General features: G+C 38.1%; 1 protein-coding gene across 1 annotated transcript; it reads left to right on the top strand.

Annotated features, from left to right (window-relative positions):
- Nucleotides 1–644: 644 nt before the first annotated feature.
- On the top strand, nucleotides 645–58,604 carry TRPA1 (transient receptor potential cation channel subfamily A member 1). The gene is made up of 28 exons (XM_028109079.2): nucleotides 645–675; nucleotides 5,672–5,834; nucleotides 12,092–12,251; nucleotides 15,108–15,283; nucleotides 20,287–20,394; nucleotides 23,517–23,625; nucleotides 23,794–23,939; nucleotides 24,357–24,493; nucleotides 27,016–27,064; nucleotides 29,057–29,156; nucleotides 29,800–29,900; nucleotides 30,899–31,068; nucleotides 31,152–31,316; nucleotides 33,156–33,270; nucleotides 34,158–34,324; nucleotides 35,704–35,797; nucleotides 39,609–39,668; nucleotides 40,403–40,501; nucleotides 43,355–43,425; nucleotides 44,181–44,343; nucleotides 45,124–45,213; nucleotides 46,825–46,994; nucleotides 48,449–48,578; nucleotides 48,982–49,164; nucleotides 52,086–52,154; nucleotides 55,903–56,013; nucleotides 57,618–57,715; nucleotides 58,394–58,604. The coding sequence occupies exons 1-28, from the start codon at nucleotides 671–673 to the stop codon at nucleotides 58,602–58,604; spliced, it is 3,420 nt and encodes a 1,139-aa protein (XP_027964880.2). The 5' UTR covers nucleotides 645–670.
- Nucleotides 58,605–72,089: the final 13,485 nt, after the last annotated feature.

Below are 72,089 nucleotides of genomic sequence, written 5' to 3' on the forward strand. Positions count from 1 at the left end.
TTGATGGCAAAAGGGAATAATAAAGTTAAAATTTCTGAGGGAAAATGACTTTGAAAGAGTTTTGTATCTATTAAACTGCTATCTAATAGGAAGCCAAAATAAGATTTTTTGGACATGCAAGGACCTAGGCATGTTACCACCAAATAATACTTTTCTGGCAGAATTACTTACATACAGAATCTAGAAAAATTAATATGAATCCAAGAAAAAGAATTATAAAGATTGTGAGAAACAATACAATTTATAATTGTCTAAGTATTTTATAAAGTTTAATTTCTTAAAAATCAGAAACTAAAATACTGGATGTATTAATACGGATAGAAGAGACACTCAGGGAGGAGAGAAATGAAAGCATGCTAAGCTTATTATAGTGTAAATGGGGAAGATACAATCAACTTTTGAGGTTAACAAAAATCTTAAGTCATTTAAACAAGTAACAACAATATGATATTTTGATGACTTCTCATCAGAAACAATGGAGGACAGAATAACATTTGAAGTCCTTAAAAAAAAAAAAAAACTGTTAAACAGATGTTCTCCATCCAGCAAAAGTATACCTTAACATATTTTTCAAGCAGAACTGCCTTACAAAAAATTCCAAAAAAGTCCTCCAGATTGAAAAGAGGACACTATACAGTAACTCAAATCTACAGGAAGAAATGAGTAGGGGATGTGGTAAATACAACACTGTATTTTGGAGTGCAGAACATAAGAAAATAACATTTTAAAAACCTACCAATAAATGAGAATGGTTTTCTAAAAGACACAAAAGAAGGCAGTAAAGAAAGAACAGATGGTAGAAAAAGGAGACATAGAAAACAAATATCAAAATATAAGTATCATAGCAACAATTACACTAAATGTCAATGACTAAACATTAATTAAAAGGCAGAGACTATCAAGCTGGATAAAAGAGCAATATCTAACTCTACTATATACAGGAAACACACTTTAAAGACACAAATAGGTTGATGGAAAAAGATTTACTATGGAAACAAATATATGATATCTGCAATAGCTATCTCAGACAAAACCGACTTCAACAGGAAATATTACTAAAGACAAAAAAAATCTTGTAATGATAAAGGAAAAATACAACCAGAAACCAATAATTACAAATATGCATACATCTAAGAACAGAAAATCCCCAAAATGAAGTAAATACTGAACAGAATGAAGAGACTAGACAACTTAATTATAATTGAAATGTTAATACTCCTCTCTCAGTATCTGATAGAATAGACAGAAAATCACTAAGAATATAGAAGCCTTGAACAGCACTATTAACTAACTGGACCTAATAACCTATTGAGAAACTTAACCAAACCACAGAAGAATACACTTTCTTTTCAAGTAATAACCTCCTGGATAGACCACATGCCAGCCATAAAACATGTTTCAACAAGTCTACATTTGAATTTAGACAGACTAAAATCATACAAAGTATGTTTCCTGACCACAACCAGATTGGATTAGAATTCAACAACTGAAAGAAATTTGGGGAAACCCCACAGATTTGGAAATTAAACATTACGCTTCCAAAAAATAACTTGTGCGTAAAAGAAACAGCTACAAATGAAAACAACAACAAATTAGAGTTTATGGGATGCCACTAACACAATGTTTAGAAAGTATCTTGTAGCTTTAAATGCTTACAGTAGAAGGATGAAAGATCTAAAAATCAATAACCTAAGGTTACATACCAAGGAAGTAGAGAAAGAGCATATCAACCCCAAAGTAATGAGAAAGAAAAATCAGAGAGAAAAAAAACAATGAAAACAATGAAACCTAAAGTAGAAAGACAATAGAGAAAAACCAATAAAATTAAAAACTGGTTCTTTATAAATATCAAGAAATTTGATAAACCATTAGCCAGAAAAGAGAGATGACACGAATTATCAAAATCAGGAATGAAAGAGGGGACATTACTGCAGGTCCTACAAGAATTAAAAGGATTATAAAGGAATTTTATGAATAAACTTATGCCAAAAATAGACAAATTAGATGAATAGATAAATTTCTTGAAAGGCACAAATAACCCAAATTTACTCAAGAAAAGTATAAATTCAGAAAAGACCTATAAAAAGATAAGAAAAGCGAATTGGTAATTAAATATATTCCCCGAAAGAAAACAAAAAGCCCAGACAACCCAATTCATCAGGCTGTGCTGGTGACTTGTAACAGAAATCTTAGAAAGAAATAGTAACAATATTATGTGTACTACTTCAGGAAATAGAAGGGAACATTTCTCAACTCCATCAGTGAGGCCACTATTACACTGATACCAAAGCCATACAGAGACATTACACAAAAGAAAAGCTACAGACCAATATTTTTCATGAATGTAAACACCAAAATCCTTAACAAAATATTAGCAAACTGAATTCAGCAACATATAAAATGTTGACTTAATATTAGAAAATCAATTAATGTAAAATAATAGAATGAGGAAAAGCACACAATCACCTCAATAGCTGTAGAGAAAGCATCATATAAAATTTAACACCCCCTCATGATTAAAAACTCTTAAAGTCATCATGGAAGATATGTTCTTCAACCTAATAATAGGTAATTATGAAAATTCTAATATTAACATCATACTCAATGGTGAAAAACAATGCATTTCCCCTAAGACCGGGAAAGAGGCAAGATGTCCACTCTCTGGACATCTATTCAACAATGTCCTGGAGCTTCTAACCAGTGCACTGTGGTGGAAAAAAAGAAGTTAAAGGCATATAGTTGGGAAAGAAAGAAGCAAACTGTCCTATTATAGCAAAAGACATGATCTTATAAGTTTCTAAGAAATCCAGAAAAAAAAGTATTAAAGTTAATGAGCAAGATTAACAAGGTTGTAGGTTATAAGAGCAATATAAAAATTCAAATTTTATTTTTATAATTTATTTTTTAAAGATTTATTTGACAGAGAGAAAGACACAGTGAGAGAGGGAACACAAGCAGGGGCAGTGGGAGAGGGAGAAGCAGGCTTCCCGCTGAGCAGGGAGCCCGATTCGGGGCTCGATCCCAGGATCCCGGGATCATGACCTGTGCCAAAGGCAGACGCTTAACTGACTGAGCCACCCAGGCACCCCTATTTTTATACTTTAACAACAGATAATCTGAAAGTGAAATTAAGAAAACAATTCTGTTCAAAATACCTCAAAACTAATAAAATTCTTAGGAATACATTTAACAATAACAAAGTATATGACCTGTCCATGGAAAACTGTAAAACCCTGCTGAGAGAAATCAAGAAATATCTACATAATAGAGAAAAATGCCATGTTTCTGGATTAGGAGACTTGGTATTGTTAAGATGGCACTTCTGCCAAACTGATATATAGGCTAAATGCAATTCCTCTCAAAATCCTTGCAAGCTTTTCCATGGAAATTGACAAGCTGATCCTAAAATTTATAGTGCAAAGAACTTAGAATAGCCAAACCAATGTGGAAAAAGAACAAATTTGGAGGATTTACACTATCTGATTTCAAAATTTACCATGAAGCTACAAAATCAAGACTGTGTGGTATTGACTTACTTATGCACAGACTTATCAATCAATGGAATCGAATATAAAGTCTAGAAACAAACCCATATATTTATGGTCATTTGATTTTTGACCATGGTCCCAAGGCCAGTCTATGAAGAAAACATAGTTTTATTTAACAAATGGTAAATGAATATCCATATGCAATAAATATGAACTTATACCTCTACCTCACACCCTATACAAAAATTAAAATGAATGTAAGAGAATAAAATCATAAGCCTTTTTATTGTGAACATAAGCAAAAATTGCTGTATATGATACCCAAAGCACAATCCATAAAAACTAATTAGACGCTTATCAAAATTAAGTTTCACTTCTCAAAAGACACCATTAAGAAAATAAAGAGAAGCCACAGACTCTGCAAAAATTTGTGAATCATTCATCTGACACAAGACTTGCATCCAGAATAAAGAACTCTTACAACCTAATATTAAGAAGACAACTCAATTTAAATAAGCAAAATAATTTAGTAAGCATTTTGTGAAGATGTATGAATGGCTAATAAGAAACAAGAAACAAAAAACAGTATCATTAGCCATTAGGGAAATGCCAATTAAAACCATAATGATATACCACTATATACACACTAGAATGATTATAATCAAAAAGATTGCTGACACCAAGTTTTTGTGAGGATACAGAGAAACCGGAATCCTCATACAGTGCTGGTGGGCATGTAAAATGGCCCTGCCACTTTCGAAAATGGTTTGGCAGTTTCATACAAAGCCAGACGCATACTTATCATATGACCCAGCAATTCACTACTAGGTATTTAACCAAGAGAAATGAAAATACGTGTCCACAGAAAGATTTGTATGAAAAACTTCATAGCAGCATTACTTATGATAAACTAAAATTAGAAATAATCCAAACACCCATCAACTGGTAAATGGTGATAACCTTCAATATTATCCTTCTAAGGAATTCCATTCCATGGGTGGAATTGATGGCAATCTGCAAAATCTATTGATAGATTGGGGGGGGAGGGGAGCTTCCATCCTCCCAAAATATAATCATGCCACATTATCTGCCCTTATGTTCAGCCCAGTAGCCCCTAGGTCAAGTGGTCCACAAACCTTTATTCAGCACAGATCTATGCCAGGTCCTGGAGCCATGAGGGTCTTAAAACAGGTGCTGCAGATTGCCAGGTGATTATGACCATCCACCGCCTTAAAGCAGCACACAAATTGTCCCAACAACAGACGGCCGAAGCTAAGTTTTGGCCTGGGCAAAGTGTAATCAGTTTTTGAAAGAAGTTTTTTTTCTTTCTAACCTTGTAGCCTAAACATAGTTGCTACAGTTTCAAAGCCTCCACTGAATGAAAAGAAAGAAGCAGCCTCTTCAGCTGAGAGGAGACACCTTCCACTCCACAATTTTCACCCAAGCTGTTGATTAATAGATGCAGGGCTGGCCCATGAATATAAGCCTTTCTCAAACAAAGCCGAGGGTAAACAAGCCGGCCGCAGTCAATATGATTTAACCTTTAACCGAACATTTTTTTTTAGCCATTCTGAAACACCAAATCGTGAGATTAGCATTGCCATCCACAGGAAATGGGACCTGAGGTTCAAAGGGACCTGATCTAGTTGCTCAAATCAGTGCTAGGATTTAACCTCTCTCCCTATTCTTCTGGAAAGATAAGTTTTCATAAAAATCTTATTTCCAACTCAAAGAGTCTAAAATGAAAAGGGAAATCCAACCTCAGAAGCTTTTGGGAGGAAAAAAAATCCTAAAAAAGAAAAATCTTCCCAACGGACTCAGTTATTGCCTCATTCTCAATCCCCCCCCCTTCTCTCCCCTCCACCGCCCGCCGGGGTCCTGCGGGTGGGCGGTTCTTACTGTTTTTATTATAAAAGATTCCAGATTCCTTGGATCCACCCAGACCTGACACCTTGACTCAGGGGGTGCGCAGGCCGGCCAGGCAAGTCGCGCGTGCTCTGGGCCCGAAGCGGCGAACGGGGGACAGTCTCGGCGCGGGCAAGAGGTCTGCGTCCCTGCCTCCTCCCCGCTCGCCTCTTGCTTCCTACGCTGCCAGCAGCCCGGGACGCGGAACCCCTTCCAGAAGTTCGCTCGGCCTGAGGGAGAGCGAGTTGCCGGCAGCTCTCCGCGCTCCCTCGCCTCAGGTGCCCGCGCACGTGGGGAGCAGCTGGTGCAGGTGGCGCCCGGGTGCGGTCGATGAGGCGCAGCCTGAGGAAGATGCTGAGCCCTGGGAAGCAGGAGGAGCCCCAGGGCGCAGTCTACCAGGGCGTGGAGAACGACATGGACGACTCCAAGGACTCGCTTAAGGTACCCCGGGGCCATGGGCGGTCGGGACGGGTCCGGAGCCCGGGCTGGGGCGGCAGTGCTTAACTCTGCCCTGCGGCGTTCGGGCTTTGCCCTCCCGCAGTCCCGGGACGCGAGGGCACCGGGCACTGGGGACCTTCTCAGAATTAGGGGTGGGCGCGAGGGGCCGCGTTAGGGAGGCGCCCCAGCAGCGCCTGCTGTGTCCTTTGTTTGCCTGCGGGTTTGCTCAACCTGCCCTTACCCCTGCGCGGGCACCTGCAGTCTGGGGAGACTTACCCCGAAGTAAGGGAATGGCGGGACTTGGCGAGTTCCTCCCGGGAGTGGGGGCGTCAGGAAGGACCGTGGAAGAGGAGGCCCTCGGACGTTGGCTAGGTGGTCTTCGCGAGGGGCCGAGGGCTGGATGGGCTTGCGTCGTTTGCGCGGTTCCCGGGACACCTTGGCGTCCGGAGGGGCACACTAGCTCCAGGGGGCACGGTCAGGGGACAGAGGCTGTTGAGGGCCCAGCAAACCCGCCCCTGGCTTTCCTCACATTGTCAGCAGGAGGAAGGGTCTCTTTTTAAACGTTAAAATATCATGTCTTTCCAACCTACCCCCCTCCCCCACCTCAAATCCATTTCCTGAAGTGGAGTCGAGTTAACAGTGCCTCATGTATTTTCCAGAGCGCGGGGGAGGGGGAGTTTGCACAAATACACACACGTGACTTACAAAATTGAATTTTAGAATACTTTAAAATTCACCTGGAGATGTACCTCACTCTTTTTTGCAGCTTTATAGTATTCCCTTGTGTGAACGTATCATGATTTACTTAACTAGTTCAGCATGAGTGGACACTTAGGTTGTGTTTTTGTTTTATTTTGCTATCACACATGTGATTATGTTTGTGAGTGTGAGTACAGCTGATTGTTAGTATATTAGTGAAATGTATGCATGTCAAAGTCTTAGCAGGACCAAGAGGTATGTACAGCTTTTATTTTGATAGAAATCACCAAATTGACACTGTTGCCAATAGTGTGAGTCAGGTATGTGTAGTAAATCACACAAACTGACAAACCAGACTTCTCCTGTTTGCATCCAGATTAAACACTGACTTTTTTCCCCTCCCCCTTAATATTAGCATATTAACTAGGGTCTTTTGGCTTAATCCAAAGAACTGAGATCATGAGTTGACTTCAAGCGCCAGGATAGTGTCTTTGGTATTAGTATTATGGACTGTAAGAAAATTTTACATTTCAAAAATCTCATCAGAAATACTTCACTTACCAATGTGGTTTTGTTTTCAAGAGATATTTGCTGAAGGATTTCTGTAACACAGAGTCTCACACTTCGTGTTTTTAATTGTCTTCATTTAGTTTTATGGCCTAAGCCAAGTAGAGCTATTTATGTTATTTAAGGCTTTTAGAAGCTACAATAGAGCTTGTAGTTTGAAGGGTTTATGTATTTTATTACCTACAGTAATTCCAGATCATTCTGTAGGAACGTCAGTGGTGAGACTAATTACGAATCAGTACCATAATGCTGTGGAGAGTTCTGACTCTAAGGATTTCCTGATTAAAAACATATGGTGTATAGTATTTTCTCCAGCATAGACGTTCCATGTCAGGAATACTAACAAAATCAAAGAATGGAAGAAACCTTAGAAGATGAGAAATGTGGAAAAAGAACCATCTGACTGAGGCCTTTACCTTTTTCCATGACTTTCTTTCAAGAGAGTTAATACCTTAGCATTTGACTCTTCATTTGTTACAGTCTTTCACCTAGCTTCCCTCTATTTTTACCCCATTACTGCTTATATGTATTTCATTAAAGCAACCTAGAACAAATGTATTTGATATCTGTTTTAAAGTGCTTAGAATTAGCTTCTTTAAAAATGATCTAGTCTGTTATGTTCTGTATCTAGTCATATAGTTTGGAATCGAAACGAATCTGAAGTAACCCTGTGACAATAAAAAAACTATATTGAATGAATATATAATAATTTTGTCTAAATGACATCCTTGGATTACTTTCAGAACTTTAAGAAGTCTCTTCAAGGGGCGCCTGGGTGGCTCAGTTGTTAAGCGTCTGCCTTCGGCTCAGATCATGATCTCAGGGTCCTGGGACCAAGCCCCGCATTGGGTTCCCTGTTTGGCAGGAAGCCTGCTTCTCCCTCTCCTGTTCCCCCTGCTTGTGTTCCTGCTTTTGCTGTCTCTCTCTCAAATAAGTAAAAATCTTAAAAAAAAAAAAGTCTCTTCAAAACCTGACTTAACGTGTCATGTACTGAATTCAGACTGTTTAGCACATCTGATGAGCTTATATAAAGTACTTAAAGGCTCTTTCGTCGTTGTGAATTCAGCAGTAACTTATGAGCATCTGAACCTAGAACTTGTTCTCAAGAGTGTGTAGTGGGGTTTGTCTTGACAGCACATCACTGAACAGACCTGTAAGTTCTTTCTGGCACTGTGTGCCCTTTCTTATCACTGGGAGAACATCAAATTCAAGTGCTAAAATACTTCCGAATGTAATTAGACATCTTTGATAGAGTGAGACATTGAGAAACAGCTTATTTCTGTAAGAACCTCATTTTTAATTTATTACTGAATCTGTTTGGAAATGGTTGCATGCTCATTGTTCTATCCTTCATTCACTAAAATTAAGTGTATTTACATAGAATTTTGTAGTTGAAAAGTGATACATGTATTTAAAGGACTGTCATAGAAAAATGATTTCTTCGGCACTATTCTGTGATAACAGAGCAAAAACCAAAGTTCAGACTTTTAAGGGATTTTGTTTTATTTATTTCAACCTGGCATTTATTGAATGCTTTTTGTTGTTGAGTAAATCCTAATATGCTCCATGTTTATTAACTATATTAAAATACACTAAGTACTTTAAAACTTAATTTTATTTCATATGTGTCAAACATGACCAGTCACAGCCAAAGGGAGAATTAAAGCAAGTACCTGCATCATCTTTTGGAGGAGGTTTCTGTATTTTCAGGAAGTAGTTATTTTACGGTGGTTTCTATGAAAAGCTACTGTCTTATAAAATGTCTTATTTTTGTTTCATGTGATGAAATATTTGATAAGAAATACCTTCAGAAAAAAATCAGATGTATTACTTGGTCACATACTTGCAAACTGGGGGCGGCATTGAGAAATAATTTTAGTCTATATATTAGCATCGCACTGGAATGATGTTCCATTATTTTTTCCACTGATTTTTAAAAAGGTAGTCCGGGGAAATTCTAGGGTGTATATGGGTCCATATGGCCCCAACTGTTGCTCTGTAAGAACTCTGGATTTTCCTTATTTCTCTCTTTCACTCTCTCTTTCTGGAAAACCTATTTACATATATAAAGTATCATGCAAAACAAGTATCCAAATATGTAGCACACATTCAGCACAGACAGTGTGAGGGATGAACTAGAGAGTGTTTCTCAAACTTCTTGTGTCTTAGAATCCCTTTACACTTAAAATTGGTGATTCCAAAGAATTCTTGTTTATGGGGTTAAAGTTCCCAGTATTTACCATATTAGAAATTAAAGTGGATAAAACATTTAAAACATGGGAATCCATGGCACACATCCCAGTAACTGTCAGGGCTGTAATGTCACCATACATTCTATGGCCTGTCTCTCATGTGCAGTCATGAGAGACAGAAAGCCTAGGCTAGGCTAGAGAATGGCATCTTGTAGCTCTCGTGAAAGCCTCAAGGAGGAGGGTGAATTTAGGAGGGCATCAGGAAGGTTGGATTGGAAAGGAAAGAGAACGGGCCACACTTCATTCAGGTAGACAGCCTGGTATAGCTCAAGCTAAGCACTACATGAACACGGCACAGCATGGTGCTAGAAGAGGCTGGCTTCTGGAATACAACACTTGTGTGCAATTCAGGGACATGTCAGAGTTTGGCTACAGCCTCAGTTTTGGCCCAAATTCTGCAGTTTGGCTTTGGCTTTGCCTTTGGCAATCAAATATCAAAATACCTAATTCAATGCCATTTCTGGTGTCTTTGGACTGGTGTGTTATCAGTGATACCATCATATCTAAACAATATAAAAATGTTAGCAATAGGATAAGGTGTGTTGTTCATATGTATTGATAATACCTAAATACTTTCAATTATAAGGAATTCTAGAAGCAACTTTGAATAACACTCTTGTCAGTCAGTTGAAGTGTAATTAATAAATATAATTATTTTGAAGATTTTTTTTTCTTTTTAAAGATTTTATTTATTTGAGAGAGTGAGAGAGAGCACGAGAGTGGGGTGAGGGGCAGAGGGAGAAGCAGACTCGCCCCTGAGCAGGGAGTCCAGTGAGGGGCTCGATCCCTGGACTCTGGGATCATGACCTGAGCCGAAGGCAGACGCTTAACCGACTGAGCCACCCAGGTGCCCCCAATTTTGAAAATTCTTAATTTTTTGTATAAAACAGATACTAAGAATTTTCAAGTAGGGAACTAGAATAGATTGTCACTTAATATAGATATTAAAAGAGAATACTTAATTTTTGGAAAAACAGAATACACTTTTGATCTAAAATGTTTATGAAAATTTAAATAATGCAAGGCAGGATAATAGAAGCAAGTTCATCACATGAAGATTTTTATAAAATTTTGTTAGCTATAGTGACATTAATAACATCAAATAAAATTATTTTTAAAGATTTATTCAATTTTTAGTAAGTTTATTCTGTTTAGGCCATGAGATTTTCTAGAAGAAGTTCTGTTTGGGAATTTTTCATATCTTGTGAGAATGAATCAAAAGCAGAATGTCAACATTGTCACCACAAAATTTTACAAGGAAGAGACACAATGTCATTTATGATAAATCATCCTCAGTCCAGTCATAACAAAGAATATAAAAAGCATGAGGAAGAAAAGAGTATTAGAGAAAAGTAAGGTACTCAAAAAAAGCTCTCATTGCTTCCCTGACGGCAGTGGAAATGAGCATGTGTTTGGAGTTACACTTTCACAGGCCAGTGACAACAGCCAACTGTGCCAAAAACTTACTGAACTTGCTTTCCAAAGGCTATTCTTATGGTTTAAAATATTTTAGTCTGTCACACAGCTCATTCTATGATGATGGTTTTTACCTCAGCTTCAGTTTCTCTCGTATGTTGGTTTTTCCATCATTGACCAGTCAGCCAAAATGCATATTCCATGCATCTCCTGTTCAAGTTCTGACTTTGCCATTTACTGGGTGCCTTTGGGCAAACTGTGTAACCTCTCCATGTCCTTGTGTCTAGTCCTAAGTAACTGCACAATAATGCTAGCATTTCCAGGGTGCAGAGAACAATGAGGAGGTTGAGCTGACTTGGTCTGGTGCAGGATCCCACTGGTCAAAAGAGGAGGAATAACTTAATCCTGGGAGGTGAGTAGACAGCCGTCTAGACTACTGGCCAAGTAAGTTACATGGCACTGCTTCAGTATGATTCTAGCTCTGCTATGTAAGGAAACATTGGATGGGAATTGACTGTCAGCAGGAAGGTCAAAGAGAGGGCAGTAATTTAGATTCCTGGACTTAATCCTTGCATTCATGAAAATCTTTTTATCTAACCAAAATCCCTCATGCTGTGATTTAAGTACATTTTCACCTGATAAAGAAAATTCCTCTATATTTTTGGGCGCCTGGTGGCTCAGTTGGTTAAACGTCTGCCTTTGGCTCAGGTCATGATCTCAGGGTCCTGCGATAGAGTCCCGCATGGGCTCAGCGGAGAGTCTGCTTCTCTCTCTCTCTCCCTCCCTCTGCCCCTCCCCCTCCCTGCTCGTTCTCTCTCTCTCTCTCAAAATCTTAAAAAATTTTCTCTATATTTTCACTATACTTACTATTTCTTAGATCACATCCCTTATAATTCAACAAAACTTTTCTCAAGGCCTTTTTCCTACAGCATATACAAGTTTATGATCAGAAAAGCAGATAATTTATTTAATGCACTTATTAATGTTCAGGCATGTAATTGTACCTTCTATATGTCTGTACTCATTTTGTGTTCTTCAAAAAATATTTACCTTATCATAAGCATGATAAATAGTTTTGAATGATAGTAACCTTTTAACAATTAACTTGTATTGAGGTGCCTGGGCAACTGAGTTGGTTAAGCGTGTGACGCTTGATTTTGGTTCAAGTCATGATCTCACGGTTGTGATATTGAGTCCCACATTGGGCTCCACCCTCACCAGATTCTCTCTCTCTCCTCCCTCTGCCCCTCCCAACTTAAAGATTAACTTGTATTATTAAGTTTTACATATGCTTGTTGGACGTAACAATTTTTTATATACTTCCAGGTGGTTTTTGAAGGAAGTACATGTAGATTTAAAAACCTTATGAAGAAACAAAAGAAATTAAGCAAATATGATGATATGAATGCATCCCCTTTGCACCATGCTGCAGAAGAAGGTCAAGCGGAGCTGATGGAGATGATCATCAATGACTCCTCTTTCGAAGGTCACAGGATGTTACAATGAGTGCTGTATAAGTCCATCATCCCATTAGATTCATTGGGAAGAGTGGTATGAAGTAATTTTGAAGGGCAGATTAGTTCCAGATTATAAAGGGCCTGAATATCTCACTCAGGAGTGTGACTTTTCCCTTCAGGCCAGTTTCCACTGAAATACTGCAAAGGATGGTTCAGGGATCTGGGACATTGCACAACATGCAGAGATTTTGTTTATATACATTTTATGTATCCTTTACTATTTCCACTGAGGTCATTCTGACCTTAAATTGCATCACTGAACAAATTCAAGGCTCTAAGAAGATGGAACATCCTCTCCTACCCAGCTTCGTGCACACACAGCCTTGTTTGAGAAACTCAGCTGTAGTCACATAAGGAAGGGCGATGCCACAGATTTAAGCAATGAGATATTGTGATAAGACCTTTATTATTTAAGATGATTCCATCAATATTGTGGGAGATGGATTGGAAGTGGAAGCCCAATTGAAAAGCTACGTTAGTAGCAAAGATCCATGAGGGTTTTGAGATTGCAATAGGGAGAAAGGGAGAGAATCAAGAGCTATTTTGCATGTAGAATGGACAGTGCTTGATAAGAGATTGAGTGTGAGGAGTAAGCAGCAAACAGTTGAACTGACTTTGAGATTTCTAATTTAGGAGATTAGGCTAATAGTATAGCTATCCAGAAAAGAAGGCATATAAGAAGAACAGGAGAAAAGTGAGAGTGAGGTGTGAAGAATAATGGATTTGATTTGGTCATACTAAATCTGAAAGATCCAGAGGACATCTACTTGGAAATACCCAGTAGACTAGTAGACTAGTAGCTAGTGTTCTAGTGGACTAGAACTCTAGAAGGAAGAGACCTGCCCCCACAGGGCCATTGTTCCTAGAAAGTATCTGAGGCTATGGAAGTACATGGAAATCCTTTAGGGGACCGTGAAATTGACAGCAAAGTTAGCTTAAGGGTAGGACACTGACATTAAGGATCAGATGGCAGAGGAAAAGCTGGCAAGAGAGTGGTGAAGAAGGCGGTGGATAAGAGATTAATGGTATAGAAGCCCGGGGAAGAGTTATCAGATAGATGCATAATAAGGGTAACTGCACCCAAGAGCTCAAATAGGAAGATCACAATAACCCTTGTGTTAAAGGGCCTCACTGACCTTTGTAAAAATGATTTCTGAAAACTGATAGAGATAAAAGTCAAATTCAAGTTATTGGTGAATAGGAATTTATTATTGTAGGCCCCTGCTTAAGTTTGGTGCTGAATGAAATGCTTGAATGGAGTGACTTGATCAGACAGAATGGTCAAAGAATGTGTATGAGTATGAGAGAGTGGGAGTGTGTGCATGTGTGTGGGTGTGTTGCTGAGGATGAGGTACTTGGATGAATGAAAGGAGAATGGAAAGATAAATTTTAAAAGGAGGAAAATGGGCAGGTGGCACCTGGTGGCTCAGTCATTAAGCGTCTGCCTTCGGTTCAGGTCATGATCCCAGGGTCCTGGGATCAAGCCCCACATCGGGCTCCCTGCTCCACGGGAAGCCTGCTTCTCCCTCTCCCACTCCTCCTGCTTGTGTTCCCTCTCTCACTGTGTCTCTCTCTGTCAAATAAACAAAATCTTAAAAAAGAAAAAAGGAAAATGGGCAGTATGGCTGCAGCATGGTTGCACATGGTCCCCAAATCATATTCATGACTAAATACTTCCCCCTCCTCAGACATAATAATATCCTGCCACTAATTAAACAGGCTGATAAAGCAGTCATGTCTATTTTATTTTATTTTTTTTAAAGATTTTATTTATTTGAGAGAGAGAATGAGGGAGAGAGAGAGTACATGAGAGGGGGTAAGGTCAGAGGGAGAAGCAGACTCCCTGCTGAGCAGGGAGCCCAATGCGGGACTCGATCCCGGGACTCCAGGATCATGACCTGAGCTGAAGGCAGTCGCTTAACCAACTGAGCCACCCAGGCGCCCATGCAGTCATGTCTATTTTAGAATAGATATAAGACACTGCTGTATAAAAGGTTATATTCTTATGCTGAACTCACAGGGTAAATAGTACAATATGTTGCTTTGTAGAAATAAGTGGAAATCGTGTGTGGAATTAGGGGCACAAACTCTAATTCCAGTCATAATGGTTTATTAGTGGTGTGTCTTTTTTCTCATTAACATTTTTTTGAACCATTGGCTATGGGCCACTATACTAAGATATTTGAAGACATGATTTGATATCCCCCCCACCCCAAAGTGTTGTGAAGTATATAGGTATTTTAAAACTTCCCCTCCCTCCCTTCCTCTCTCCCCCACCCCTTCCTACCAAATTTGAATATAATAACACTGAGGTTCAAAGAGTAAGGCAGTTTACAGAACTCCATACTGGTTGTGTAACACTGGCAAATTTTTGAACCTCTAGGCCTCATTTTTCTTTATTTTTCTGAAAAAAAATGGTCATGGTTCCTTGTGGGCTGTTGAAGGGTTGAGTGCAATAATGGTTGAATGGAACTTAGTGTTTCTGGCATATAGTTACTGCTTTTATATAAGCTCAATATTTTATAACTATCCTCAAAGTCATAGTGCAGATAAAAACATATAGCAACAGGAGAATCTGTTTCTTATGGATGCTATAGACAGACATCTAACTCATTTGACAAAGTCCATGCCGTACTTCAGCATATCCCCTGTAGGTGTCCATTAGATGTTTCCTGAGAACTGAAGCTATATTTTAATGTTTTTATAAAGAAGGTGAATCCTATGTCAGCGGCACTTGGCACTGAGCTTTGAAGTGAACAGGCATGCAGTAGGTGTTGAATATAGTCCAAGCAAAATCTAACTCTTATTTCGGTGTATTTTTCTAGTGCTGAATGTGATGGATGATTATGGAAATACCCCTCTGCACTGGGCTGCAGAAAAAAACCAGGTTGAAAGTGTTAAGTTTCTTCTTAGTAAAGGAGCTAATCCAAACCTCCGAAACAGCAACATGATGGCACCCCTTCACATAGCTGTGCAGAGCTTGCACAATGAGGTGATGAAGGTAAGGCTGCTCCCTACTCCCCATCATAGCATGGGCCAGGACTCAGGTCCACTAGTCTCTGCCTGAGCCACTGAGCCAGAGTGGCCAACCTAGGCTACCAGGATGAACGAAATACAGTGATTATAACATTGGTTTTGCTTTTGATCAACCAATGATGATTGATGATGATAGTCTTATCTTTAAGACTAGAGATAAGAAGATTTCTTATATATCAGCATTTTAAAAAAGTTTTATGTTTCAATTTTTTAATCCTCATTAAAAGAAACAACTATGTACTAAGACTATTATTATCACTATTTCACAGCTGACGGAACTGAGGCACAGAGAGAGTGAAATAATTTGCCTAATGTCATATAACTGGTTGAAAGCAAAAATTTTGTTCTCATCTTTATGTTTGTGAGTTAATGCTTTACTTTTTTTACCTGACATAACGTGATAAAAAGGAAGATAGTGATGAATGAATGCCTCAGTGAATACAGAAAACATAATTGTGACTTACTATTTTTGTTAGATAACATGCCTTAGTGGATGGCATGTCTTGGCAGAAGACATAATGATACTTTTGGGGGAATTTCTTATTTTTTCCAAGGCTTCAGAGTGTTGTCAAATAAAGGAAATGCTGGTGAATGCCAAAAGGGTAAGGCTTAGTCCAAGGCTTTTAAACTGCGTTGCAGAGTCTCTCAGACACACAGGAAGACACACATGGTTACTTACTTAAAGAGCACTGAGATTTACAAATGGATCACGTTCCACATACTTATTTCTGAGAGGGGCAATTTGGAACTTATAAGTTTTCCTGAGGTAATTATATTGCAAATAATGATTTGGATATTATGCTAAGCCACATATCTTAATTAGTTCAAGTTGCTATAACAAAATACCATAGATTGTGGGCCTTAAGCAAAAACATTTATTTTTCACAGTTCTGGGGGCTGGGAAGTTCAAAATCAAGGCACTAGCCGATTTGGTGTCTGGTGGGAGCCTGCTTCCTGTTTCACAGATCGCTGTCATTTCACTGTGTCCTTATAAAGCAGAAGGGTGAGAGAGATTTGGGGGTTTCTTTTATATTCTTTGTCACCTTCTGAAGGCCCCACCCCCCAATACCATCACATTGGGGATTAAGATTTCAACATGAATTTTGGAGGGACAAAATTAGCTGGGCCATCACACCATACCCACACCTACTTTGTCTGTAAATGACCCAAAAAAATCCCAGGGGTGTTCTTGAGCTCCATGCTCCTTTAGCCCAGACACCTTCCTCTCAACCCCCTGGGTCCTTAGTTCCTTGAAGCCAGGCATAGAGGGTGTGAGAGGGGCCTGCTTTCTGCCCTCCCACTGTAACTTGTATAGATAGAGTATAGCTCTGTCATTAATACCCACCCAGCACATGGTATTGTAACCAAAATTCATGTGCTCCGGGAAACAAACTGAGGGTTAGAGAAGGGAGGGGGTTGGGGGATGGGGTAGCTGGGTGATGGGCATTAAGGAGGGCACGTGTTGTGATGAGCACTGGGTGTTATACGCAACTAATGAATCATTGAACACTACATTGAAAACTGATGATGTACGGTATAGTGGCTAACTGAACATAATTGAAAAAATATTAAAAAAGATTTATTAAAAAAAGTTCATGTGGTTTTCTCTAGCTCTGGCTGGTTATCTTTGAAGGAGGGACTGTGTGCAACTAATCTAAATATCTCCATTCCTCACCACTATGGCTTCTGAATAAATGAATGAGTAAATGGGCATTTTGCCTGAAAGAGAAGGGATGAGCTTAAGTGTCCGCCCCTAAGAAGATGGTTCAGGACAGCCCTTTGAGGAGATTATTGAAAAGGCCTTTGGCAGCAGGCTAGTTGTTTTTTAAATGTCTGCACTGTTTGTGACCCAGATGCTTATTCTATACCAATTGCATTGGACCACTAGTGACCCTGGGGACCCCTCTCCAACCAAAGAGGCCTCTTATTTCCTTAAGGAATTCCTGTGCTTCCTCTGAAGGCTCTTTTCAGAAGCAAACGCCCATTGACTTAATTAACCTTGACTCTGAAAGTGTGATTTGGGAATTCAAAGGCAGGTAATGGTTGAAAGGCTATCTTTAATTAGGAATCAGAAATTTTAAGACTAACAAGTACAGAAAGATACCACATAGAAATAGAAAAGAAAGTTTAGAAATAAGCCCATAACTGATTTATAAAGTAGATGGGGGGTATAACAAAGAATTTCCTGGTGACACCAGAACAAGAAAAAAAAAAAAAAACAGGGTTATAAGAGAATTGAAATTAGTTGCCTCTCCTTTGGTTGATCTTAACCAGCCATAACTTCATCTAAAAATATTTCTAAACCCCTCTACTTCACCGGAGATGAAGTGAATGGAAGGAGGAGGAATTTTGGGGTGTTTCTCTGTGTACTTGCAAGCCCCTCTAGGGCTGCCTCTCCCAGTTACGCCCATGGGCCCGGCCTGTGCCCCACCAGACTTTGCTGAATGTAGAATGCTTCTCCATTGTCTGCTTGGCCAGCCTTTCCCCAGACCTTCTACCACTGCCTGTATGCTTGTAAAGTAAAAAACTGTTGCATGTTCCCTCAAGTTCTTGTACAGATACCACCAGTGTTTCCTGGGACACGTTGGCCTAGGGGTTAGTGGGTGGCCTTGTTTCTCTATAGCCTGTAAGCCTTAGTCCTTAGGGCTTACCCCATAGGTATCCAGTGGTTTGACCCTCCTGTGAGGCTTCCTGGATTTTTACCAAAGGGACTTCTGGAGGCAACACCTGCAAACTTCCAGACTTGCCTGGTCATGAGTGAATCTGAAGTAGGCACAGTTAAGTTGCTTTCTCTGGGATCTCTGCGACATAAAAACTTTACACAGCTTTATGAAAAATTGTGCTTATGGTAGCAAGCAGTAACACCCTAATAAGTACAGTAAATCTATGATCTCTGATTCTAACAGGGCAAAGAGAAAAATCTCTTACAGACTCGGTAAGTTACTTTACATGGGAATCTAGAGTTTGTTGAGAACAGAATGTGAAAGTGCCTGACGTTCAGAATGAACTTGTGTTCTCGTTTTCTTTCATCCATCAATAATCTACGTGTTCTTACATACTAAAATCTCAAATTAAGTTTGTTTTATGAGCAGAGCTAATTAATAAGCCTAATTCATTTGCTGACCTATCAGGGCATATTCTGTTAAAAAGGAGCTCTGTGCATTTTTTTTTTTTAAGTCAAGGTTTTTAGGAAGCAACTTGTTTAATAAATTCTTCTTAAGAAATTTAATTGTAAGTACATATTATAGTTTTATCATAGTCTTGTTACAAGAGAAAAGGCCTCTAGTAGGCCAATTCAAAGATTCTGTCTTGGGGGAGACATTTATATGAGATAATTACTGTTAGATTTAACATAAAATAAAGACTGGTTAAAGATCTATAGATTCTTGGCCTATAATCAGCTGGAAGCCACCAGGTGAGGGGGTGTCCTGGGCATGCTATGAAGGCTCACACGCACGAGTTGTATCTTTCCACAATGTCAGCTTTATTCAATCATAAAGCAAAGTTAATCACAATTCCAAAGCAGGTTCAGGATTCCAAACTCAGTGACGTTTCACCATGTGATTAAACTTGGCTTCTTACACAGCCCCCGGAGCAGGACAGAAGACAAATCACACCACAGACAAGATAACAGAAGGGCGCAGGAAGTTGACAAATCAAACTCGAAGTCAGTCTGGTGGGCGCACAGTTGAGATAAGCAGTGAGTGCCGAAAGCTGACCCGGACCAGACTTCAGATCAATCGGGCAGAGCCTTCTGAGCAGTCTGAAGAGTCTGCCAGTTTGCTGCCCAAATCCTCCCCTTTCTAAAGGGATTGAATCCATCTTGGATCTCTGCAGACCTCCTCTGGTTCTGCTCCTTATTAGTTCTGGGGTGTCAGGTGCTGATCCCAGCGATATCTCCTAACTGCAGTACCTTAGCTGCTTGCATCATTGCTTGACATGAGAGACTCGATTGAGATCTCTACAGAGGTAACAGGTCTCCACTTAAATTCCATCAGAAAAACTGCTTAACCATTTTATCAGGAATGCTAAGTTATTACATCATAGAAAAAGTTTCTATTCTGGACTAAGTTTGAATTAATTGAGTTAAGCCATACCAGTATTACATGAACTCTCTTTTCTCTGCTGAAGAAAATAAAGTTTTTAATTGACATTTCCCAGAATACTTAGAATAGAGGTACAAGAAAAATGGCTGGAGGGGAGAAAGCAGTCCTTCCTTTCCCACTCCCCCCTCCCTCCCTCCCTCCCTATCTCCTTTCTCTCTCTGTCTCGCCCTTCTCTTCCTTTCTTCCTCTACACTCACATATTCTGAACAGCTCCACAGAAGCTGCTAGTTAACATAGTTCATTTAATACAAGTGAGAAGTATTAAGTGAACTGTTTATTAGTATCCACATTTCTTCTAGTTTCACAACTCCATATTGCCTTATGTGATATGGAAATCTATCTATCTTTCTTTCTTTCTTTCTTTCTTTCTTTCTTTCTTTCTTTCTTTCTTTCTTTTTCTTTCTTTCTTTCTTTTTCTTTTTCTTTCTTTCTTTCTTTTTTTCTTTTCTTTTCTTTTCTTTTTTTTCTTTCAAGAGCACATGCATGGGCACATGGAGGGTAGGGAGGGGTAGAGGGAAAGGGGGAGAGAGAATCTTCAGTAGGCTCCATGCCCACCACGGAGCCTGACACAGGGCTTGATCTCGTGACCCTGAGATCGTGACCTGAGCCAAAATCAAGAGTCAATCGCTTCACCAACTGAGCCACCCAGGTGTCCCCAAATCACCATTATTTCATCTTTTTTGAGAAATGTATGTAGTACCTACTAAATACGATGTTTGTGCCAGAATCTGTGGGAGAGGGATGAAAAAAGATGAATAAGGACATGGCCCCTAGCATCCAGGAGCTTATAATCTAATGGAAGACAAATATTCTTTTTGGAAACTTGAAAGCTAACTGACCGTTATTCCCCTCTTTTGTGTAGGTCTTGACTGAACACAGCAGCACAGATATTAATTTGGAAGGAGAAAATGGAAACACAGCTGTGATAATCGCATGTTCCAAAGACAACAGTGAAGCACTGCAAATCTTGGTTTGTATTTTCACCATTTATCCCCATTTTCTTTCCTTTCATTAGGGTAACATGAATCATTGTTATTTATAGCAGCTCTTGATTTCTCAGCAAAATATAAAATGTAGAAAATGTCAGAAAAAAATGGTTTTGTGTGTTTCTGTATTTGTACACACTTCTTAAATCTTAAATTGATCTGAGATTGCTTACAGAAGACTCACAGGAAAACATTAAAGAATATGTGAAGAGAACCAAGTGAAAAGGAAGTACAGACAGCAAAAATGAAGATGTAGCTGCTGGTTAGGCTGGACTACAAAATGTAAAGTAGAGTAGCTTGGATGTTAGTAAAAGCGGACCATAGTTTTTACTCTGAGCTTCTGAATAGTCTGAGGAGAGATAAACATAGTCAACTACAAACTTACCGTTGGGCTCATGAAATAAAAGCCAAGAGACACAGCTATTCATGTTCCCAGGACTAGAAGCTGCCGCCATGGATTCTCAGAAAGGGAGACCTATGTGACATAATGACCAAGGTCTTTGGCCACAGCCCTAAAAGTAGGGCCAGCCCTCTCTCTGGTGGTATTTCCTGGGGTGGTCCACTGACTCTGGAGATGCTCATCTAAAATGACTTGACTCCTACCCTACATAGTGTCCCTTCTGAGTGTGGTGTTAGAATTCCAGAAAATAGCTTTCTTTCAACTATTCCTTAATCACTTGTATGTTATTCAGGCCAGGGTATATATTTTTGCCACTTGATTTTTTTTTTTCCTCCACTATCCCAGAGAGTAGGAAAATAAAAATAATTTTAGAAATCTTCCTGAATATTTAAGTTTACAAATAGGTTCTAACATGTTAATTAGATGTTTTGGAGAAAAAAATACATATTCCTATAAACTGTCATGATTGGACAAAAAAGAGGATAAAAATAAATGAATTAGCACTCAAGCTAAGAATCTAGAAAAAGAGCCTCAAATAAAACAAAAGAAAATTGTAATAAAGGAATAGTAAAGTTGTAAACAAAAATTAATGATTTTTGGATTATTTGATAAGTTGAGTTGTTTCTTTGAAAAAGAAGATAAAATAGAGCTGGTATGGGGTAAGTCTAAAAGAGAAAAATATAAAGTGCAAACCACAGAGGACTTTATCTGGATATGATAGGAAATTTTAAGATGACAAAAGATCAGTATGAATAATCCTATTCTTAAAAAATTGGAAAATCCTTTTTAAATGGATAGTTAAAAGTAATTGAAATTTAGAAATTAACCAAAAGTTAATTCTAATTTATGTAGAGAACCATAAAAAATATTAACGCATTATTATGCTCTGGAATCAGCTAATTTTACCAGCTTTTATAGATTTTACAAGTTCTTTCAAACTTTCATGGAAAAAGTTTTCATTTCAGGTAACTGTTTTGTAGCATAAGAAAAGAGTGAAAATATCCAGATTAATTTTAAGAAGCAAATGTAATAATTCCAAAATTTGACAGTTTTCCTCAAAAAAATTTGGACCAATTTTACATATAAATAAACATATAGATGCAAAATCTTAAAAATACTAGCAAAATTGATTGAAATCATTAAGAGTAACACACGGTACCACATTGGCCTTATCCAGGGAATGTAGAGATAGTTTAGTATCAGATTATAGCACATCAGTTGACCTGAGCAAACCAAGCATATGATTATATCCATTTCTTTATATTTAAATGGATAAAAATTTATCTTTAAGGTATTCTTACAAATCTGTGAGGAAAAGACTACAGAAAATTGGCAAGGGACACATGAAGTTTAATTAATTTCTTTAATCAAAGAGAAACCTTGAAATAATGAGATTCAATTTTTTTTTTTTTTTGTCTCTTAAATTGAAAGGATGAAGGGCACCTGGGTGGCTCAGTCATTACGCATCTGCCTTCAGCTCAGGTCATGATCCCAGGGTCCTGGGATCAAGCCCTGCATCAGGCTCCCTGCCCAGCGGGAAGCCTGCTTCTCCCTCTCCCACTCCCCCTGCTTGGGTTTCCTCTCTCGCTGTGTCTCTCTCTGTCAAATAAATAAAATCTTAAAAAAATTAAATTGGAAGGGTGAAACAAACTTGTTGATTTGAATCAGGGTTAGAGAAATTTTGATGAATCAAAGAATTTCATTCACTGTGGGTGTGAATACTTTTTGATTCACCAATTCCAATTCTCGGAATACATTCCAAGGAGATAATTAAAGCTATTACTAATATTAATGCTAGTGGTACATATATCAGACAGAGAAAACTGGGGAAAAAAAGTATAAGTTCAGTAATAAGGATTTATTGAATAAAGTTTTGTGTATCCAAAAATGGAATATGTACTTAATAAAATCATATTTTTAAAGAATGTAAAAGCTTTTTGAATAAAATGATCACAGTATGCACATAATTACTTTTGAAAAGAAATAAGACAAAAAAGATTGTCTCTTAAAATGTAAACCAACACTGTCCCTCAAAAGTGAGATTATAGGTAATATTTGCTTCTTCACAGCTTCCTGCTTTTTCAGATTCTTTCCTTTTGTGAAAATAAAAGGCACTTAAAACTGAAGTTCAATGATGTATAAAAAAATGATAGTTGAAAATGATGGACTCAGAGATCAAGGTAACATTCTTTTAGTAGAGAATTTCTACTATGAAAATACCTGATTTTCATTCTTTTAGTAGAGAATTTCCATTAATGAAAATACCTGATTTTCATACTTTAACAAGAGTGCTGGTCTTACCATTTATTAATTTTACATAAATGAGAGGATAGGAATCTGGGAAATAGCACTTTATATAAGGTATTGAGCATAGAAATAGGAGAAGTCATGATAATGTTTCAAAACACTTCATTAATTCCATTGAAAAATGTGTTGGCTTTAGTTGGAGTATTAAGATTGATATTTTTATGTCTACTTGTCACTTCATCTTTGGAAAATATAAAGTGTCTCTAGTTCATAATCCTAGCCTCCTTCCAAAATTATCTTCTTGCTTAGATTTCATGTCCTACGAAGCTCTTCTATACAGTGTTCCCTAGGCACAGAATAATGAAATGGTCTAGGAAAGACATTTAATTCTTGTTTATCCTTGTGATTTGGGGTTTAACTTGTGTCAGTTGACTTTGTTTGTTTGTTCTTTTCCTCCAGTTAAATAAGGGAGCTAAGCCATGTAAATCAAATAAATGGGGATGTTTCCCTATTCACCAGGCTGCGTTCTCAGGTGCCAAAAAATGCATGGAAATAATATTAAAGTTTGGTGAGTAGAGGTTTTCATACATTATATACTATAAAGAAGCCTATTCTGCTGGATGCTATTAATTTGAAAAATATTTAATAGAGTTTATACACAGGCTTTTATGTAAGTCTGAATATCCTTTTTTAAAAAAAATTATAATGTTCTCTTGAATTCTGTTTTCCTTTGAAGGTGAAGAACATGGATATAGCAGACAGTCTCACATTAACTTTGTGAATAATGGAAAATCTAGTCCCCTGCACATGGCTGTTCAAAGTGGTGACTTGGAGATGATTAAAATGTGCTTGGACAACGGTGCCCATTTGGAACTGATGGAAGTAATTGTTCATGTTCTACATGCTGCTTTTATTTAGGGTTGTCATAAATTAGTTTCCAAAATGCTTTATAACTCTTTTACAGTTAATTCAGATTGCAGCAGGCATTATTTTTTGCTGCTCACGTAGAAGCAGAACAAGAGAATATCCCAGATTTCAACCTAGCCAAAGAATTTTGAGAGCTACCCAAAACACTTGCAAACACAAATACAGGACAGGTGATGATATGGATAATGATAGTAGAGGTACTGTCAGAGCTGTCAAAAGCTCTCAGACTGCAAGTAAGCAAAATTGCTAGCTGTGATTCTTATATTAATGCTTGATTTTGTTGACCTGGGAAGAAAAACCTCACAGCTGAATTTAAGTCATATCCTTAAATTTGGACTTAAATATTGATTCTGATATTAAAACTCTTTACAGAATGGGAAGTGCACACCCCTCCATTTTGCTGCCACCCAGGGAGCCACTGAGATTGTTAAATTGATGATATCCTCCTATTCTGGTAGCAGCGATATTGTCAACGCAGTGGATGGAAATCATGAGACACTCCTTCACAGGCAGGTTTCCTACCTATCATTGTGTGTACACATTTGTAGTCTGCATGTGCTAAATTATACCCTGCAAAAAAAAGTTAACACTTAGAGTAGCAGAGATTCTATAGTTCAAAAGAAAAGAACAGAGATAAAGATCCTGTGTTTCAACTGGAATCTCTATGATCCTCTGGAATTAGAGTGTTAAACAGAATTTCTTAGAAGAAAATCTCCAGTGGCATGTTCTGGATCATTTCTTAGGCCAGTGGTATAGGCTCAAGATTAATTCTGTATGCTCAGGAGATCGACATACATGCTTTTCTAAGCCTTTTCTTATTTGTTTCAATTCCTTATGTGTGTCTTCTCATTTTTGGTAGGGATCATGGAGCAGTTACATCTGGATGTTCCACTTTTCCCACCCCTTTCCACTTACCCTCATAATTTTAAGTATTTTCAAACAGTTTTTAGGAAATGGTGGCCAAGCTCCAAACAAGATAAAAGTTTAACAGGAATATACATCAGAGAAAAAAAAGCTTCTGAAACTGTAGGCTTACTAGATGCTAGGGCAGGAAACAGGCAGTATGGACTGAGAAGGGAAAATAAGGAGTAAATGCTTCCTGTGTGAGTGAAAGAAGGAGCTGAGATGAGCCTTCCCTCTCTCTGTCCTTGCCTTTCTGTCCCTCTCACAAGTTGGTATTTGTGAGTAAAAGATTGGTGATATGAAAGTGGCTATTAAATCAGAACAAAAACAATAGAATAACCTCCAGACTGGAGATTCTCAAATACCTGCATATTAGAATCATGGGGGTAGTTTATAAAATCCCAATGCCAGTTCATAACCCAGATTACATCAGATTCTTTGGGATGGTCTCGGGAACTTTTTAAAACTCTATAAACTATTTCCATGTTTTAGCCAATTTAGAAACCCAATGATCTGTATATAGTTAAAATGTGTCCATTTGGATCACAGCTTTAATGTACAAGTATGCATAAGAAGGAATTATTTTAGAAAAATAGATCATTCACCTGACCCATACGTGTCCTCAGCCTGGTGACTACTCTAGTTGGACATACTCAACTTGGACTGGCTGTAGATTTCTTGGACCAGTTCAGTCCAATTCTAATCAATCTAATACTGATCTACAATCCTGGAATGTCCTTCTAATAGCCAATGACATTTGGAGTTTATCTTGAGCTTCAAAGGGAAGTTTGCTCTTTGGGCTAGAATTCTTTTTGTTACCATTCTTTTTGTTACCATAGTGCAAAGACCCCAGTACATTGTTCTGACTGAAACGGTAAGCTTTGTAGTAAGGGGAATAGGGTGCCAGCCCTACCTGGCTATGTAACATTTGGCAAGTCATTAACATGTCCCAGCCTCAATGTTAAGATCTGAGAATTTGCATTTTTAATGAACTCCCAGCTGGTGCCAGTGCTGGTCTACGGCCCACACTTCGAGTAGCAAAGCTCTAAACTGGGGCGATAGAAGAACAAATGGGGCCTTAATGTTTTATTCATTTCCTACAATTGCTAAACCTATTTCATGTAATTTAAATGTAATACAACCTCTTGTAAATTTGGGGTGAAAACTGATAAGCTGATTCTGAAATTTATATACAAAAGGCGAAGAATAGCTGAGATAATCTTAAATAGGAACAAAGAAAAAAGATCTGCAATAGGAAAAAAGTGTTTTTTTAAGCATTTGTTTACCTTTTTTTTTTTTTAAGATTTTATTTATTTATTTGACAGACACAGTGAGAGAGGGAACACAAGCAGGGGGAGTGGGAGAGGGAGAAGCAGGCTTCCTGCGGAGCAGGGAGCCCGATGCAGGGCTCGATCCCAGGACCCTGGGACCATGACCTGAGCCAAAGGCAGATGCCTAACAACTGAGCCACCCAGGCACCTGAAACAAAGTTTTCAATCATTAGTATTAACATTTGTTACAGAGGTGCTTTAATATAGATTGAAAGATTTTACTTGTTTTATTAATATTATCCTTATGACCGGCTGTGAAATAACACAAAAGTGAATTCAGTTCTCCCCAAAATTTGTCTTTGGCTTCATGAAACCTTAGGAAAGCTAATGCTGCCTTGTTAACTTTTGGCAAAGAAAGGGCATTTTGAACACTGCAGATGAATTTTAGGTGCATCTTGCATGCAACTGTTTTTATTCCCCATGATCGTAGTGGTGACAAACCTGTTCTTTTGTCTTTTGTTTTAAGCTCTTAGGACAAATGTTACTACTCACTTCACATGATGATTTTACAAGGAGAAAATCATTTAACTAAAAGATGAGGAGGAAAACCTTGTGATGTATTTGAACTATTACTATTACTCTGAAAATATGGTCCTCATCACAACCAATTACAATTTTTTTATAAAATTTTATATTTCAAATTATACAAAATTATAAATTCTGAAAGGTTATTGATTGCCTAGCATTTTATTATGTTATTAAATGGTCATTTAAATTGACTTTTTGAGTGCAATATAGTAGCTTTATATATTTATATCAGCAGTACCTTAACATGGCGTGTCACTCTCTTTTTGCAGAGCCTCACTATTTGATCACCATGAACTAGCAGACTACTTAATTTCAGTGGTAACTATTCCATGGACAGTTTTTTATTTTATTACTATTTCTAGTTGAAAAATCATATAATTACATAATATAAATTTTCAAAATAAGCCAAGTTTTTTTTTTTTTAAGATTTTATTCATTTGAGACACAGAGACACAGAGATACAGAGAGAGAGCATGAGCAGGGGGAGAGGCAGAGGGAGAGGGAGAAACAGACTCCCCGCTGAGCCAGGAGCCTGATGTGGGGCTCGATCCCAAGACCCTGGGATCATGATCCGAGCTGAAGGCAGATGCTTAACCATCTGAGCCACTCAGGCGCCCCAAAATAAGCCAAGTTTTAATTTGTTGCTTCTCAACAAAAAAGTTTACAAAAAGATGATTGAAACATTTACAAATAGGATATAATGTGAACGAATACATCCAGGCCAGATGTCATCGCCATGAAGTTGGTCAGAAGTACCGAAGTGTGCTTTTGATACCTGGATCCATGTTTTTAGTGTTGGGAGTTGGTGGGTACATGGCAGCGACAGTTTTGTGAACCAGTCCTAGAAGAGGGTTAGGCTTTGCAACTTTGCTGACTCTTCCATGCATGAGAAGCTTCGAGGTGGAAGCAGGACAAGTAGCACATGTTGCCTCCACCATTCACTGTAAGCTTCTACCCCAGCTGCCTCAGTGCCATCCTTCAAACAGTGAAAAACTGAGAAATTAAAAATATTGTCCCAAGCTTGTTACAAGTGAAAGCACACAGTCTTTTTCATTCGAAGAAGTGTATTCAGTTGGCTTTTGAGTTAAATTTTAACAAGTCATTTATACAGATGAATATATGATGTATTTATTTAAGCCCCACCATATCAACAATGAATGTAATTCCATTTGTAGTGTTTATTGTGGGTTTGTTGTCAATAGCAGCTATTGAAATTGTGATGTTTACATAGAGGAATCCTGGAAAGATTCATTATATGCTGTAGTTTTGTCATGCGTGGTTTCTTGCAAATGCAGCCATGTCTTCACCTGGCAAGAGAACTGTGGCAGAATCTCAGTAACCAACATGAGATTTTCAAAGGGGATGCTGGTGCTTCGTCCTCTGTATTTGCTTCGTCCGCCCCAAAACAGGGAAATATCCACAGTCGGAGTTTAAGCTATTTTTATTACCTGTCCAAAAGATAGAATTCAAGGGGCACCTGAGTGGCCCAGTCATAAAGCGTCTGCCTTCGGCTCAGGTCATGGTCCCAGGGTCCTGGGATCGAGCCCCGCCTTGGCCTCCTTCCTTACTCAGCAGGGAGTCTGCTTCTCCCTCTCCCACTCCCCCTGCTTGTGTTCCCTCTCTTGCTGTGTCTCTGTCAAATAAATAAATAAAATCTTTAAAAAAAATAACAAAATACAAAAAAAAAAAAAAGAATTCTTTCCATGAACTTTTTTAAGCCTTTGTTTCTGGTCATGTAAAATATAACCATAACACGTCATGATAAATACTGACTTTATCATTTAAAATATATATGATTTTTAAATATAAATTTTCTCAAATATTTGGCTAAAATTTTACTTTAGGATCTGAATTAGTTCAGTTATTTAAGTTCATCTATTTCAGATGAGGTGGATTTTTTAAAAAAGTAAACAACTTCTTGTGAAAGTTTTAAAAATTATATATGCAATAAATTTGGAAGGTTTTTGTATCATGGATATTTAAAACTCTTTTTTACATTGAGAACTAAACTATTGCTATAGGCCAGAGGATTTTATTTTTATGATTTAGGTAGTAACACTGATCTATTGCCAGATGTCAAACAAAAAGTTAGCATGTGAGGATAATTTTTGTTGTTGAAATTATAAAAGAATGTCTTGATTTCTGATATTACAACATACAAATTATAGGGAAATTCCAAGTAGTTCTGTAGTTATGTGCTTGAATGCTAGCCATATTATGGATGCTCTATTTTAATGAATTAACACTACAGATTGTAATGTAAGGTAACTTGTTCATAAGCTCTTTGTTGAATAACTTGTTTTATTTTAGGGAGCAGATATTAATAGCACTGATTCGGAAGGACGTTCTCCACTTATATTAGCAACTGCTTCTGCATCTTGGAATATTGTAAATTTACTACTCTCTAAAGGTACTACGAAGGGCCTCACCAAGCTTTTAGAACTACTACTCAATTAGCTATTAAACATTTACTGGCCATTTATTGTGTGCCAGGCATCAGGCCAGGTGCTGTGAATACAAAGATAAATAGAATACTTTCCCTGTCTAGAAAAATTTTCAGTCCAGTAAGGGTGTGATATTTAAAAAGATAATTTCAGAACAATAATAAACAACACTTATAAAGCAAGTATTTTATTGCAGGTACACTGCTGAACATTTTATCTACATTCTCTCAATGATTAATACTGTAACCGTCCCTATTGTAGGTACTAACCTGATGTGAAGATTACAGAGAAGAGAGCTACTGTCCCTTCCTTTTTCTTGATATCTAATCTCTCCATCTTTATATTTTATGCTTTAAAAGCTAAGATCTCATATATTAATTAACGTAACAAATCATATATTCTCTACTCCCCCTACACACACACACACACACACACACACACACACACACTAAGGTAAACCCATTTTAAATACACTTTTCTTGTCTAAAGTTTCTTGTAAGTTAATGGTTGACAAAGTTTTAAGTAAAAAACTTTTCTTAAATTGAAAATCTACCATAGGTAATGCTTTAAATAAATAAGTAGAAGTTATATTTATGTTGTGTTTTATAGGTGCCCGTGTAGACATAAAAGATCATCTTGGACGTAATTTTTTGCATTTAACTGTACAGCAACCTCATGGATTAAAAAATCTGCAACCTGAGTTTATGCAGGTAATATATGTATACGTACATGGATTTCCATAAACTGAGTTGGGTTCAACAGAGAGTACAGTGATTTTGCTTATTATGATTTTTATTATTATGAAGGCTGATTCTGGAATTTAAAAATTATGTTAAAATAAAGATGCCACATTTGAATATTTATTTACAAGACTGGTGATGATTATGATAATGAAAATATTTTACTGGGATTGAATTTTCCAAGTTACTGAGGGTTTCTATATATCCCCATCTATAATGAGTCAGCTTACCATCACTCTTTGAACCATTATGAATTGCATATCAGTGGAAAAGCCAGGTGCATGAGTAAATTAGCAATATTTCATTATCAATTAAGAAAAATCATTCAACATATTTGACCTGACAGGTTGAAATGTGATCTCCATATTTATATTCACCAGCTCATACTTACTTGAGTGACTCTTAGGTGTATCTGAAGTTCATCATATTTTTGTAGTAAATAGATTTTAATATTGTCAAAGTCTTTAATAAAGAATAAAAATACTTTTATTTAAATATTTTAAGAATAGAAATTTATTGCTTGATTAAGTTCTTATTTGCTATTTGCTTTTTATTTAATATTCATATAAAAATAAAGTAAATCTAATTTCATCTCATCCCTTTTGCCTAAGAGAACACGTTAGCATTAAGCTCTTAAATCTTATTTGGGGGAAAAATGTAAAAGGTGGGCTGAAGTGGGTGGCCTGTAGCAAAATACATTTAGAAAATGCTCGGTTGAACATGTTAAGTATATTTCTTATTCTTAGGATTTCTCGGAGCCCTTAATACAGTACTATACATTTTAGGAAGACAGCATACACCATCATCCATATTTATTTTACTCCAGTACCTTTAAGTTATTTATATTTTTGCCCTCAAGGTATACATATTTATCCTTATTGGGAAATACTGTCCTACAGAATAGTTTGAAAAATACTATATTAGCATGAGAACAGAACCATATTTAGAATATTCATTTTTTTCCATAGATGCAACATATTAAAAAGCTGGTAATGGATGAAGATGATGATGGGTGTACCCCTCTACATTATGCATGTAGACATGGGATTCCTGTCTCTGTAAATAACCTACTTGACTTTAATGTATCCATTCATTCTAAAAGCAAAGATAAGAAATCACCCTTACATTTTGCAGCCAGGTAAGGGTCAGTTTATGCGACATGTGAGCATGTCTTCTCTCTGTTTAATATTTGCTTTGAAAACATGGAACAATTTTTTCAAGTTACGGGCGAATCAACACCTGTCAGAGGCTTCTGCAAGACATGAGTGACACGAGGCTTTTGAATGAAGGTGATCTTCATGGAATGACACCTCTCCACCTGGCAGCAAAAAATGGGCATGATAAAGTAGTCCGACTTCTTCTGAAAAAAGGTGCATTATTTCTCAGGTGAGGATATGTGATCAGAATATTTATATATTCTTTTTAATTGGCCATTTTCTGGCTTTTTTTCTATCTTATTTTTAACTTTCTCACTAAGTACTTTAATCCATCTTATTTAATCCTCACAACATATATAACTTCTCAAATATTGAAAAGGACATCAGTGTTATTTCTAATTGACAGATAAAGATGTCACAATTTATAAAGTTGAAGACTTCATTTGAGGTCACAGAATAAGTGGCTTTGTGCGAAGTAGTTCTCAGAACCTTTGCAATACAGTCCTTCATATTTTGCTTCATCATGCTATCATCCTTTTATGCAGAAACATGTGCACACACACACATCCCAAATTCAGACTTTTTAATTCAGTCTTATGAATGATGGACATGAAAAGCTCCCTTTACACTGCAACACCAGACATGAAGAATTCCTGAATTTCATTATACTTAAATAAGGAAGTCTAACACAAGGAGCAAAGACAAAATAATTAAGCATTTAAAAATGTAGTATTATTAAATGACATCTTTGTAAAAAAAAAAAAGTTTTATAGAGGTTTGGTGAGCTATTTTCTAATTTTACCAGCATGGAAGCAAAGAGCTCATTAGGTTAATGTTCAAAAGGCTGATGTTCATTTTTTTTATCAAAGCACCAATCATGCAAAGTAGGGTTGCAGCTGCAAAAGGAATGCTTTGCTCAGTTCCTTCCTCTAAAGGGACACCAGGCAGTGGACATGCAAAGGGGATCCCAAATGGATCCAGGCCAGAGACTTGTTGCTTTAATTACATCATAATAACTGAAATGGTGAGGTTGCCTTTGCATCCTAAAATAGTTGTCCACTAGCACTGAAATTAAATTGTGTCAGGATCTCATGCTTTTTTTTTCTCTCTGATTTGGAAAAATGACAAGCCTTGATAGTATTTACATCTTGAATTTCTGTGAGAAAGGACAAACATTTTCTAAAGGGATTAAGAAAGCATCTTTCAGGGGGACCTGGGTAGCTCAGTCATTAAGCGTCTGCCTTCAGCTCAGGTCATGATCCCAGAGTCCCAGGATTGAGACCCCACATCGGGCTCCCTGCTCCGCGGGAAGCCTGCTTCTCCCTCTCCCATTCCCCCTGCTTGTGTTCCTGCTCTTGCTATCTCTCTCTCTGTCAGATAAATAAATAAAATCTTAAAAAAACCAAACATCTTTCAGAGCACAAGAGGAATGCTCTCTTCAGACCCAAATGCTTAGAAGAATAAGTAGCATTAAGCTAAACATCTTAAGACCAACTGTTGTAAGATGATATTATCATTAACAATACCTAGTGGCCATGAAGACTAATACTATCATCATGGAATTTTTTTTTTAAGATTTTATTTTTAAGCAATCTCTACACCCTCTATGGGGCTCGAACTCACAACCCTGAAATCAGGAGACGGGTGCTCTACTGACTGAGCCAGCCAGGCACCCCGGCCCCATCAAGGAAAATTTTTGATATAATATTCAATTAAAGAAAATAAGATTTAAAATAGTGTGTATAAGTACATTACAGCCTTGAAAAAATATGTACGACAGACAGGCTAACTCTAGTTTTACCCACCCCCAGATGGTTGATAATGTGTTTATATACTTTTATATGTTAATCTACTAAATTAAAAAATATGTGTAAATCACATTCTAGGAAGGTTATTTAAGACCATTAGGCTTGAAATTAGCTCATTTGTTAGAAATATGTAATATTTAGTTGCTAGAACTCAGGCATTTTGTTGTTGTCATCCGACTCACCTTTCCAATGGGCAGCATCTGTTCCCACAATTCATCTGTGAAGTGAATGCACAGCTTTTTTCTTAACTCTTTTAACAGTGACCACAATGGCTGGACTGCTTTGCATCATGCTTCCTTAGGCGGGTACACTCAGACCATGAAGGTCATTCTTGACACTAACTTGAAGTGCACAGATCAGCTAGATGAAGAAGGGGTATGTACTGTATTCCTCATACCTACCCAGTGTCTTGGCATAGGAGAAACTTCCAAAATTGCAAGAAAGACTTCTTAGCCACCCCTTTCCTTCCTTGCTGCATTTATACTGTTTTTTGGGTTCTTACTCTGCAGGAAAAGAATAAGGAGAATGCCAATGGGGTGGATGCGTGTTGAGAACACCTCTTAAGTCTCATAGAAACTCCACAGGCCCATGTAGATAGATGAAACAATTTTCACTACTCCCTGGTGAACCGAGGAAAATGAAGAGGTTAGGGATAAGTTTTCATAAAACTAAGTGTACTGGATTTGAGGACTATCCTTTATTCTGCTATGATGTTCTCCCTCTTTTTATGGAGTGTATTAAAATAAATGCACATTCTTTCATGAAGTGATAGAGGTTGTCACTGCTTTTTGAAATGTCTCTATGTGGCAGAATTAAAGACTGGCAACCTTCTAGCAATTTCTGATTTTTTTTTTTAATTTCACAAGCCTGTGAAAACCCCAAATCTGGAAATCATTGTTCTAAGACAATAAATCTCTTAGAAGTATTCTGTGTTCAATCCAATATCCTTACCCTGAAAGTCTGTCATTTATCCTTGTGGAATCATCCCACAGCAAAAACAAAATAAAACAAACCATTTTGAATTCCATATATACACACACAACACCCCTCTCCCTCTCCCCGCCCCCACACGATGTTCGAACTATAAATTCATTATGCAAAGCCTGATTCTTAACACTGGCTTTAAATTTTATGATTTTGGTATTAAATTGTTAAGTTTGTTAATAATTTATTTTAAGCAGTCCAACAATGAAAGCAGAAAAATAGCCGAAGGATGAACAGCCATTGTTACTGGATTTTCTGTGTTGTATTTTTTCTAAAAGAACACTGCACTTCACTTTGCTGCGAGGGAAGGCCATGCCAAAGCTGTTGCACTTCTTCTGAGCTACGATGCTGACATTGTTCTGAACAAGGAGCAGGCCTCCTTTTTGCATGTTGCGATTCACAATAAGAGGAAGGAGGTGGTTCTTACCACCATCAAGAACAAAAGGTATGCTGTCTCCCTATCCCACTGTCATTTAGTGTCCTCTGACATGTGGGATGATAGACAACCTGAGAGGAAACAGGAAAAGAGTAAGTTTCAGCTGTTAATCAACATTCCTTAAACATCACTTGTTTACATAAAATATTTAATTAACTCTTTGGGTAGCAACAGACATGTTATTTAACCTCTCTGGTTTTTGGTTGCCATCTGTAAATTATGGGAGCATAGATCACCTTCATAACACCCATGTAAGACGCATGGGCTTCAGACATGTGTCGTCTAGTCATTGTCTATCACACTCTGCCCTGGATCTGCCTGAATCTGCCCAACATTCTCTTGTTAACAGAAATGTCAAACCTGGATGTTGGTGAAAATAATCCCCAGGGTATATCCATGCGTTATTAGGGCCATCTATTGGAATTTCTCTTAACACATGATCTTTTGTAATTGTGGATTTTTAAACCATACTCTAAGGAGTTTTAATGATGAAGTTGGTGCATAGTTTGTCCTACTTTTCGTACATAAACTTTTTGTATAATCACAGAAATGCTCAAGGGTCCAGTGTCACCCAGTCATGGACACAGAGATGAGCCATGTCCTATTCAAGACAGATCAAGCCAGTGTTTTGATCTCAAGATCCCTCTGCTGATCATTTCTTTGAAACACTAGCCAGTGCAAGTGTGCAACTGGAAGTTTTCTACTTATTATGCAGATATTCTAGATGAATCTTACTGATAGGGTTAACAGAAAATTTGGGTACTTTCTAGAAGTAGTCTCTTATGACATAGATCAGATCTTGGAGGTAAATGTCTCTTCTTTACTTCCTGTTGGGGATTTATTTCCCCCTTGGTATCATAAGTATCTTCTTGTTCTGTCCAACTGGATGGTGATGAAGAAAGGAGCAGACTATGCAGTCTTCTGGCAGAATCCATGCTTATTAATGTATTTGACACATGTTGTTTTGTAGTTTAATGCAACACATGGTATATACATGGATTAAATGTTAAATGTCATGTGTCCAGTACTATGTTGTTATTGTATATACATGAATGTGAATATCTCTACTCAACATGACCAGCTCATACTATTTCATGATTTCAGGATGAGAAGAAGGTAAAAGCTTACCTTCTTTAGAAGGCATTTATAGAAAGAGAATAGTGATTATAACAGCCATCCTGGAATTTGCCCACATTTCTAGTTTCCATTAATGGACAAAGTTCCTATTAATGGATTGATCTTGATTCACATATTGGTTCCACTGGAACAAATTCAGGTTTCTTTTAAAGATATAATCTTGAATCTCAACTGGTAGCTTTGTTGTATAGAACAGAAAGATTAAGACCTTGTGTTTGTTTTATTATTATCACTATTGTTATTTTTTACAGATGGGAAGAATGCCTTAAGGTTTTTAGTCATTATTCTCCAAGCAATAAATGTCCAGTCATGGAAATGGTAGAATACCTCCCTGAATGCATGAAAGTAAGCTCTCCAGACAGAACTGCTTCTGGGTATATGCTTGGCATGTAATATAATATGAGGATTTATTATTGTAATCACAATGTAAAGAATAGAAATTTCATTTTTAAAGTAAAGTTTCTAGTTTCCCATAGGCTGTCAGGGAAGTTAGCCAACAAGTATTTAATAAGGACCTACTTGGATTAAAGAATACTGTTAGTTGTTAGGAAAAGAGAGTCAACAGATTTTTTTATTCACATAATTCAAGTCTAGAACAGAGACTACTAATGGTGGTTACTGGCTGAATAAAGCTCTAGGTGGTTTTTTGGGGCCATCCATGTTATTATTTCAAATCTACAGTAGTTGTTAACATTTAACACCAGGATGCCTCCCTTAAAGATCCAGATATCTGGCTTTCTGTAAAAATCAGAAGATCTGGTTACCAGGCCTCCTTCTCACGAGGAAGGAACTGCTGGGCTAGTAGCAGCTGCTTCCTTTAGATGGGACAAACACTACTCCCATTTGGTACACCTCTTCCTTTTGTATACTCCGTCTAATGCCTACTGTTGGTTGCCATGTATTGTTATTCTGGTGCAACTGCTCTCCTTGTAGTAGAGAGATATTTCTCTATATCTGCCTCTACCCACAGTGTGAAGACAGAAGCCAGCCCAGGGAGAGCCCACATTTCAGAAACAATGGGAAAGAGCTCTTAAGGCTGGCACAGTTGATTCATTTACACTACCTGCTTGGCCTCTAAGGACCTCCAAATGTGTAATTCTCTGCTGGATTAAACATATACCCAGCATGTGACTGGACTCCTACAACAAGAGTAACACCCACGAATTGTTGAGGATGTGAGTGTATAAGGATGCAGATAAGAGACCTCCTTGGGAAGGCTGAGGTTTGAAGATTGGGATAGATATAGAATAAATCAAAAAGAGAGGAAGGACGTCGAGTGTCATTCATAAGGAAAAATATATTCAAATACTGGAGGAGGCAGTGAGACATAGTGACACAGGGGACATAGGGCCAGGTTCAGAGCCTGATGGTCCTGGGATTTAGTCCTGGTTCTGCCTCATGCTGTGCTGCTTTAGGCAAGTCATTTCACCTCTCTGAGCTTCATTTTCTGCTTTTTTTTTTTTATTTTTAAAAAAGATTTTATTTGAGAGACAGAGCATGGGCACAGGGGAGAGGCAAAGGGAGAGGGAGAAGCAGATTCTGCATTGAGCAGGGAGCCCAATGATGTGATGATACAGGGCTGGATCCCAGGACCCTGGAATCATGACCTGAGCCAAAGACAGTTGCTTAACCCACTAAGCCACCCAGGTGCCCCCATTTTCTGCTTCCTTCACCTCTAAAGAAGTGTTGCTGATCCTGATCTTGAAAAGTGATTACAAAAATTAGATGTAAAATATATGAAGTATTCAGGATGGTGCTTGGCTTATATTATACATCCTACTATTTTTATACTTCTGTGGTTATTCGTACTATAGCTACTCACACGTACTATTTTATTCAGTAAGCACTTAATTTGTGCTAAGTGCTGTACATGCATTTTTTTATTTACAATAGAAATTGGAGCCAGTCCAGTCCATAAATTAGCATTTCAGGTGCTTAAATTTCATCAAAGGGCACATAAATATTCAGGATTGAAAATGATCTCAGAATTTCTTACTTAATAAATCCATGGACTCTGTCCTAATGAATAATCAGAGGTACAGATTTATATACAGTAATATGTCTGCAGCATTAATAATAGTAAATATGTTAGAAATATTCACATATGGAAAACATGGGATAGAACTGAAGAAATTATACCAAAATGTTGATAAGAATTATCACAATTGAGAGACTATGGACTCTGAGAAACAAACTGAGGGTTCTAGAGGGGAGGGGGGTGGGGGGATGGGTTAGCCTGGTGATGGGTATTAAAGAGGGCATGTACTGAATGGAGCACTGAGTGTTATATGCGAATAATGAATCATGGAACACTACATCAAAAACTAATGTAATGTATGGTGATTAACATAACATAAAAAATGGGAAAAAAAGAATTACCACAATTGTAGGATTATGATTAGGTTTTTTTTTTAAGATTTTATTTATTTATTTGACAGAGAATTAGCGAGAGCAGGAACACAAGCAGGGGGAGTGGGAGAGGGAGAAGCAGGCTTCCTGCTGAGCAGGGAGCCCGATGCGGGGCTCGATCCCAGGACTCTGGGATCATGACCTAAGCCGAAGACAGACGCCTAACGGCTGAGCCACCCAGGCTCCCCTCTTTTCTTTTTTATACTACTATATATTTTCTAGTTAGTTTTCTATAATTTCCTTGTATTTTAATATTGTGAATTTTTCCTTAAATAGGGAAACTTGAAGGTCTTTCTGTTTAGCCTCACGTGACACATTTGAATAATTTACATAATCCCTCCCCCTGGGTACACCCCACCCCCCCCCCCCCCCCCCGGCCCGCCTAGCTTTATTTTGCCTGTGCTGATGATTATAAAATTCTCAGTCTGAGACCAGCTTCTCCGGTTCTGCTTTGCCCAGCACTGCTGACTAGCTTTGTCTTTATTTTTTTTTAAAAGATTTATTTATTTATTTATTTATTTATTTATTTATTTATTTATTTATTTGTGAGAGAGAATGAGATAGAGAGATAGAGAGCATGAGACAGGGGAGGGTGAGAGGGAGAAGCAGACTTGCCGCTGAGCAGGGAGCCCGATGCGGGACTCGATCCCGGGACTCCAGGATCATGACCTGAGCCAAAGGCCATTGCTCAACAAACTGAGCCACCCAGGTGCCCCTGTCTTTATTTTTTTTTTGATGTTGCCTTTTATGACCCTTAGTATTACTGCCTGGTCACCAATAGAGATTGAACTTTTTTAAGTCCCTTGGTGCTTGAGGACAGCAGTGCCCTCCCAGTGGGGCCTGGGTCCCTGTTTCTCCCCTGCAGAGTGCTGTCCAGTCCTCCACCCTTGTGTCTTGCAGGTCGGGTTGACCAGATGTCCCAGGAGTTTTGGGGTACACACTGGTGGGTTCATCTGAGACTTTGTGTCCAGACTCTGTTCCAGGAGGGCAATTTAACTGAAGTATTTTTTTCTCAGGATGATGAATTTGGGCCACCAGAAAGGTGTCAACACACAGATTGGGGGTAACTGAAATTGTTTATGTTAATAGGTACCCCATAAAAATATTTGTCTCTACACACCCTAGAGGTGTGTCTCTAATGATCCCTTAAGCATTCTCTCCTTGTCTTAAGCATCTAGACGGCCTTCAGTATTGCTGTATATAACACCTATTCCCCATTATGCTGTCCATGCTGCTTTGGATGAATACTTTGTCAGTGTTGCTCAGCAAGTGAGGTACAGAAACCAACACAGTACTCCATGCTTGAGCAATATTATGGAAGATGACACCTAGACCAAAGAAAGACCCCAGTGCTCAGCCATGAGATCACAATTAGAGACAATAAATTATCACTGTAAGATGCTGAGCAAAGGCATCCTTTATATATTCTCTAGAAGCCCAGGACATCAAATCTTAGGCAAAACTAATGAAATATTTCTTACTCAAATTTTAGTAAATGTAATTTCATTCTTAAGCATGTGGTACATTTTCTGAATCACTTGGTATTTCTGAGGCATGCAGTGATAGTTGAAACACTTTATATTTTAAACTTTATTCCTTAATGACATGGATTATAGTTTATCTTTGGGGTACTAGAAATAAAGGGAGAGGAGGGGAATATCTTGGGTATAGTTTTAGAAAGGGAATTAAATCCTGTCTCTTATGTAGTCTTCTGACTAATATCTTAGCCACTTTTTCTTTCTTAAAGGTCCTTTTAGATTGCTGCATAATACCCTCCACAGGAGACAAGTCTTGCCCAGACTACCATGTAAGTTTATTTTATCATGATAATTTGAAGTTTATTCTAATTTTTTAATGAATATTAAAAACAATGTTACTAGAGTTCCACGATCTCAGAAGATGTCAATTATTGTCTTCATTTGTCATATTATTATATCATCTACATGTGAGAGAATTTTTATTCCATTTTCTTCCAATATTTTGTTTCTAATAGCATTATTTAGGGTTGTTTCTAGTCTTCATATTTTCTTCAGCAGTACTGCCTGCACAATGAAGTTCCAAAGATCTAAGTGATCTTTTGAGAATTCATCTTCTTCCATGACTATGGGTTACAGAAGGTTAAGTAACAGCCTCCTAAGATATTTTTTTAATTTTTTTAAAAAATATTTTATTTATTTGAGAGATATTGAACACGAGAGCATGAATGGGGTGGGGAAGGGCAGAGGGAGCGGAAGCGGCAGACTCCCCGCTGAGCAGGGAGCCCACCTCGGGGTTCAATCCCAGGACCCTGAGATCATGAACTGAGCTGAAGGCAGAGGCTTAACCAACTGAGCCACCCAGGTGCTCCTAATATAAAAATATTTATTTTTTGAAATTAAGGTGAAATAACTTAATCTACATATCTTCAGACAAAAATGACTCAATTTTATTTGAACTTCTTAATTTTCAGCAGAATGATAGCCTTGCATATTTGATTTGTCAAGACCTATTTTGGGGGTATATACTAGACTGTTAATTTTTTCAAAATTTTATCTCCTACAGATTGAGTATAATTTCACATATCTTCAGTGTCCATTAGAATTTACCAAGAAAGTAACACCTGCACAGGATGTTACATATGAGCCTCTTACAACCCTCAACGTAAGTCTGGCATTTTCATTATCCAGGTAGTTTCTACATGGGTTCTATAATGTTTTGGTGCAGTAGTTCCAGGAAGGGGCCTGGAAAGAATTCCACATTAATAGTTTTAGGTCTCTGTCCTCCATGTGTCCTAACCCTTTATTTTTTAGGAAAGAAAATAGTCATTTTCTATAGTTGCTATAATTTGATCTGCCTTAAAGTTCCACACTCTTGACCACTTTTGTCTTAATGGTCACGTTAAACCTGCCCCAACCCAGAATCCAATAAACCATGGACAACATGGGCTGACAATCAGCACTTGCTCCCCACCTCCATCCACCTAAATATAAACATACATAGTTAAGAGTTTCCTTCATGCAAAACCACGGGAAAATTCAAGGCTGATATTTTATAATCATAGCTTCTAAGACAGCTAGCCTCTGGGCTCCACAGTAAACTCTGAGCTTTCAGAACCTTAGATGCTTCTGGAGGAGTGATCCCAATCTGAAAGCAGGCCCAGCATGCACAGTGTGGACCCAAATTGCCCAAGAGACTTAAGACCAAACCAGCTCTTATTCCAAAGAGTACTTTTACATTTCCAGCAGATGGGACAATAAAAACCATGCCAAGATGACCCACTGCAGTCTAAATCAGGGGTCTCAAACTCAAATAGCTACAGAGGAAACAGGCAACAGAGGGTCTAAAAGGAGATCAGCTACTAGCATCAACAAGTTGGTGCCATCTGGGAAGGGCAGCCCAGCCTTATAAACACTGGCAACAAATTGACACTGTGTGCAAGCAAAAGAAAACCTATTTGAGGGTTGGATTTCCAAATGTGGCCCAGGGTCTAGATCTGTGTTAATATGGTAACCACTAGCCACATGTGACTACTTAAAACTAATTAAAATTAAATAAAGTTAAAAGTTCATTTCTTCATTTGCAGTAGCCACTCAGTAGACAATGTGCCTTGTGGCTTTCCTATTGAACACAAATACAGGACATTTCCATCACTGCAGAAAGTTCTATTGGATAGCACTGGTCTAGACAAATTGGGAATTTTCATTCACTTTAAATGAATTCATTTCTCTGAATGGAAGCCTTTGGTACAGACCATGGTATCAACCATCACCTAAGTGATATCTAGAAGGCTTGCTAAGTACTTGGAGTAGGAAGGATGCAGAGCCCCATGGACTTTATGCCCACAAGGCTGGCAGTGGAAACTGACTCTCATATTGGCTTTATGCAAAGCATTTTAGCTCTGCTGGAGTATGTTATGTTTTGCAGTTGTTATTATGGTTCAGACTCAATAGCCAAATGACCTAAAAGTAACTAAGAATTTTTGTGTACGTATGTGGAAGTTTTTAAATTGTAATTTACAGAATAGGCAATACTTCTATCAGGGTATGTCAGGAATGAGAATAGGAGGAAACAAAATCTTTGTAGATTCTAAAACGTAATAGATTTAATAAAATATAGACTTAATAATTTATATGAAACAGGCTTGCTTGAATAAATACCCTGCACTTAGTGGACAACTTTTGGCATGATTGAATAGTGCCTTAATAACATGACAAACCTCTCCTTATTGTAACTGAGCTGAGGGGGTTCTTCTGGAAGGATAGCTGGTCTGTCATAGGAAATTACTGTGCACAGAAGTCTGAGAGTCTAGATGGACCTGTCAGTGCTTAGATTCAGGCAAGACAGAAACCAGTCCCTTGGGCATCTCCCTACAAAGTTAGAATATTCCACACCTCTCTTTCCTCCTCAGGGGGAAGCTAGGAGTTGGGAATTTTCTCTTGATCTCACTGCTCTGTGCTGGGAGAGGGACTATGGCAAGTAAATGCCATGGATTTTCCTGCTGTCTTTGATGTGGTTCTTCCTGGCTACAGGCTCGCTTGGGGTGCAGGAACCTTTTAACTTGTTTCTGTATTTCTCACAAAGGCAGTTTCCAGGTATTGCTATTAAGTTGATGTCTCTTCTCTCCATGGGTATAGGAGGGTCTGGGACTTTCTGTTCCATCTTGCTGACATCACTTCCTATATTTTTTAAAAATATTTTATTTATTTGTTTGACAGAGAGAGAGCAAGAGAGGGGATACAAGCAGGGGGAGTGGGAGAGGGAGAAGCTGGCTTCTGGCTGAGCAGGGAGCCCGATGCGGGGCTGGATCCCAGGACCCTGGGATCATGACCTGAGCTGAAGGCAGACGCTTAACGACTGAGCCACCCAGGCGCCCCCCTATATGTATTTCTTGAATAATAAAAAATTAATTTGGGGACACCTGGGTGGCTCAGCCGGTTAAGCATCTTGATTTTGGCTCAGGTCATGATCTCAGGGTTGTGAGATGGAGCCCCAAGTCAGGCTCCATACTGTGTGTGGAGCCCATTTAAGATTCTTTCTCTCCCTCTCCCTCCTTCCCCCCACTAAGAAAAGAATTTTGAAATAGATAGAGTTCCTAATAATTCACGAAAACCTAATAATCTACAAGCTAATTTAATGACTATGTGTACTATTCAAAATTCCTCTAGAGAGATAAGCCTGAGTTTCTTCAAGGAAAGAACAAGGGTGTAGAGCTTCCTTATTTATCTTTAATATCCTTTCCAGTTGTAATTTTGTATAAGATTAAAATGCTTATTCTATGTCAACTAGTGAGAAATTGAAAGAGACAAACTGAATCAAATAACTGCATCTGTATAAAATTCTCTCTAGCTTGTTTTTGAAAATATACATTCTTGCTATAATTTTTTATTTTTCAAACTTTCATAAGGAAGTGTTACTTTTACAATATTAAAATAAATTTATAAAACCAGCAAGCAAAAAGCTTAGTTTATACTTACTAGTTTAATTGATTTTTATTGATCTTTCCTTATTTCTCAGGTAATGGTACAACATAACCGCATAGAACTTCTCAACCATCCTGTGTGTAAAGAATACTTACTTATGAAATGGTGGGTATTAAGTAGTATTTCTTTTTCTTTTTATTTATTTTTATTTTTTTTAAAGATTTTATTTATTTATTCATGAGAGACAGAGGAGGAGAGAGAGAGGGAGAGAGAGAGAGAGAGAGAGAGAGAGAGAAGCAGAGGGAGAAGCAGGCTCCCAAGGAGCAGGGAGCCCGATGCGGGACTCGATCCCAGGACCCTGGGATCATGACCTGAGCCGAAGGCAGACGCTTAACCATCTGAGCCACCCAGGCGCCCAGTAGTATTTCTTTTTAATGCCCCCATTAAGTTTGTTTAAAGCCTTCTAATTATGTTTGGATTTTATTATTTTAATGTTTTACACTTCAAAAAAGAAATGTGTTGAAGGCAAATTTTGGTATTAAAATGCTGTTATCTTTGACATTAAATGAAATATTTGGGGGGTGGAAATCTTTATATAAGACATGAAGAAGCACTCCTGGGCCTTGCATTTTAGTGGACAGTGAAGTGAGAGGGGTACCTGAGAAGACCAATCAATGTGGAAGTCAGAAAATAGGAGCTAAAGTCTCTGTTCTTCCATTACTTGGTGAGAGATTTTAAGTAAGTCATGATTTTCTGGGAAGTTGAGATTCCTTTCCCGAAAATGAAAAAAGGTGAATTTGAAGATCTTGGTTCTAAAGTTCAATGAATTTACCAAATAGACTTCTGAGAGAGATTATAACTACTTTTTCCATTTTTTATCTTATGCATTTTTTTGTTGAAATTGTGATTTATTTTTGTAGGTTGGCTTATGGGTTTAGAGCCCATGTTATGAATTTAGGATCTTACTGTATTGGTCTCCTGCCTATGACCTTTCTTGTTATCAGTATAAAGCCAGGTATGGCTTTCAACTCAACTGGAATCATCAATGAAACTAGTGATCATTCAGAAATCTTAGACACCAAGGTATTTTGGATTGGTCTTTATATTTCAACTTTTTAAAATAAAATTATCCAAAGTGTGGTTTTTTCCTTAGAAATGCTAACCCCATAATCTGAAATATCAGGACTTTATTATAAATAGACTGTAGAATTCACATATGAACAATTTCTCCTAAAATCCTTTGTGGAATGAGAGGTACTATAAGTAAATAGGTCAGTAAATGAGTTTGTAAATTAAAGAGAATTGACATGTATGAGATACTAGTTTAATGCTGGAGTTTAAAACTTTAAAATAGGTCTACAAGAAAGCAGATTTGAGGCTGTGAGGGATTTTGGGGAGAGGAAGTGTTTCTTAGTGGATACAGGGTTTGTGTTTGGGGATGATGAAAAGTTACTGAGCTAGATGATGATGGATGGAGGTGGTGGTTTCCTTCATGTCACAGAATTACACATTTTGAAATGTAAATATACATGTAAAATGTAAAACTTTGAAAATGGTAAATTTTATGTTTATGTGTATTTTACCATAGTAAAAATTTTTTTTACATAGGTCTACAGATTTCATATCCTTTTAGAATCCGTTTGGTAATTTTTGAACCTCCCTTAAAAAGGACATTATGAAATGGGTATGAGTTGTCTTTATATTGATATCACAGTAATTTTCTGTTTAAAGCAAATATGAACAGTATGTAGGAATGAAACAGAAGAAAAATGAAATATTTAATAGTGGAAATTATGAAGACGCTTAAGTGTTGTTTTATTTGATATCCTTCATAATGGTTTGTTTTGTATTTTTCTGTTTCAGAATTCATATTTTATAAAAGTTTGCATGATTTTAGTTTTTTTATCAAGTATATTTGGATATTGCAAAGAAGTGGTCCAAATTTTCCAACAGGTACACAATACATTTTGTATCTCTAAAGTTGCAAATATTTTAATATGCAGAACATAAATTGCTGAACTATTATTGAAGCAATATATATCAGAATAAAATCACATAACTTGACAAATGTATAGATTGGAAATACCAAGCATAAACTTTTCAAACTGTAGAAATCACATGATTTTAGATAAGACTCCTGCATTGAATGGTGCCTATTTGATAAATCTGAAGTAAGTATGTTCCCATTGTCCTAGTCCATATGGGTCTGCTTGGCTACAAATGAACTTATGAATGACTTTTCTGTATTTTTTCTGATATCACTTAGATATTTTGCTAACATAATAGATTTTGAATTTGATACTTTTAGTAACAGTTTATAAAGAACTTACTTGGTCGATGACTCCATTTCAAATGGGTTTTTCTTTGAAATGCTTTCTTAATTAGAATGCTTTTCTTTATTGGATAAAATTTCAAGTTATAAAAAAATTTGAGAACTCTTTATAGCATAATTTTTACTTCATACCTTATTTTTTTAATGGGTGAACCAAGTTCAGATCAGACTCAAGAATTATGTGAATTATCTACAGGTCCTTATTCTGGCTAATAATTGGTATCAGTCTTTTATTTCTCAGTGTGGAGGTTAAAAGTCTTTTATTGATTTTTTGGGTTTTTTTGTGCATCTTTCTATAAGATATATCTTTTATACAATACCTCATTTTGTGTGAAAATTTACTTTGTTATATAAGCACATTGATATGTGCATTAAAGAATGTTAATGATAATTACAATGCTTCATATTTGCTTGATATACATTTCAAGTACTTATGTGTGTGTGTGTGTATGTAGTTGCAGTAAATTGTCACAATTCTGAGAATTAGACTATATTGTTCCATTGTAGCCCAAATGATTTAGGGCATATTAATCTTGTCATAATTTTCATTTTTCACAGATTATAACCTAAACTATAAAGTTATATGATTTCTCTAACAGAGTTGTCTCCACATTTTTTTTTATTGATACTAAAATCATCACCTCTATAGGAAATTTGATGTCCAAAACATGAAATCTTTAAGAGTAGGAAATGACATCAGATTTTTGTGGTCATTAAGTCTTAGCACAGGTCTCAAACCTCCTTAGAAGCAGCTTTAGTTTATTTGTATCCTGAGAAATTCACATGTATGTCCTTACACAGACATAAAGGAATTAATTAAACCAACTGGCAGCTCCCCAGGAATTTCCTTAAGAAGGGATGGACTCTACAGAAAAAGCCCAGGAAGTTATAGAATTTCCTTAGGTATCAGATTCCCAAAGTGTGCCAGGTCAACAGAAAAGGCTGGGCCACCTCCAATACTGGTCCATATCCAGGGCTCTGAGTTCAGTCGAGGATGGCAGAAGCTGGGTCCTAAACCTCTCCCAACTGCAGTGCCACAAAAATGTTGCTGCTGGTCAACGTGTGTGTGTGTGTGTGTGTGTGTGTGTGTGTGTGTGTGTGTGTGTGTGTGTGTGTGTGTGTGTGTGTGTGTGTGTGTGTGTGTGTGTGTGTGTGTGTGTGTGTGTGTGTGTGTGTAAGATGCCAGGTCTTGGTCTCTACACGTGGTAATTCTGAATTCTTTTCAACCCCAGAAAAGGAACTATATTTTGGATCATGCCAATGCAGTTGAATGGATTATCTATACAACAAGCATCATTTTTGTGTCACCCTTATTCATTGGTATACCAGCTTCTGTGCAGTGGCAATGTGGAGCGATTGCTATATACTTCTACTGGATGAACTTCTTATTATATCTTCAGAGGTAAAGCCAGCTTGAATGATTTCTATATCCCTTAGGTGTTTTTAACATCAAAAGAAGAACTATTTTAAGTACCATAAATTTATAATTGGCTTATTCCTTTTCCAATTGTTTTAGACTGCGAAGATACATTTTATATACTATTAAGGAAAAGGTGAGAGAGGTCTGGAGCTCAGAGTGTAGACCAAGAATTCTTAACCTTGGCATTACTGAAATTTGTGGCTAGGTATTTTTTTGATGTGGAGGGCTGCCCTGTGCATTGAAGAACGTGTAGCAGCATCCCTGGCCTCTACCCACTAGATAACCAGTAGCAACACCCCCACCATGTGACAACAAAAAATGTATCCAGATATTGTCAGATATCGTCTGAGTGGCAAAATCATCTGCAGTCAAGAATCACTGGTCTAGACAAATCTAGGTTAAATGTGGGGTTTAAATGGGAATAAAAGTATTGGCTATTCTTGGCTTTACTTGGTATTATTTGCTAAGCATTTACTTTAGATTAAAACAAAATGAAGAGATAGGTATGGGAAATAATAGTGATATAAGAGAAAAAATAAGTTCAAAAAACCCAATTCTAGAGGGTGAAAAAGGACTAAGCTCCCTTACCTCCCTGAAGGGCTGAGTTAAGTAACTTTCCCAGGATCTCAGCTAGCAAGCGGACATTTTACCCACATCTTTCTAACTCCAGAGACCATGCTTTTCCTACCATATCATGTGCATCACTGTTTACAAGCACAATGTTGTGGGGTTGAGCCCAGCCCCTTGGAAAGGACATGGTATGGTGGGAAGAACTGTGGTCTGGAAGTCAAGAGGCTTCAAGGCAAGTCCAGGTACTGCCACTCTGTTGGCTTTGCCATTATCAGTGACCTTAGCAAGTTCCTGGACATCTTTTGGGAACCTAGTTTCTGAGACCTCTGAAGTCTCTTTCAGCTTTAAAGTCTCATGATTCCCCCTTTAACAAGTTGTCTTTGCCAAAGGAAATGTCCAAATTGGTGGCTAGATGACCCATTATCTACCTAACCATTTCACAATTTTGGTTTCTGGGAGAGAAAAAGGAAACCTCAGGAGGCCATGTAAATCATATGGGTGTGCCCTTCAGGTATAGCAGCTCATTTAGAGTCTCCCCAGGATGTATCACATAACTCATCTCTAGGATCCCTTTATCAAGCTTTGGTAGCAGTTTCTATGATCCTGGGAAGATTTTTCTCTCCTACTTTGTTTGAAGTGATACCTAGTGGTCAAGTAGTAAAACAAAGATAAACACTAACAAGAAGGAAAAAGAAAACCGTTTGACAAACAGTTTGAAAATAAGACAACTATTCATGATTTCCCATGTCTCTTTTTTGAAAGTAACTGGCCTCACTCATCTATGAAACATAGTACCTAATGCATGATGAATATTAACACTTTGACCAGAAAAGTAAATACATATTTTAATTGTTAAATTTTCCTAGATTTGAAAATTGTGGAATTTTCATCGTTATGTTAGAGGTAATTATGAAAACCTTGTTGAGGTCTACAGTCGTGTTTGTCTTCCTTCTTCTGGCTTTTGGCCTCAGCTTTTATGTCCTCCTGAGTTTGCAGGTGAGGCAGCTACATGAGTAGTTGATTTTGTTGATGTGAATATTAGGAATACATATTTATGCTTAAATCTGAATGGCCTAGAAAATTAATAGTAACAGCTTTTTATCTGATAAAATTGCCTTCAAATTATTTTTATTGAAGGAAAAAAATATCTTCTAACTCAATGGCTTTCTTTCATTGTCAAAATGTTTATATAATGCATGATGATTTGTTATAGATGCAGAAAAGATCTTTTTGATGACTTTATTGCCAGTTTATTAGTAGTTCCTATCACTTTCAGTAGCTATAGTCCTGTGACTTAAAAAAGTATTCTAAATATGATTTTTATCATTTTACTCTTCAGGAAATATTTTTTCATTATATGTATTTTGCATTTCACTTTTACCTTACCATCTTTTCTCAGGATGCGTTCAGCTCTCCATTGCTTTCTATAATCCAGACCTTCAGCATGATGCTAGGAGATATTAATTATCGTGATGCCTTCCTAGAACCGTTCCTGAGAAACGAATTGGCATATCCAGTTCTGTCCTTTGTACAGATTATTGCTTTTACCATGTTTGTCCCAATTGTACTCATGAATTTACTTGTAAGTAATTTATCCTTATTTTCTGTTTGTTGATCATTTGGAGCATTTAGCAATGATAATTATTCTTAGCTTCCTTCATCTCCCTTCATGAAAGTCAAAAGGGACTATTATAAAATCCATTCATTCAACATTCATTTAGTGCTTGGGGTGTGCCAGGCACAGCATGAGGCCTAGGGGATGCCAGGATGCATTCACTTGGTAGATACTTACGAAGAATCTAGACACTGATCCAGGTGCTGGGAAACAGTGGTGAATAGACCAATACCCAGTCCTTACATTATAAGCTAGTCATGAAGTTAAGTAGTAAATAAAGACATATGTAATATAACGTCATGGGGATGATAAATGCTATGAGGAACTACAAAGCTAAAGAATAAGGAAATAAAGATGAATGGTGTTTGCTGCTCTGGAGTTGGGATAGGGGGTCAGAGGTTGGGCAGAGATCTTGGTGGAATGAAGGATTAGAACCTCATCTCTGCCTTTAAATTTCTCATTGACCAGAGATTCAAGTGGGGAAGAGCCTCTCAGGCACGAGGACATCTGTGGCATTCAGGTGCCATCTCTAAACCAGTTACAGGCTAACATCCCCAGCGGACATGAACATGCCCTTCACAGAGAACCCGCTTCAGCCACGAGCATCTTAGCCACTGCAGGCAGAAGTACGTCCCAGGTCCATGGAATGCCCGAGCTGACATTACAATGAATTTTTCCCCCTTATTCGTTGATATAAACATGCACATATTCAGTACACTTCTACTGAGTCTGACTGTGCACCAGGAATTGTGCTATACGGTGTTTCTGAAAAGAAAAGAAAAGAAAAGAAAAGATTGACTACTTAATGTTTTGATTCACTTACCTGATAAGTTCATTCAGTTACTTGATGCAACTCCCGAGTTTTATTTTGATGACCTAGAAAAATAAAGGATAACACTAAGAATAATAAAGAATGACATAAAGCCCACATTCTTCCCTTAGAATCCCTTATGTTTTGGAAGATAATTATCTAGAAGAGGATTTGGCCTAGCAGTAGTATACATTGGTGCCATCTCTACCTGCACGTCCCAGAAGAAAATCAAACCCAACAGAGCCAAGACTGTCAATGTTTTCTTCCCTTCAAACTCTGCCTCTCAGTAGCACCTTCCTGGTCATCTAACTCAGATCATTGGAAGATACTCTAGATTCAGCTCTGCCCTTTCCTCACTTCTTCCAATAAATATTTGCCTCTTATGCCTACTTCCAGTTGGCTTATACTCTCTTGGTTCTTCATCCATATTGCTGCAGTAGCCCAAAGAGGCTATCTTTTCTCATTTCTCTAATCCTTCCTGCAAATTGTCACCACAGTGATGTTGTAGGGGAAAGCTGAACATGTCAGTGGCTTTTGCATCCCTTTCCTGCCCCCCCCCCCCCGCCAGGACTCTTCAATTCAGTCTAAATCCATCAGCATGGCATGCAAGGTCTTCATGATCTGGATCTTACCCAGATCTCACCCAGCTCCCCACTGTTGGCAGGATTTACTCAGACATGCACCAGGAATGTTCATTGAGCGTGCCAGATTTTTCTTTGTGCCTCCTGGGCTCCACACAAGCTGTTCCTTTTCCTGGAAGGCCCTCCCACTTTGGGCTAACTCTTTCTAAGCTTTCAACACTCAGCTCAAGCATCATCTCTCTTAGGTAGACTTTAACCAACACCTCCCTGCCATCACCCGAGTCTGAATCAGATGTCCCTTCCTTGTGTTTTCATAATTTTGAGGACACAAATCAGAAAAAGAAAATAAAGCCTACTTTCTAGGTTGTGAGGATGAAATGAGCTAATACAAAGCACTTGAAACAGTGCTTGGTACATGATAAGCATTAAATAAATGTTATGATTAAATATTAGTAATTTACTCTGTGACTCAAGATCAGATATCTTCAGATCCTAGGCAAATATCTTAAATGTGCAAGACAGCCAGTATGAGACAGCTGCTTTTGATGGAGGCTGATATAAAAACTGAGAGAATGCCCACTGAAAGGCTTCCAAATTTAAAATAAAAAACATTATCCTGTCAAGTAAAGCCTACTTGTTGACTATACATGGTTCTCAGTGCTAGTCTGTACACCCTGGAATATACTCTTTCAGTGCTCATTCACTCAGTAGCTATTTTGTGTGTACCTACTATATGCCCTGTATGGTTCTAAGCACTGGGCATACAGTGGTGACTTGGACAGACTGAGCCCTTGTCTCATGCAGTTTACTTGACTTTGAGTTTTTGAGAGCACCAGCATCCACAAGGCTGGTTCAGCATAGGCAGGTACTGATTCTCTAACAAAATAGGCATCAGCTAATGTAAGTGAAATTAATTTGGATTAAGTAGAACTGAGCTCACGGGTTCCCCTCACCTAATTCTATGAAGCCATGGAGTTCTAGATGGAGTTACTGTTTGTTTTGTTTGTTACCAAAGCCGCACCCACCCTTGCAGTGTACCTCTTCCTGCCAAACCTATGTAAGGTAGACATTTCTGCATCGCTTCAGTTTGCTATTTAACTTTTCCATGTTGTCAAGTCACTCTCGTTTACCTTAGATGCCAAACTCCTGGAGTTTGCAACCATGTTGCATGGCTACCCCAGTGGCATTTGATATTCTGTCACCTCTGTCATATGCAAAAATAACTAATTTTTATTTTAATTAAAATGAATTTGATTAATTGGTGTGTGCTAATTTTTTAGGATAGCACTTAAAATTAATGAATCCACCAGTGTGGCTACCATTGTGACAAAGTTATATAGGCTTTGCAGTTTGCTGCACGATGTGTTAGCCACGTGTGTTGAGGCCACTGCTAGGCAATTTACATGCTCACTCCCTTACTGCAGCCAAAGAGATCTTAGTGCATTTTGAGGTGAGCCATTAAACTGGTAATAACTTGGTGCTGTGTTGTACTTCAGATTGGTTTGGCAGTTGGTGACATTGCAGAGGTCCAGAAGCATGCATTGTTGAAGAGGATTGCTATGCAGGTAAGTACTGTATTTATTTAAAACTTCTTGAAATTAGCACCATCTTAAGTATTCATGTATGAGAATAGCTGATTTCTTTGAACAGTTATTTAAAACAGATATTTTGTTAGGGCTGAGAAGCACCACGTCTTATGTGCTTCTCAGCACATAAGCAGGTACTATATTGCCTGTCGTGTAAGTAATTTATCCTTATTTTCTGTTGGTTGATCATTTGGAGCATTTAGCAATGATAATTATTCTTAGCTTCCTTCATCTGTCATGCATGTTCTCTGGTATACCTGCTGTAGTCAAAGAATCAGAAATGAGGAAAAAATTTTCAGAACAATATCAGCAGAGAAACGGAGAAATTATCTGGGCCTCTTTTAATGTCAGCATGTGGCCAACCAGGTAGCTAGCTGCTAAATAAGAATATGACAGGTGTGAGGTATTCTGTCTTGTGACAGCCCCGCTGTTCCAAGGAGCTCCTGATATTCTGGCCATAGCCTTGCAGGCTTCCCATATCATGTGTTATATTGAAGTGTTCACTGCATCCATGAGATTTTGTCCCTTTGTCACATCCCTTACATTTTTCTAGATAATTCGATGTAAAGTTTGCTCAACTCAGAGGCTTCTGTATAGGTCCTTGGCTGTTGAATCTTGTGAGGTGGTCTCCTATTATACAATGCAAAACTATTTCTATGCTCTTATCTGCATTGTCTTTAAATTTCAAATTTGAATGGGAATACTTGATGCTTCAAAAATATCTGATGACCAGTTGAACATACACATTCAGAAACTTAGGCCAGTTCAAGAGAAAGACAAATTCATGGTAAGATTTAGCTTTATCCTCTTCACTTTTCTTTATCACGCTGATTTCTTCTCTTTTACTCATTCAGCTATCCATTAGCATATGTTTATTTCTGAAAAATACTCCAGTACATGATATTGTGTGGAGCACAATACACCTTAGCATGAGAGAACGCAGAACCCCAGCATAAACTCACCCAGTTACTTACTGACTTTAATAAATAAAATTAATCTAATTAGCACATCAACTAAACATTCAGAGTATAAAATATCAAAATCAACCTAGAACTATCCTTAAACTCTTTTCTGTGACTACTAAGCTGTACATTATACAGAGGGCTTGGCACGTTGAAAGAACAAATATATGTAAATTAAATGGTTAAAATGTTAGGTACAGAAAATGAATGCAAACACAGTTAAGGAAATGCTACATGAAGAGTTGGCATGTGAGCCAGACACTGAAAGATAGGATTTAGAGGAGCAGCGAAGCCAGTCCGGAAGGGCAGGACCCAGCAGGAGCAAAGGGCTGGAGGCAGAATGAGAAGTGGCTAAGGAGGGGTGAAGGGCCACCTGGCCTGGAAGGATGGATCCTTAGGGGGTATCAGGATGATTGAGGGCTTTATTAAAAAATAGCACAAGAAAACCTTAGCTTTTTTTTTTTTTTTTTTAAGATTTTAGTTTTGAGTAATCTCTGCAGCCAACCCGGGGTTCAAACTCACAACCCTGAGATCTAGAGTCTCAATCTCCTGACTGAGCCAGCCGGGCACCCCCGAAAACCTTACCTTTGAAAGAAAGGGCAGTAAATGGTGGAAGTGCTTCAAGTTATTTTGTTAGTGAGTGGGACGTTACTATCAGCTCTTCCAAAGAATGAAAACAAAATGAATGTGGTGTATAAGATGATCTGTTGTTATCTCGACTTAGTGGAGAAAGATTAGAGGAAGGAAGAGCTAACTGACCAGTTACTACTGTAACAGAGATGGAGTGCGGGACTCGAGGGAGGTGGGTGAGGAGAGGAAAAGCAATGTATAAACCTCTTCGCAGGCATGTCATCAGTGCTTCATAACAACCCTTGAAAAGATCAAGGAAAGTAAAGAACGATATAAGCAACAGTCCTACATAAGACGTCTGGGGGAAGCCCACTAAACTACAGTGTTGGTACAGTTGACATGAAAAGCACGATCCTATGTTAGATTTGCTCTCTTCCCTGAAACACGACAGCACAAGGGTCTGTAAAGGAAACAGGCAAAGCAAGTGCTCCTGTGTTATCTGTGCCTTGTTTTGGATCACGAAGAGCACGGACTAGAACACCAGGAAGCCATTCTCTTATTTCCCCTAAGTTGTTTTTTAAGCAAATCTCTACATCCATGTACAACTCTGCCAGACGTACAACCTGAGTCTGAGGCCACATCAGAACCAGAGCATAAGGGGACGGCAGCAGCCCTTTCACAGAGGAACATTTAGTCTTCTTTCAGACCCAAGTGGGGACAGAGAGGTCCCTGGGGCAGGGTTTCTGGGAGCTGTAACAGTTACTCAAAGACAGGAGTCGTGAGTATTTTGAGGAGCTTGGAACTCTTTAGTTTTCAACATGAGTATCCCCACTTCCGGTTCAGGCTGGCAGCTGTAGACAACGAACATGGACAGACATCCACGCATCATAAAAAGAGAGCCACGGAGCTCTCTTACCTTCAACATGGGAAACCCAGCAGGTGGAGGTGCAGATGAGCCCTTAGCCCAGAGCAGCCATGCCCAGTGGGTCCCACCAGACTCACCAAGGTTGGACTTGAAGCTCTGCTTGCCTTCACTCCCCAGGACCATACTGGAGCAAGGAAATCTGGCAGGTCCTATGTAGAAAATGGGCAGGGTTAAGACACACCATATGCTTTGTCTGTTGGCAGGCACTAGACTTGAATCTTTTTCAATCAAGTAAGTGAATGATAACACGTGACCTCTGAAAAAAATGTGTATTTCAAGAGGAAAGGAATATTGCTCTTAAGACCCAAGGGAAAAAGGAACCTTGGAAATTATTATAGAAACCCAAAGAAAATATCTAATTGGTGTTGTAAATAAAATACAAGAAAACATAGCTGTTCTTGAAACTCAACTAGTACATAGCACGTTAAGTGGTGGTAAGTGTTATAAAAATAGGGAAGCAAGATACAGAGCGTGTTGTGTGGGAGAAGGGCCGATGTTTTAAACAGGTGGTCAGGGAGGTTCTTATTATCTCACCATTTGTGGGTGTGAACCACTGAAATGCCCATGTATGAAAATGCCTGTGGTCTTTGCAAACTCACCTACATGGTGATTACAATAAACCTATCTAAACAACAGACACAAAGGACTATAAAAAAAAGTGTGAAAGAGAAAATTTGGCAAACAGAAAGAGCTAAATATCAACTCAAGGTAAATCCGTTAAATGAGACAAAAGATTGTATCTCTAAAAATAGAAATTAGATTCAAGATATGTCATGGATAAACCATTTTGCACCCGACAGCACAGCGTGAAAAGTCGATGAAGTACTACTCTTTGATGTGCCAGTTGTCCTTTCACTGGTTCCTGTCGCAGTCCTCCATCTAAGCATGGCTTCCTCCCCTGTCACAGGTGTGCATCATGCCCGCTGCACAGTCCGGCTGTGTGCATCTTGTCGTACAATGCCCCAGAGTATGGGCTGAGTTGTTGTCGTCTGATATGCCCACTGTCAGCCATGGTCCCTGAACAGTGAACATCTGCTCACTTACACTGAATTCCTTCTTTAAACAGTTTGCCCCAGCTGCAGACTGCTGCCCCTGTCTTGTCAGTGGATGAGCTGAGAGACAGCAAACCTGGCCAGCCCAGCCGCTTGTGCATAAAGCAGGACACAGGAGTCAGTTTTCAGTTTGCTATACTAATGGTTGCTTTTGTGTGATGTAAACATTTCAGATGCTTATTAATGCGTCCTCTCAATAAATCCAAACTGTACTTTAGGTGGAACTTCATACCAGCTTAGAGAAGAAGCTGCCCCTCTGGTTCCTACGCAAAGTAGATCAGAAATCCATCATTGTGTATCCCAACAGACCCAGATGTACAGGGTTATTAGTAAGTACATGTGAAAAATACCGGCATAAAACACGTGATACCATTTGACATTCATTCATTGTGTTATCCTTAAGGGTACCCTTTTACAGACTTTGAGTCACTGTACCTGTGGAAAAGAAGTAATTGTGATTTAAAAAAATAAGTGCACAGTTAACCCACAGTGAGAACGTGATGGGCAGTGTGAGGGAGGCATTTGTCCTACTGGCTCATTCACAACATTTGTGTTAAATGTGTACCACATCCCTATGAGAGCGGGGTGGGTGGTTGGGTGGATCAGCCGTACCCTGTATCTTTTCTTACAGTGTACCTTTTTTTTTTCCTAGTCACATGCCCTTACATATATGTGAAAAAAGTGTGTCTACATGCAAATATAGAGCACATATATACATACGTTCAGGTACATATACGCACGCACGCACGTACATGGGGAATGTACATTATAGAAAATATACTAAGTGTCGAAGACTAAGCAAGCCCCTGCATTATAATGGAAAAGGGACCATATTAAGAGAAGTACTGGATGCTAATCCTGATCATGCCTGGGCTTCCTCATCTCTCTATGAATATTCTGAGTTCTTTGCACATTAATTTTTCATTGTGTGGTCATGAAATGATAAAGTCAATCTGAGTATCAGCCTAGGCTTTATTCTAACTACACTGTTTCCCTGTTTAATTTCATTCATATCCATGGTTGCGACTACTCCTAAAATACAGAAGGCTCAGCAATTGATTCTCTAGTCTAAAGCTCTCTTTGAGTTCCAGGCTCCTATGTCCAGCTCTCTACCTGACATCTTTACTGGTATGTCTCAAGGTACCTCAAATTCAGCATATTCAAAACAAACTCGTGCAAAAGAAACTCACAATTTTCACTCCTCCCATGTTTCACTCCCCCTGCAGGGAAAGAATGAAAAAAACCTCTTCTCTCTCCAAAGTTTCTTATTTCAGTTAATGTCAACACCATTTGCTTGTGCAAGATGTCATCCTTGATGTTTCCTTTTCCCCACTCCTGACCTCTCACAACCAGTAACTCCCATGTTTGGTTGATTAGGCTTCCTGGATGGCCTGTGTGTGCTGCCATCTTCTCTTGCCTGGACTCCTAGAATTGCCTCATTCCCGGTCATTTCATATCTGCCCTTGACCCATTCCAGTCTACCAATGGTTTAAAAGACACTAAATTTTAAAAATATATATTAAAATAGCATTTCAGAAATGTCCTCATGGGAAACTCAGTTGTGTTGCATAATGGTGCAGTTTTAGAGAACAACTAATCCTGTATGGAATACCACCACTTATGTTATGATGAGCATTTTTCATGAGAAAATATAATTCAGTTAGGCCTTTTCATAAACAATCTTCCACTCCAATTTTCTCCTTCTATATTATCCATACATCTTGTACTTCATTATAATATGCATGATTCATTTTATAGCTCTTTATATGTCTGTTTCTGTCAACAAACTGTGAGCTCCTTGAGGGCCATAGCTAGGTCTTAGCTATTTGTGGTGCTAGCATACCTGGTTCAGTAGCTGAATCATGGCACACATTCAAGAAATAGTTCCTGAATTGAGTTCAATCTGAGTAACTATCCATCTTTTATCCCACAGTGTATATTTCATTTTATTTTTTACATCAAAGAAACAAGACAGGAAATTCCAAATGTTGACACATCTCTAGAAATAGAAATATTGAAGCAGAAATATCGGTATGTGTTTTTCTTTATATCTGTATTGGAGAAACTTAAACTTTTAAATAATGATATATAGTGTAAGGTTATTATATCTGTATTTGAGAAACTTAAAACTTTTAAATAATGGTGTATGGTGTAAGGTTATATTGTATATTTGTGTTCATCTCATATTAAGTCATGCTTTAGTTGACTGATGTCATAGTATATTGAGAATGAGAAATTTTTTAGAACCAACAACTTATTTGTTGCAATTCACCAATCAGTTCTGCCAGTCAGTGTCTTAAACTGCATTTCCATGAGCCATCTGAATTCATACATCAAAGCTTTGAAAGATTCTGAGGATTCCTAGAGAAGCTATACTGTGTCCAGTGGTTAAGCATGAGGGCTTTGGAGTTAATTTACCTGAGTTTAAAGCCCTATTCAACTGCTTACTAACTCTATGACCTTGGGCAAGCCACTTAATCTTTCTGTGCAACAACATTTTAATCTTTAAAATAGGAACAAAAATAAACTGGCCAAGAACAGTACAACCTTAAGAAGAACACTTAAACTTAAAAAATGTGTATTGCTTAGAAGGGTTACGACTACCATGAAGCTATGACCTGACACCCTTCTCATAATCTAGGCCTCTCTGCACTCAAGGACTGAAAAGATCATTGACAATAAATTCATGAGACATGTATATCCTTTTAGGCTGAAGGATCTCACTTCTCTTCTGGAAAAACAGCATGAGCTTATTAAACTCATCATTCAGAAGATGGAAATCATCTCTGAGACAGAGGATGAAGATAATCATAGTTTTTTTCAAGACAGGTTTAAAAAAGAATGGTTAGAACAAAGGAATAGCAAGTGGAAATCTGTGTTGAAAGCAGTAAAGACAAACACACACAGCCCTTCACATTAGCCTGCAGTGGGTCTTCCTGTGGGGTGGGGAGGGGCAGTTTGCATGACCCTGCCGGGTCCAATTTCCAGTTTGACAAAAGTGAGGAAAAAGCAGAAATATTCTGATTTCACTATACGTGAAAGGATGGTTCCTGTATTCTTCGTAAAAGTAAAGTATGCCTTTCTCTCTATTCATATTTTATGCCAGTTAGTATGTATAGAGAATATACTTGATAATAAATTCAAGTTGCACTTCTCATTATTTGAATGAGTAGAAAACTAATTTGTTAAACACACATTTTAATGACAAGGACTAGTAAATGTAACTATTAAGCTAGAATACAAATGTCAATACTGGATTCCTGCTTGATAATTATATAATATGTAATGTATTAGACAGACAATAAAGTATTATATTAGGTTATACCATTTGGTATGTTTTTGTGTGTGTTGGAAGAACCTGTGGGTGGAACACTGTGTACTCTGTTCCAACTATAATCGCCACACCCTTCTTGCTGCTAACACACGTGACGTCACTTTGAGTTGAGACCCAAATTAATAGGCATTATATGCATGAATTTTACTATATACATAGTATATGTTTCTATTTTTGGTTTGCTAATAACCACAATAAATGTAAAACCTATATAGTCACCCCACTGATTATTGTGTGAGCTTTTTACTACGTTTAGTTTTTTGAGATTTGTAAAAATGCTTCCATCATATATGGAACCAGAGAAAGACACTACAAAAAAAGAGAACTACAGGCCAATATTTCTAATGAACATAGATCCTCAACAAAATATTAGCAAACTGAATCCAACAATACATTTTAAAAAATCATATACCACAATCAAATGGGATTTATTGCCAGGATGCAAAGGTGGTTCAATATTTGTCAAACAATATGTCACTTCAGTAAGAGAAAGGATAAAAAAAAAAAAGGCACCTTCAATAGGTGCCAAGAAAGTATTTCACAAAGTATAACATCAATTTATAATAAAAACTCTCTGCAAAGTAGGTCTAGGGGGAACATATCTCAACATAATAAAGACCTTATATGAAAAATCCACAGCCAACATTCTAGTCCATGGTGAAAAACAGAGCTTTCCCCCTAAGGTCAGGAAGAAGACAAAGATATCCACTCTTACCACTTTTATTCAGCATAGTACTGGAAGTCCTAGCCACAACAATTAGACTACATACAGAAATAAAAGGCATCCAAATGGGTAAGGAAGAAATATAATTATATTTGCAGATTATATGATACTATATATAGAAAACCCTAAAGACTCCATCAAAAAATTACTAGAATGGATGAATTCAGTGAAGTCGCATGGTACAAAATCAATGTACAGAAATCTGTTGCATTCCTATACATTAATAATAAAGCAACAGAAAATGAAATTAAGAAAACCTCACTTACAATTGCACCTAAAACAATACATTTTCTAGGAATAAATTTAACCAAAGAGGTGAAAGACCTGTACTCTGAGGACTATAAAATATTGATGAAAGAAATTCAAGATGGTGCAAAAAAAAAATAGACATTTCCATGCTCGTGTGTTGGAAGAATATTGTTAAGATGTCCATACTACCCAAAGCAATCTACAGATTTAATGCAATCCCTATCAAAATACCAACAGCATTTTTCACAGAACTAGAACATACAATTCTAAAATTTGTATGTAACCACAAAAGACCTCAGATAGCCAAAGCAATCTTGAAAAAGAAAAACTGGAAGTATCACAATTCCAGATTTCAGGTTGTATTACAAAGCAGTAGTAATTAAAAAACTATGGTACGGGCACAAAAATAAACACATAGATCAATGGGCTGGAACAGAAAACCCAGAAATAGACCCACAATTATATAGTCAACTATTATCTTCAACAAAGGAGAAATGAATGTACAATGGGAAAAGTCTCTTCAAAAAATGGTGTTGGGAAAACTGGCCAAGAGCATGCAAAAGAATGAAACTGGCCCACTTTCTTTCACCATACACAAAAATAAACTCAAAATGGATTAAAGATTTAAATGTGAGACCTGAAACAATAAAAATCCTAGAAGAGAGCACAGGCAGTAATTTCTCTGACACTGGCCATAGCAACATTTTTGAGATACATCTCCTGAGGCAAGCAAAATAAAGCAAAACAAACTATTTGGACTTCAAAAAGTTTCTGCACAGTGAAGGAAACAATCAAGAAAACTAAAAGGCAACCTACAGAATGGGAGAACATATTTGCAAATGACATATCCAATAAAGGGTTAGTATCCAAAATATATAAAGAACTGATACAACTCAACACCCCAAGAGCAAATAATCCAGTTTAAAAATGGGCAGAAGATATGAACAGACATTTCTCTAAAGAAGACATACAAATGGCCAACACACACATGCAAAGATGCTCAACGTCACAAATCATCAGGGAAATGCAAATCAAAACTGCAATGAGATATTACCTTACACCTATCAGAATGACTGAAATCAAAAACACAAGAAACAAGTGTTGGCAAGGATGTGGAAAAAACAGAACCCTTACGCACTACTGGTGGGAATTTAAATGGATGCAACCACTGTGGAAGACAGTATGTATGTTCCTCCAAAAATTAAAAATAGAAATACCATATGATCCAGTAATTTCACGATTGGGTATTTATCCAAAGAATACAAAAACATTAAATTCAAAAAGATATATGCACCTTATGTTTATTGCAGCATTATTTATAATAGCCAAACTATGGAAGCAGCCCAGGTATCCATCAATAGATGAATGGATAAAGAAAATGTGGTGTGTATATATATACACACACACATATATATAACGGACTACTGTTCAGCCACAAAAAATAAATCTTGCCATTTGCAACAACATGGATAGAGCTAGAGAGTATAATGCTAAGCAAAATAAGCCAGAGAAAGACAAATATATGATCTCACTCATATATGGAATTTAAGAAACAAATGAGAAAAGGAAAAAGACAAACCAAGAAGCAGACTCTTAACTATAGAGAACAAACTAATGGGGAGGTGGGTGGGAGGTTGGGTGAAATAGGGGGTGGGAAATAAAGAATACACTTATCATGATGAAAAAAAATTGTTCTATCACATATGCCCTTTTTTCTTTTGATGTTCCCCACAAAGTATGAATCAGTCACATACATCATTGTTGATCTTTTCAAGGTCCTTGTTTTTATTTTCCCCTTCACCCTAATTCTCATGTTTATTCCCTCACTTGCCCCAGGAGATACCCACTCTAATGAATGTCTTTGGCTATGTGTGTATCCTTGCATTATACTGGCCAGTGTTGGTTCATGTGTGTTTTTGTTTACATAGGTGTTACTATGCCAGGGTTCTTGTTCTCCTTACTTCTTTCCACTTAATGTGTGTATAAGATAAACTGTGGTACCCTCTGTCCACCTAGTGCAAGGATTCTGACAGATGTTACTATAATTTTGTGGACCCCATTGCATGGACTCTTCTCTTCTCCACAGATGGGCGTCTTGGTGGCCTTCACCTCCTGCTATCATACACATTCTCAACCACACAACACAAACAGAGTGCTGAGTGACAATATGTAATATGAGGAAACCATTTTTTCATTCATGGTCCAACAGAATTCATGCCCTAGAGACAATATTGTATGTTCCTTAATCTTTGATTCAGACAAGATCTTTGTCCTTTATTTTCCTTAAAACAGAAAGGCTGGAAATTCACAGTATAGGAACAATCACCAGAATGTCCTAATCATGAAAACAAATGGTCTTCTCACAGTCTTCCCACTCCTCAAACTTTGTAGAGCATCGCACATATTCATTTAACATTTATTGAACACCAAGAATGTAAGAATATGTGCAATACTGTACTACACCTGTTGTGGGGGAATATGGAAATAAATAGGTTATCTAACCTGCTCTGAAGGAGATTACAATTTAATGAATCATTTAATTTTCTGAAATTCTCCCCTCCTTTTACCCCCAAACACTGAATTCTGCTTTTTCCACTATTTTTCTTACTGTTCCTCCTCTGCTTCCCATTGACTTCTCTCTACTGCCTCCTAGCTAGATGTTTACACCCCTGAGGTCTGTCCTTGACCCTCTTCTCTTGCATACTCATCTCTTTGCCGCCTTGCCATATCACAACTTCGCTTACGTTTGTAACTGACTACTTGATATAATCTCTCCTGCCCCTCCCCCCAAAGTCCAGTTCTGCATTTCCATAGTTCTTCAAATTAAATACCCATAAATACGAATGGGGGAGTGCAAACTGGTTCCCCCAGGTTTCCTATTTCCTATCAATGTTACCAACATTCCTCAGGGTCCTAGACTTGAAACCGACATATTGCATTGCTTAATCTTTCTAAGTATAGCTCTCAGCCTTCACATCCATGTTATAAAGCTTTAAAGACTTGCTTTTTCTTTCACAAGCAACCTTATCATCCTAACTTGACTCTTCAGTCTAATTTAGCCTTATCTGCATTTCATCCAAACCAGATCACTATTTCATCCAAACACACCATGGCCTCCCACTTCCCTGCCTCTTACTAGGCTCTCTTCCACCCAGAATGTCCTCCCTCCAGCTCTTCTCAAGCTACGTTTAAGTGGCACGTGCTTCTTGAAGTCTTCCCTAATGACCTAATGATGATGCTCCCCGCCTCCTCTGAACTGGTAACACTGCATTTCTCCTCTGCCACTTCCGCCTGTTTGGTTTGACGGTGACTCTCTTTCCAGTAGGGTCCATCTAGTGGGAAATAGAGTCCATCTCAAGTTCATCTTTGAGACTATTATCTTCAGTCTCAAGTGACCCAAAGAATTACACCTTGTTTTTCTTTTTTCATCCTTTGGAGCTCCTGGCCCATGTCCTTGCACATAACAGATGTCAATGACTATGCACATATAAATTAAATAATAAAAATCAGTGAAAACAATAAATATCACAGGCCTAAAAGATAATACAAGAAAACTGGTTCAATCTGCCTCAGAAAAGAAGTTTAGTGTCCCTCTTCTGTTGACCTACAAAAGTTGAATAATATGGCTCTAACTGGTGGAAGAGACGTTCAAATACCACTTTTCTGCCTTTTCTCCTGCTTCTGTCTTCTGTTGTTGTTGTCATGGTGTTTGACTATGGTTAGTAGTGGGTGAAGTCTGTGCTTTGCCATAAAACAACCTGAACCTTCATACTGACCCTAATTCCCGTTGACGAGTGACTCTGGATATGTTTCCACATCTCTAAAATGGTGATCAGAGCATAAACTGCTGTGGTGTTGGTAGGATTGGAAAATATCATGCATGCAAAGTACCTATGTCAATAAATGCTATTGCAATGTGTTTAAGAGAACTGACTTACCTGAGGTAAAGGGGATTATATCCTACTGATTACGCATGGAATTTCCTCAGATACAAGCTGGCACTCCCAGGTACTTCTGGATCTCATCAGCCAAACAAATACTGGAGCCAAAAAAAAAAAAAAACTCACATTTAGAGAAAACTATTAAAAAAATATATTACAGCACTTTTTCTTATTTTTGTTTTTGCCCCAGATTCAAATTGCCAAACATCAACAGAGCACCAACTCTCTGCTAGTCAGAATAAGCCATCGCCATTGTGTATTTTTAAACCATTTTCAACACTTTGATATGAGATTAAAGGACAGTAACGGGAAGAAGGCTTATGAAGTATTTACTATGTATCAGGTACTGCTCCAAACACTATGTTAACTCATTTGATTCTCAAAATAACCATATGTGGTAGGTACTATTATTCATCATCCTTGCCTCCTAAATAAAAATCAGGAAAGGTAATTTTTTTCCCTTGGGGACTCTACACCAGAAAGGCCATCGAGAAGATATGTGCAATGTCACATTCACAGGTACGTGCTTTTGAAGGTTAGGAGACATGGGGATGGCAGACAGAATGAAGTTAGGTGTGCAGCCTCTGAAATTCGGCTGCCTGAGTCTCTCCAAGTCAAATGACCTAGCTGTGTAACTTGGAACAACATACTTAACCTCTTGGTTAGGTGGGACTAGTAAGAGTACATACCTCACAGAGTTGTGTTGATCACTAAGTGAGTTCATGCAAGTCACATGCTTGGAGTAGTGAACTGGCACTATTCTAAGTAGCAGCACTAAGAAAATACTAGCCACTCTAGAAGAGTGAATCATTTGCAAAGTTCTGGAAGAACAACTCTTAGCTTAAAGCCTTTTTTTCTTTTTTATCCAAACTGAAAAATGTAACAACTATACAAGGATGATCTTAACAATGCAGCCATCATATCCTAGTACAGATGTTCCCCCCAGTTTGATCCCCAAATTTCTCAAATCTAATTTCATTCATGTGCTTGATAGGACCTCAGTATCTTCCCAGATTATGAGTGACATTTTATAAGTTGTAAAAACTCAAATGGGCAAATTTTTTTTTTTTTTTACTATGACTAAAATAGAGGGGCACAGTGTACCTAGATAGCCTTTTCAGGGGTCTAATAGCTGTTTCAAATGATGGTGATTTATAAGAAGATGGTGAAAATAAAACATATCATTTGAAGACTAGATATGAATGTGAGTACATATAGGAATTGTCCAGGTTCTCTTTCTGTCTGCCAAATGTTTTTAGGCCACAGAGTTATTTTAAAGCCTGATTTTTAAGGGCAATGAGAGTTAAAAAGGCAGCCTGGCAATTGCTTGGATACTTCCAAAAACAATCATTGGCCAGGATAGAAAGTGATTTTTAAAAACCCTATCAAGTACATCTAAGAAATGATTAACTTTAAAAATCACTAGTGCATTCAGCGTATGCAGGCCTACAGTCTGACAGAGGGGCCAGTAACCCCGTAATCCAGGGATCCCAGGTGCCAAGCTGCCGCAGAAACCTCCAGAGCAGCACCTGCTTGGCTGCAAGGTCCCAAGTGCAGTTACAGGGAAATTGCAAGAGTCAGGAGCTAGAACACCTCCTGACGATGTTATGGAAACGGTGTCTAAAAAGCTGTCAGAGCTAAATGACAGAGGACCTGTCTCTGATTCTAGGGACGGTAACAGTTCCGTTCACTGTGTGGCTTCATGCTGGGTTAAACTTCACTCTGTTACAAATGAACCTTCTAGTGTAGAGTCTCTGCACCAACGTCTTTGTCACTAACATGCTTTCAAGGAAGAGCCATTTCAGTGGGAGACAAGACAGGAAGCTGCAGGCCACCCCTTGCACTTTCTAACTGCGGATTCCATCTCCCCCCCACCCCGCCAAAAAATGCTTTCAAGCATTTCCACAGGTTCTCAGGAGGTGAAAGGAGACTTATCCCAGTGACCATTCCAGTAATGTCAACAATAAAACTAGCGCCCCCTTGAGGTGTGATTGATACTGAGCCCAAATGGAAGACCTCATTGACAGAGACCTCTGTTTTGTGCAGAAGGGTTTTTTATTTCAGGAAAATCTACAGTGGCAATTACATATAGTTTTGCCCCTTCTTCTACTAAAATGTGTTGGTCACTTGCAAGGGCAGAGGTGGATGGTGGTATTGATTCACAGAGGCTTCAACTGCAGTTGCGGCATTACATGATTTAGGCCGCCAATAAATAGTACACACGATAACCAGGTGTATAAAATGGTACTTCTTTGTGAATCAGAAGTATTTAGCAGCTTAAAGGAGATCTATTCCCTGTGTAGAACCAGATCTGAAAAAAAAAAGTACATTGAGGAATAAAAGTCTCAGAAGAGAAGGTTATCAGTGATAACTTCAACTGTTCAATTGTTTTTAAAAATTGATGGAGAAGAAAAGGAAAAGGGGGAGGAGGAGGGCTGTTATGGCTCGTGAACAGAAAGGGTCTCAGCAGTACCAGCAAAACCTGAAAGACAGTTTCACTTGCACCTTCCAAACCAGCTTCCAAGAATCTCATTTTGAAGCAACACTGAAGCTCAAGAACCTGTCAGAATAACAATCAACTCTTCCACAGCCTGCCACAGAAACAGTCACTCTCAAAATGAAAATTTCTCATCAACACCTGCTGTAGGCATGGTTTCCGGGCAAAGCAGGACCCTAGTTTAAGTCCCCGCTTAAGGACTTCCCCAAAGAGAGGGAAGTGTGTGTGTGTTTGTGTGTGTGTGTGTGTGTGAGAGAGAGAGAGAGAGAGAGAGAGATAGGGAGTGGCTTTCAAGTGGCTTAACAAAGCTAATTGTTTTCCTGTCTACAAATTGACTCAGTAAAGGCAAAAACACTAAAGGTCGGTTGAGAACCACATGCTGTGTAGACATAGAGCACTGGTTCTGGAGAAGCCAAGGCTGAGGAAATGGCAGTGGGAGAAACCAGGAGCTGGGGATGAAGAGAACACTCATCTCTTCTTTTGGGAAAACTTAAGCAGACACAAAATCTTTCACAACCAGATGCACCTGCCAGTCCCAAGTTTACAGTGATGCTGGTAGGTGTCCCCAGCCCTGGAGACATGGGATAGGTCCCATGAAGGAATGGAACCAGTAAGCCACACTGCAATCTTCAAAAAGGGACTCAGAGCCAGTTGCTCCTCACCATGGTGACCCAGACGGTTTCGCCTTTCAAGTCCAGGGTGTGCTACAGGAACAAGAAAAGTACCAGAGAACTGCAATATTGGACTCCCTATAAAAATGTATGCAATTACCACCATTCAGTGTCACTGTGAAAACATTCCCAATTATAAATTTGCTAAAAAAAAAAAAAATGCGTTCACGCAAGTTTAAATAGCCTGGGCAATGTGAAGCCCAATTGTCTTAGTCGTGTAAAACCCTGGCAGCTCTGGGGCCTTCAGAGCACTGCCATCTAGTGGTCAGCTCCGTCATTCCTTCTCAGCTTGTAAAACAAGCCAGCAGCCCTTTCCTCCTTGGAATCCCTGTAGACGCCGCACCGCCAGAGCCATGCTGCCACTTTCCTGCCTAGAAATGGATTCCATCCAAGCCAGCCACAGAGACATGGCCAGCGGCTGACCAGCCAGAGGATCAGGGATTTTCAAAGTTTCTATAAATTGGTGAATGACAGCCCACAGGATTTATCAAATCTTGGAAATGTGGAATATATTAATTTCATAATATGAAGTGTACTACCTATGTGGCAGGTCAGATTTTTCAAAATGTTAAGTTTCTAAAGTAGGGGTGTGTGTTTGTGTGTTTTAACTAAGAAGAAAAGCCAGTGAGAGAAAAAGCTAAATGCTATGGACTATTTTGAGGTATGTTTAAAACTGTCATGCTAAGTCCTAGAATTTATAATAAGAATCATCAAAAGGCAGCGATTTCCTTGTTATTAAGATAATATCATGTTGGGAGTGCCTGGCTGGCTCAGTTGGTAGAGTGTGTGATTCTTGATCTTGGGGTCGTGGGTTCGAGCCCCACCTTGGGTGTAGGGATTACTTAAGAAAAATAAAATCTTAAAAAAACAAAACAAAACATAATATCATGTTGGCTTTACTGATGTTCTTTGCACATGGAGATTTGGCAAACTGCTGCTTTTAGTTTTCCCCAAGGTTGGTATGCCGTTACCATTTCAAAGTGGGTACTTTGAAAACAGAATAAAATAGGACCAAAAAAGGGCTGAGTTGCTTAGTCATTCTGTTCTATTTTTAGTTTTTAAGGTTGTTTACCTTGAGAAGCTACTGGAGCAGAAACGTGGGGTAGGCCTTCCAGGCTGGGCACAACTTTGCTGCTTAAGTAAAATGTTTCCTAAGATTTAGGTCCTTACCTGCTTGGAAAGGATGAGAGAGAAAAAGTCAGGATGGGTGTTTTGATTAAACCATTTAGAACGGCAATTGCAAAAGTATAATGTTAAATGTTTCCATTATTGTTAATATTTGCTTTTAAAGAAAGTAATCAGCTGAGGTTTTAAGTTCCCAAGGATATACACATATATCTTCATGTTCTGAAAAATGACATCCAAGAATGATTTACAAGTGAATATATTGAGTTACCACAGAAGATAACTTTTGCAACATAAACTGATTTGAACAGTATATTTCAAATGACACAAATCAGAGGAGTAAATAGACAATTAGGATTATACATTGGGGCTGTTATGTTGATATACAGAGTATTGTGTGAGTGACTTAAAAGTCTGTATTAAGGTAAGAAGGATCAGATGCTTTTGAATTACACAAAAGAAAGTGTCACTGATAAAACATAACCACTTTGTCATTAAGTGGCTATCATAACCTTCGAAGGAGAAGGTGTAAGGCAACACAAACAACCTTGCCATGTAAATATTCTAGAGTCCGCTCTAGACAGAGGTTTCAACTCTGCGCTGCTAATGGCACTTGTGACCCACAGCCTTCCCAGATGGATTTAGCCTGTCTGCACTGCACTTTTAAAACAAGTTAGAAAAAAGGCAAACTCTCTGTACTTTTGGTCCCATGTGTATATATTTTGGCTATTTCAGGATATAAGGTAATGGGGAAAAAGCACCTTTTGTTTCATTTTTCACCATGAGGAACACCATTTGACATGTGCACCAATTCACTAGATAAGACAAGAGCAATAAAACACAGGGCTGAAACAGGAAGAAAAGAATATTTCCTAAGGTCCTCTTGGGCACTGGATTGTTGTTTTACGATATTTTGAAGCTTAGTTTTAACTGACCATGCCTGAGTCCAAACTTTGGAACAGAAATACCTATGAATTCTCACTAATCAACAAATGTTCCAGGAGATCAGGGACACCAGAGCATGGATGTATATGGCACAAGACACAGGTGTTTATGGGGAAATGACTAACCCATTTGTAAATTTCCACTGTATACATTTCAAAGACCGCCAGTGTGCTATGTAACTGTAGATTATACCTTCAGTATTGATCAATGATAACGCTGACAACTATTAAAAAAAAGTCAGACTGTTTGCATTTCACAATTATGGGTGGTGAACAGGAGATGGTAAATGTACTAAATCATTTTTCTTAGCCAGGAGTCAATTCTATTCAAATCAAGTAAAGACACTGCTTCATACCTGATGTTTGCAACTTAAGAAATAGAGGTTTGACAATTTCTTTTAAAAATTAAGTAACCACAAACATACTTTAGAATGCACCTAAAAGTAGAAGAAAATAAAACAAGCAATATCAGAAAAGCTTTCTTAAAAGAGAGAAAACGTCAAAACACACAAAAATCCAAAAAACACAAACAAGACTACCCAAATAAAATAAAAGCTATCAGCTCGGACAACAAATACAAACATCAGCAAAGAGCAAATATTCTCCATTTGAGTTCAGAAATTTAATTACTAGGGAATAATATAAACTAGCACTATAGAAAGATAAAGATAAATCTAAAAATGTAAACAACAGTAGTGATCAAATGAACTTAACGCAAAGAACTGAAGGGAGAAGTTATGAAATTAAGCAAAAATAGTGCTTTACACTGATAAAGGTTTTGATCTATCAGGAAGTCATGAGTTATTAGCCTTTTTGTTTCAAATAAGTTACCAAAATATGTCAAGCCATAACTGGTAGAAATGAATCACTGGTAGAAATATTATGGGAGAACCTTATCACACCTCCATGAGACTCATCCCAAGTTCTACATTTATGAACTGTGTGACCCACAAAGGTTATTAAAACACAGTTGTCAAGGGACCAGGAAAAAAGAGGCTGCCAGGTCAAGGCCGCCAGCAGAGACCAGCACTTGCTAGAGTAACACAGGTGCCAAAACCAGGTTCCCAGACAAGAACAGGGCCTCAGCGGAAAGGTGAGTCTCTGGAGATAGGAAGGTCAATGAACCTTTGACCATCTGACTCTATTTTGTAGTGTTACCTCCTCGCTTGACTCGAGTTAACCTCTTTTCATCTCAGCCCATTTCCCCCCTCCAATTTCAGACATTAATATCCCATTTTGAATAATGAATTAGTTTTTAAAAATTCATAACCCGCAGAACTTGAGTTTGTAGGTAGAGAAAGAAAATCATAATGAAATCTAAACTGATACTGGGTCTGACTTTCTTCCCCCCTCACCTGGGTTTTAAGGACAAAATGAGCCTATATTAGTTCGTATGCCCATTAAGGGGCTATTTAACCATCCTTAGGTCCTTTCCCCCAATTAATTCAGCCCCTAGATGTTAGCTGAATGAAACCTGCCCTACTTAAGCTATCTAAATTTAGTCTTGCTTGCTGCTTCCTCCAAAAATTGCTCTTCATATGGGTTTATCCCCTCTTCCCTCATCCCTGCTCAAAAGCATACTTGCTTAAACAGTTGGTCCTTATGGTGAGTAGGATAGGCTTTAGTAGTATTTGCTCTTTCACTGCAATACCGAATATTTTTTCTTGACTCTAATATGTTCTAGTGCCTTGCTACTCCAAGTGTGAGCTATGGACCAGCAGCAGGGGCATCTCCTGGGAGCTCGTTAGAAACACAGAATCTCAGATCCCACCTTAAACCCACACAATCAGAATCTGCATTTTAACAAGATTGCCTGGTGAGTCATGTGCACATGACAGTGGGAGAAGCACTGCTTTAGTGATTCTTTCACACAAATAGTGCCAGATACGTCATTCAATAATGTGTTGAACCATCCCCACTCCAGGTTCACAATGTCCATGGGCTTAATAAAGTCTCTGCTAAAACTGTATTGAATAAACCAATTTTTTTTTTACTTCAGTATTTTTGCAACTTACTCTTCCATGGATCCCCCGTCCCATGATAACTATTACCATCCTTCAGAATTCACAATCTACGGAATACATTTTGAGAAATGCTGGACTAATGGACATAATATAATGAATGAAAACAAATCACTAATCAGCACATCTTTGGATTTCAGTTTCCCCACCTATTCAATAGGGATAAAACTGACCTACTAATGTCAAAGGGTAGTTTGGAGAAAAAGATGAAATCGATCTAAAAGCCCCTTGGAAATATGAGTATTGAGAAAAATTTCATTCATTTATTTATTCACTGAGCAAATATTTGTGAGTGCGTACTCTGTCCTAGGTCTGTGCTGAGTATGGGGGCTACAGCAATGAGAAAAGCAGACATGATTCCTATGTTCATGGAGCCAAAAATCAGTTCCGGTGAATTAAGGATTAAGATCTATAGACCACAAAGGTATGCACTAATTCCCCTGAGGTAACCAATTGCTAATCAATCCCATCAGTGTTATTTCAACTCAGAATTCATTTAATTAGCAGAATGCCTTCTCAAAACCACGAGGGAGTTGGAGTACCTACTGAGTAATAATCATAACGATGTTAACATTTATAGAGAATTTATGGCATACAGCCAAGCCAAGCCAGCCCCTGATGTGTAATGTTTGACAATTTCCATGGTGTATATACTCTCACAGGACCAATTCATTTCAGGCTACTGATAAGAACTTACTGGATGGGGGGATGGGACGATTTGGAGAATCAGAAAAGGTATACACTATTAGTCCTTGTGAGACAGCTGCAGCCCATCACGATGTAGATCATGCTAAGTAGTTAGTATAAAATAAATCATAACTACCTGAGAAGAAATTAGCTGTTATATTCCCCATTTTACAGATGAGGAAACGGAAGCATAGAAAGTACATAATTTCCAA

This window comes from Eumetopias jubatus, unplaced genomic scaffold, assembly GCF_037043125.1.
Source record: "Eumetopias jubatus isolate StellerSeaLion01/CBP00866 unplaced genomic scaffold, mEumJub1_p1.0 scaffold_4, whole genome shotgun sequence".
In the NCBI taxonomy this organism is placed as follows: Eukaryota; Metazoa; Chordata; class Mammalia; order Carnivora; family Otariidae; genus Eumetopias; species Eumetopias jubatus.

Excerpts from the sequence above, each read along its gene's own strand:
- TRPA1 (XM_028109079.2), top strand. Across the intron at positions 29,901-30,898 it reads TGCAACCTGAGTTTATGCAG|ATGCAACATATTAAAAAGCT; the intron begins GTAATATATGTA and ends TTTTTTCCATAG. Across the intron at positions 44,344-45,123 it reads CAGAAATCTTAGACACCAAG|AATTCATATTTTATAAAAGT; the intron begins GTATTTTGGATT and ends TTTCTGTTTCAG.